Source organism: Cibotium barometz, chromosome 19 (assembly GCF_041138505.1).
Source record: "Cibotium barometz isolate CiBa-2024 chromosome 19, ASM4113850v1, whole genome shotgun sequence".
NCBI classification, from domain to species: domain Eukaryota; kingdom Viridiplantae; phylum Streptophyta; class Polypodiopsida; order Cyatheales; family Cibotiaceae; genus Cibotium; species Cibotium barometz.
Genome location: NC_141064.1, coordinates 20,148,300 through 20,220,388, shown reverse-complemented (window position 1 = coordinate 20,220,388; position 72,089 = coordinate 20,148,300). Strand labels below are relative to the sequence as shown.

Here is a 72,089-nt window from a genome sequence, read left to right as displayed (position 1 = left end):
GTTGCCAATAAATTTGAGTACAATGTAAGTGAGCTAACCCAGCTAGTCTGAGTTTAGTCACTATCAACGGGCACCCAATCATTATCGTCATCTCTGACTAGTGGTTGACATGCATGTCGAGACTACTATGCATGTCAAGGAGGTTGTGCCGGCTGTGGGGATTGTTGAATATCTATGGGGGAGGTCTGCCTCAAAGACAGGATCATAAGCTGGTGCTGGTGTAGTTGGGAGCTCACGAGTTCCATAAGCTGCTACAACCCTCTCCCTCTCTCTACATTATGCTACTACGAGATGTCTCTATTTATTAACCCAAAATCTATAATCGGCAATGGTCCATGCTTGCCACTCTACTCGTGTAAGCTCCTCTGCTCTCTGTAAGGACACCTGTAAGGACATGCTACTCATGTGTGAAGCAGCACTACTCCCAGCACCATCACCCGAGGTGCCCCTAGGACCAGCACCACCCACACATTCATGTGTTGTGAGCCGGCTCTCCTAAAGGACTCTTTGGTATCCATCACTTGTGTTCACTCCACTGAATCTCTGGCTCCTGATCTCTATCATCGGTGGCATCGAGTCCTAAGTCAGTAGTAGCTGAGGTAAAATCAAGTGGCTTGCGAGTCCTAGCATCGACTCAAGCGAAGCCCGGGTGAAGATCGTCAATATGCCAAGAACTCTGTATGTTGCTAGGTCGACTCGTGATCCACAAGAGGGACCCATCCCCACATGCTCGCAAAGTTTGGTCACCTCGGAGAGCATGTTTGGGTACGATGGCATGGGGAAGAGCGGGATTTTCCATGGCCTCTCCAGCATTAAGAGACTTGAAAAATTTGCACTCGGCACTAATTACTAATCTAGACATGCTGCGATCCTAACCAAACTTTGCGAGCATGTGGGGATGAGTGCCCCCCTACATACTCACAAAGTTTGGTCACCATTGGAGCATGTTTGGGTATGATCGCATGGGGAAGAGCAGGATTTTTCATGGCCTCTCGAGCATTAAGAGACATGAAAAATTCACACTGGTAATCCAAAACATGCTTCTATGCTGGGAGTGGGTCCCCCCCACATGCTTGCAAAGTTTGGGCGGAGCATGTTTGGATACAATGGCGTCTGAAGAGCAGGATTTTCCATGGTCTCTTGACAACTAAGAGACTTGAAAAATCTACACTAGGCAATAATTGCTAATCCAAACATGCTCTGATGTTGACCAAACTCTGCAAGCATGTGGGAGTGGGTCCCCCCACCAGCATGCTTGCAAAGTTTGATCACCATCAGAGCATGTTTTGGTACGATGGCATGGGAAAGAGCGGGATTTTCCATGGCCTCTCAAGCACTAAGAGACTTGAAAAATCCACACTGGACACTAATTGCTAACCTAAACATGCTCCGTTGGAGACCAAACTTTGCGAGCATGTGGAGGTGGGTCCCCCACATGCTTGCAAAATTTGGTCACCACATCGGAGCATGTTTGGGTATGATGGCATGCGAAAAGGGGGATTTGCCATGGCCACTCGAGTACTAAGAGAATTGAAAATGTCGCATTAGGGGCTATTTGCTAACCCAAACATGCTCGGATGAACATGTTTGCTAACCCAAACATGCTCGGATGAACATGCTTGGATGCTGACCAAACTTTGCGAGCATGTCGTAGTTGCTCCCCCCCACATACTCACATTGTTTGGTCACCATCAGTCCGAGCATGTTTGGGTACGATTACATGGTGAAGAGTGGGATTTTCCATGGCCTCTCAAGCACTAAGAGACTTAAAAAATCCGTACTAGGAGCTAATTGCTAATCCAAACATGCTCCGATGCTGACCGCACTTTGCGAGCATGTGGGGGTGGGTCCCTTCTACATGCTCGCAAAGTGTGCTCACCCATCAGAGCATGTTTGGGTACGATGGCATGGGGAAGAGCGGGATTTCCCATGGCCTATCAAGCACTAAAAAACTTGAAAAATCTACACTAGGCATTCACTACTAATCTAGACATACTCCGATACTGTGATAAAACTTCGCAAGCATGTGGGGGTGGGTTCCCCCCACATACTCGCAAAGTTTCATCACCGTGGGAACATGTTTGGGTATAATGGCATGGGGAAGAGCAGGATTTTCCATCACCTTTCCAACACTAAAAGACTTGAAAAATTCATTGGGTGCTAATTGCTAATCCAGACATGCACCGATAATACCGACCAAAATTTGCAAGCATGACCCCCACATGCTCGCAAAGTTTGGTAACCATCGGAGCATGTTTGGGTACGATGGCAAGGGGAAGAGCGGGATTTTCCATGGCCTCTCAAGCACTAAGAGACTTGAAAAATCTGCACTAGGCGGTAATTGCTAATCCAAACATGCTTTGATGGTGACCAAACTTTACGAGCATGTGGTTGTGGTCCCCCCAACATGCTTGCAAAGTTTGGTCACCATTGGAGCATGTTTGGGTGTACGATGGCACGGGGAAGAGCGGGATTTTCCACGGCCTCTCGAGCACTAAGAGACTTGAAAACTCCACATTGGGCGATAATTGCTAGCCCAAAAATGCTTTGATGGTGACCAAACTTTGCAAGCATGTGGGGGTGGTCCCCCCAACATGCTCACAAATTTTGGTCACCATCGGAGCATGCTTGGGTGCTATGGCATGGGGAAGAGCAGGATTTTCCATGGCCTCTTAAGTACTAAGAGACTTGAGAAATCCACACACGGGACACTAATTGCTAATCCAAACATGCTTTGATGTTGACCAAACTTTGCGAGTATGTGGGGGTGGGCCTCGCCCACATTTTCGCAAAGTTTGGTCACTATCGAAGCATGTTTATGTATGATGGCATGGAAAATAGCAGGATTTTCCATGGCTTCTCAAGCACTAAGAGACTTGAAAAATCCACATTGGGCGTCAATTACTAATTCAAACATGCTCCGATGTTGACCAAACTTTGTGAGCATGTGGGGGTGGGTCCCCCCAACATTCTCACAAAGTTTGGTCACCATCAGAGCATGTTTAGGTACGATGGCATGGGAAAGAGCGACATTTTCCATAGCCTCTCCAGCACTAAGAGACTTGAAAAACCCGCACTAGGTGCTAATTGCTAATCCAAACACACTTCGATGCTGACCAAACTTTGCGAGCAAGTGGGGATGGGTCTCCACCACATGTTTGCAAAGTTTGGTCGCCATCTGAGCATGTTTGGGTACGATGGCATTGGGAAGAGCGGGATTTTCCATGGCCTCTCAAGTACTAACAGACTTGAAAAATCCCTACTGGGCACTAATTTCTAATCCAAACATATTCCGATGGGATGACCAAACTTTGCGAGCATGTGGTCTATCGGACCATAATTGGGTACGATTGCATGGGGAAGAGCAGGAATTTCCATGGCCTCTCGAGCACTAAGAGACTTGAAAAATCCGCACACTAGGCACTAATTGCTAATCCAAACATGCTTCGATGCTGGCCAAACTTTGCAAGCATGTGAGGGTGATCCCCCCCACATGCTCACAAAGTTTGGTCACCACATCAAAGCATGTTTGGGTATGCTGGCATAGGGAAGAGTGGGATTTTCCATAGCCTCCCGAGCACTAAGAGACTTGAAAAATCCGCACTGGGCGCTAATTTTTAACCTAAACGTGCTCCAATGCTGACCAAACTTTATGAGCACATGAGGATGGTCCCCCGCACATGCTCGCAAAGTTTGGTCACCATTAGAGCATGTTTGGGTACAGTGGCATGGTGAAGAGTGGGATTTTCCATGGCCTCTCTAGAACTAAGAGACTTGAAAAATCTGCACTAGGCGCTAATTTCTAAGTCAAACATGCTCTGATGTTGATCAATCTAAGCATGTGGGGGTGGTTCCTCCAACATGCTCGCAAAGTTTGATCACCATCGGAGCATGTTTTGGTATGTACAATGGCATGAGAAAGAGCGAGATTTTCCATGGCCTCTCGAGCACTAAGAGACTTGAAAAATTTACACTGGGCACTAATTTCTAACCCAAACATGCTCCGATGGTGACCAAAATTTGCAAGCATGTGGAGGTGGGTCTCCCCTACATGCTTGCAAAGTTTGATCACCATCCGAGCATGTTTGGGTACAATGGCATGTAGAAGAGAGGGATTTTCCATGGCCTCTCGAGCATTGAGAGACTTGAAAAAGTCGCACTGGGCACTAATTGCTAACCCAAACATGCTCTGACAGTAACCAAACTTTGCGAGCATGTTGGGGTTGGTCCCCCCACATGCTCGCATCATTTGGTCACCATTGGAGCATGTTTAGGTACGATGGCATGGTGAAGAGCGGGATTTTCCATGGCCTCTCGAGCACTAAGAGACTTGAAAAATCCGTACTAGGCGCTAATTGCGAATCCAAACATGCTCCGAATGCTAACCAAACTTTGCGAGCATGTGGGAGTGGTCCTTCTACATGCTTGCAAAGTTTGGCCACCGCCGTCAAAGCATGTTTGGGTATGATGGCATGGGGAAGAGCGGGATTTTCCATGGCCTATTGAGCACTAAGAAACTTGAAAAATTCGCAGTGGGTATTAATTGCTAATCCAAACATACTCCGATGCTGACCAAACTTTGCGGGCGTGTTGGGGTGGGTCCCCCCCACATGCTCGAAAAGTTTGGTCAGTATATCGGAGTATGTTTGGATTAGCAATTAACACCCAGTGCAGATTTTTCAAGCACCCCCACATGCTCGCAAAGTTTGGTCACACCGTGGGAGCATGTTTGGGTACAATGGCATGGGGAAGAGCGGGATTTTCCATCACCTTTCCAGCACTATGAGACTTGAAAAATCCGCACTCGGCGCTAATTGCTAATCCAAACATGCACCGATACTGACCAAACTTTGCGAGCATGTGGGGGTGGGTCCCCCCACATGCTAGCAAAGTTTAGTCACCATCAGAGCATGTTTGGGTACGATGGCAAGGGGAAGAGCGGGATTTTCCATGGCCTCTCAAGCACTAAGAGACTTGAAAAATCCGCACTAGGCACTAATTGCTAATCCAAACATGCTCCGTGGTAACCAAACTTTGTGAGCATGTGGGTGTGGGCTCCCCAACATGCTTGCAGAGTTTGGTCACCATGGGAGCATGTTTGGGTACGATGGCATGGGAAAGAGTGGGATTTTCCATGGCCTCTCGAGCACTATGAGACTTGAAAAATCCACATTGGGTGCTAATTTCTAACCTAAACATGCTTTGATGGTGACCAAACTTTGCGAGCATGTGGGGGTGGGTCTCCCCAATATGCTCACAAAGTTTGGTCACCATCGGAGCATGTTTAGGTATTATGGCATGGGGAAGAGCAGGATTTTCCATGGCCTCTCAAGTACTAAGAAACTTGAGAAATCCACACTGGGCACTAATTGCTAACCCAAACATGCTCTGATGCTGACTAAACTTTGCGAGCATGTGGGGGTGGGTCTCCCCCACATGCTCGCACAGTTTATTCACCATCGGAGCATGTTAAGGTACAATGGCATGGGGAAGAGCGGGATTTTTCATAGCCTCTCAATCACTAAGAGACTTGAAAAATCCGCATTGGGCGCTGATTACTAATTTAAACATGCTTCGATGCTAACCAAACTTTGTGAGCATGTGGGGGTGGGTCCCCCCAACATGCTCGCAAAGTTTGGTCACCAGATTGGAGCATGTTTGGGTACGATGACATGGGGAAGAGTGGGATTTTCCATGGCCTCTCTAGCACTAAGAGACTTGAAAAACCCGCACTGGGCACTAATTGCTAATCCAAACATCCTCCGATGTTGACCAAACTTTGCAAGCATGTGGGGATGGGTCTCCAACCACCACAAGGTTGCAAAGTTTGGTCACCATCGGAGCATGTTTGGGTATAATGGCATCGAGAAGAGCGGGATTTTCCATGGCCTCTCAAGCACTAAGAGACTTGAAAAGTTTGCACTGGACACTAATTTCTAATCCAAACATGCTCCGATGGGGTGACCAAACTTTGCGAGCATGTGGGGGTCGGTCTCTCCCTCACATGGTCGCAAAGTTTGGTCACCATGGGATCATGTTTGGGTACGATGGCATGAGGAAGAGCGGCATTTCCCATGGCCTCTCGAGCACTAAGAGACTTGAAAAATTTGTACTGGGTACTAGTTGCTAACCCAAACATGTTGCAATGCTGACCAAACTTTGCGAGCATGTGGGGGGGATGCTCGCAAAGTTTGGTCAGCATCAGAGCATGTTTGGGTACCATGGCATAGGGATTTTCCAAACGAATAATATAATAGCCAAAGTGTTAAAAAAATCCATAAGCCATGAACATCAATCAAAATGCAATAATCCACAATAATGAAAAAACTCATAATGATATAAACATCAACTAAGTATATCAGAATGTGAGCTAACCTAACTACTCTGGGTTTAGCCACTAACTTAATAGATCAAGGTATAATGAAAATGAGCTAACCTAACTACTTTGGGTTTAGCCACTAACTCAATAGATCAAGGCATAATGAAAATGAGCTACCCCAACTAGTTTGAGGTTAGTCACTGCCAATAAATTTAAGTACAATGTAAGTGAGCTAACCGAGCTAGTCTGAGTTTAGTCACTATCAACAAGCACCCAATCATTATCGTCATCTCTGATTGGTGGTCGACATGCACGTCGAGACTACTATGCACATCAAGGGGGCTGTGTAACAGGTGCGGGGTTCATTAAATACCTGCGGGGAGGTCTACCTCAAAGGTAGGATCATAAGTTGGTGCTGGTGTAGTCGAGAGCTCACGAGTCCCATAAGCTACTACAACCCTCTCCCTCTCTCTACATCATGCTACTACAAGACGTCTCTATTTATTAACCCAAAATCTATAATCGTCGGCAATGGTCCATGCTTTCCACTCTGCACGTGTAAGCTCCTCGGTTGTAAGGACATGCTACTCATGTGAAGCATACTGCTACCAGCACCATCTCTCGAGGTGCCCCCCCCCCCCCCGGGGACCAGCACCACCCACACACTCATGTGCTATGAGCCGGCTCTCCTGAAGGACTCCTTGGTATCCATCGAACTTGTGTTCACTCCATTCAATCTCTAGAGGCACCTCAGGCTCCTGATCTCTGTCATAGGCAGCATCGAGTCCTAAGTCAGTTAGTATAGCTGATGTAAAATCAAGTGGCCTGCCAATCCTAGCATCGGCTCAAGCGAAGCCTGGGTGAAGATCGTCAATGCACCAAGAACTTTGTATATCGCTAGGTCGACTCATGATCGGTAAGAGGGACATGTCAAGAAATGCACTAGCTCCTGGGTGATACAGGACAAATGGAAAAAATGTCCACATCCCAGTGCATATCCACTAGTATCGTCAATGTCCTCAAGGCATAGAGCGTAGCAGCAGGTGTCGGAGGAATGGTGGTGTATCTTGAGGGAGAGGTCATCGAAAAACCTCCATTAATAGATATAAAGGCAAGTAAGGGACTATCACGTCAGAAGACCTGCGAAACTCCTGAACACGAGGATCAACTGCTCTACTGCGCCCTGTGCTGCGCAATCCTCTCCATAATTATGTGCTGCTCTGCCTCAGCTCTAGCACCCTCCTCTACCTTAGTGCAGGCCTACTCAAAAAGTAAAGCATACAAATAAGAGATAGTCTCTCTCATTACGTATTACTTAAAGAAATTTAAAACTTTAGACCTTAATTATAGCTCTTACATACAAGAGAGACCTACCAGGTGGATGTCAGTCTCTCTCGCATGGCGCGCCTCCGTAGTGGATGCCTCTGCCATCTGCAATGCTTTTCTAAGACAATCAACCTCCGCTCTTGCCTCTAACAACTCCTGAGTGAGTCTCTCACTGGTAGGTGTGGGACCCTACGTGACAATCAACCATGCCGCTCATTTTAAAAATATAGAAAAATACATATAAACATGTAAACAAATGACTATGAAAAACCTAAAGAAGCAATGAATATGTATAAATACCTTGACATCTATTGGTATTGATCGTGAAAACAGGCGCACCACATGCTAGATGCTCTCCAAGGTACTCCCCGTACGTTGATCCCCACCTAGGCGCCTAGTTCCTCGACAGTAGACAAAGGCACAAAGGTAGGATCTGTAGCAGCAACAACTACATGAAGGGGCTGGTGGAGGCCGCCTACCTTGGTCCTGAGCCCTAGGGGCATATATAACTTAATGGGTCAGAGTGTCAAATTATGAATTTGAAACCAGCACCGCCACCCACTAGGCCGATGGCTAGTGTACTCCACCTACTCCCCTAAGACAAACTCTGTATATAATTGCTTTGCAAAGTATATAGGAATCTGGCGGTTGTTCGACATTCTTCCATATGCGCAACAACATATCGACTATAGATACGTGCCACCATACAAGGATGCGAACACCGCAAAATAGCAAGGGGCTTCCCTGCCCCAAGCTACATCCCATGGCTATCAAGGAAAAGGTCTAAGTAGGCTCCATTCCTAAATAGGACCAAGCTCATAGACCTAATGATATGTCAAGCCATGTGATACTGGAGCGATGCGATGGTGTGCTATCCACTCATCTACATAAACAATATTGTGAAGACTACTAAAGGGATCTCCAAGTCCAACATGATATGTAATGTAGATGGTGTGTCTCTAGCAGTCCTACGAATAGCCGCTAACTCACAGTCTATCTTTGCGATGAGGTCCACAATAGACGAGTGGACCTCCTCGTGTGACTCCATGCTAGACCCTAAGCCTAACACAAATGGGCAAGTCAATGTGAAAGGTCCAATGCTTAATGCTAAGAAAATTCTAATATAGCAGTAATGAAGCTATAAAACAACACTAATGATGGATTCAAAGCCCACTAATTGTGCTTCAATCCAAGAGAGCAAGGAGATTGAAAATGACGTGAGAGAATGAGGGGGGGACTTTGCAATTTTATAATCTCGATCGAGGTTCAATGGAGTGCATTTTAGGGTTTGTAAGATCAACGCCCCAGATGTATGTGTGGTTTAGGGTTAGTGAAACAAATGGCCTCGATATTCGTTTGATTTTAGGGTTAGTGAAACAAATGGCCTCGATATTCGTTTGATTTTAGGGTTGTTGGTGATCGATGACTTCGATTTGAAATAGGCATCTCAATTGAGATAAATGGACAGTTTTGATTTTGAGTGAGTAACTCAGTTGGACAGCGCAATTCGACTACATATCTTGATCGAGATATGTCAACGATGGCTAGGATCGCATCTTGGAATGGATTTTAATGGACTGGTCGGATTATATGGATGTATCTTGATCAAGCTATTTCTATAGCTTTGATTGCATCTTGGATCTCGAACGAGATATATGAATGGATGAGATCATATCTCCATATCTCGATCGAGATACATCAATGGTCGAGATTATATTTCCTTATCTCATTCAAGATACGTGGATGGTGGAGATGACATCACTGAATATGCTGAACGTACATCCAATTGGAGAAGTTGAGGGGGATCCAGTGTGGCATTGACGTGGATCCGAGTGGCCTACATATCTCGATCAAGATAGCGAGGTGGCGATGACATGTATTTGTGACATAAATGGTGACTTACCTCGCGAGCCTATTGGTGTGGCAGTTATTGATATCTCGATTGAGATATGGGGCTTTTGGCTCGGGAGGGACGTGTTATGTTTTTATTGATGGCGATATCACGATCGAGATACTCCGCCCGAGAGTTTTGCTCGTTGCGTCAATGTCCCAATTTTAGAGAGAGTGAACAAAAGTGAGTACTCTCATCTTGCAACCACCCGTGGACGTGGTCAAAATGCACCCACATATCCTATAGATTTCCCCCTTGTCTCATCCTATTGACCAAGTCAAGGCCACTTTCAGGCCCTTTAGTTAACATTTTAAATACATATGGTTGATGCTGATCACTCATTCGTCCTGGGAAAAGCATACTGTTGATAAATGGATATCTACATTTGTTTTTTAAATCCAAAACTGCCTCAAGACCCTTTGATGTAATGCTTTTGGCTCTTTTGGCATACTCCAAGCATATTTTTATCCTCTATTTGTTTGAAAATGGATTGACATACGCAAGAAGCTCTACAAACTCATCTTCACCAATCTCTAAGCTACCAGGTTTCATATCCCCCATCAGCATGTCTAAAATGACATCTTGAGCCACAGTTGTCTCCAATTGTTTCGTTGTTTGTAAAGGGATTCATTGCAGCACGAGATAACACCTTCTCCTTAATCTCTTGTTCAACACTCTTGCAAAGACTCACCTCATAGGATGATTATGCTCATGAAGGTGTATACCACATCGTGTAGTATAGTCATGGTCTCTTGGGAGACAATAATAAATTACAACAGAGCATGTAGAGATGCACTTTGGCATTTGTGCACAATGCTTACATGAAATGTTTTCAAACTCTTGACCAATCAACCCCACAAGAAAACTCTGTTTTAGTCTTCCTTTCCATTGTGTTTCATTCCAATAATGCAACCTAGAGTAGTAAGAGCAATCAATATTCACACAATGTAAATGGTTAGAGCATCTACTCAAACACACGGCACCATCAAAACAATCATTACTGCATGTGACATATTCCACCCAAGAGTGACCATCATTGTTTTGTTCCATACCAGACATTGCAAACTTCATACCACAAGGAGGTAGCTCATAAAGCAATGTAACCATCATACGATGTTGGAAGCTCCACCACCCTCTCAATATTTCTTACACTATGCAAGGCAACGTACAAACTGTAGTTCAAGGGCAGAAGTTCAATCATGCTCAAGAAACTTTTAATCTTGCTACTAACAGCTTCATTATCATCCTCCACAGTAATTGGAGGATGATAATGAACTGGTGTGGTGTGACTGATGTTACATTCACACCGCTCTGTCAATAAAAACCTTGTAGAATTGGTGAAGTTCTACATCCCAGGACAAAACCTTCTTCTCCATTAGAAAGGATAATTGCTTCTAGCTTTTAAGATCATGACTCAGAGAGAGCTGTTTCAATGCTATTGGTTTTCCCTACAAATCAAAATATTCCTTCAGAAGGTTAAGCTTGAGCTCCTTCCATTTACCTTCAAAAATCAGTGAAAGTTTATGTCTAGGCATGCTGGCGACTGTCCACTGGGACTGTCCACTATTGCGATGTCCATTGTAGACGTTGTTCACTCGGGCGATGCTCTGACAAACTGTTGTCGCACTGGATTTCGTGTCGGCGTTCCTCACCTTCACATAAAGGACAATAGTCCCGAGTTGTCTTGGTGCTCAATTCACAAACTTTTTTTTTTCAGACACAGGAAGGTATGACGCACAACAAACCTCTCTGGCCCTGCCCTGGCTTTGGCTCTGATACTAATGCTGGAAGCTCACGGTAGGCCCTCCATAAAAATAAACATGATAAGAATACTCAAGGCTCAAAATAGATGAAAGCTTATGCACGCGAGACAAGAATGGGTTAAATCTCCCCCACCATGACAGTGGCTCACGTCCTTTTCATGGTGTATTTAAATATATTTCCTTGTACAAAAGGCAAGAGCCAAAAATACATGTTACCAAAAATATGGATCTCCACTTTGGGCTTGCATAAGCCTAAATACAAAAGTGTGAACACTCTAAGGTTCACTCATGAAATAGAACTAATGTATATCAAAATGTTGCACACTAATGTGCACATAAAATATCACTGTCATTGCCGATCATAAATAATTGCCACGCACCATGCATCAATAAATTTCCGTCGATGCAAGCCTAGTGGATCCATGCACATCCCGCACACTAACCTTGCCATTGATCTGCACTGACATTCACAATATAAGCTCAAAATATGTGACAAGTTAGAGGTGATCAATCTCGCTTACACATAAAATAAACATCCATCAAATAAATTCATAAATGCCAAATAATTATAATAATTCCAACATCTACAAGTAACATCTTGTGTGTGTATAATCTTTTTGGTGAGTGCAATGGAATCTATTCTTGTTCTAAGTTTATTTTGCCACGTGGAAGAAAGCTAATGTGATTTGTGTGGATGTAAATACATGCAGATACTTTGTTTGCTTGAAAGATAAGGGTCATTTGCACACTATGCCAGTTAGAGCAAAGAAGTGGGGTTGATGATTGCAAATGTTGCCACTAGTATGTACCCTCCACCCATGCATGGACTCCTGAACTGGAAGATCAAAAATTGTCCATGGTGGATAGACCTAGAGAGGGGTTGTTGCTTGCAAATGAAGATCAATACCAGGATGCAACAAAAAAAGATACTTAGGGCTCTTGTAAAGAGTTCCACTTTGTAGATGAATGTGGGAGAGGGTTTGATAATAATCCCACATGGGGACTTATGGGAGTCCTAGAATTTTTGTATAAAAGGTGGCTCATTTGAGAGCTTAGGGACACTTTGGGCTTAGTTCATGCAAGAGCTCCTTTGAGAGACCTACTCTCCCTCTTCTCCATAGAGGTGAAGACTCTTCTCTCACCCCATCTACATTATTGTATGAGGTAAATCTCTTCATTGAATCATTAGCAATGTCATGAGTCTTTCTCATCCTCTTCTCTAATCATTTTACTCTTATGCATGCTTTTAGTATTTCACTTTTGAGTACATGGATTGATTTGAAGCTTTCATGGAAGCTTGATGCTTGAATGTGTGCATGCTTGTAGGAAGATAGGAGTGGAGTGAGGTCTTTCTCTTTGCTTGAGTGCATAGTGATTGTATTCCTCTTGCTTGTATTTGTGAATGAAGGGGTGTGTAGGAATGAGGACAAGTTGAGCTTGTGTGTATGCTTAGTCTAGTGTCAAGTGGTGGTAGCCATGAGCATTCTCTCCATTTGTGGATAAGCTCTTGTGCACCGGTACGGGTCGAATCCCTAGCTCCGACAGGGATGCAAATCCCATTGGATTGAGCTACACGTGGATCGTGCTACTCTTACTACAAGTGAGAGAGTTTTCCGTCTCTCCATTGGCGCCGCTGCCGGGGAGAAGACTCAAATCCGGTTGAGAGTGTGTGGAAACCACCACTATTTCCTCTTTTGGTTGCAAAACCATTGAGTGATTAGGTTAAGTGCGGGTGTGCGATCCCGGTGTGAGTGGATAAGATTAGGATAAGAAAAACCCATTGAGCGGTTGAGGTCTCTCCCGCATTGTTTTTTAGGTTTTATTGCTTTTATTCCTTTTCAAAGTACCGTCATTATGCTTACATTCATTGTTTTGTTTTTTTTGTCATTTCATTCTTTCATGCTTTTCGTTAACATGTAATTAGTATAAATAAATAAAAAGAAAAGAGGTGCGTTGCTAAGCTCTCCCATAGCTTATGCAAGCCCCATTGACTCCCAAGCAAGAAAGAAGAGAGATAGGAAGTGTTGGAGGCGACCTTCCTTTTGTTTTGTGTTGTTATTGTGTGGGGAGCCAACGCATCAAGCGTGCTCGAGGAAAAAATGAGGAATATTTATCTATTGCAGCATGACTAACCGATTTGCTTGAAAGAAACCGATTTGCTTGAAAGAAACGGGCAACCAAGGGTGGCCCTAAGAAAAAAACTTATAAATCTATATATATATATATATATATATATATATATTTGTGGGCTGCATCAAACATTAGAGGACAAGGGCTGCATCAAACCTGCAGAGCAGACGGCTTTTTCAAAATAAAAACAAATATATATTTATATAATCATTTCTTTTACAACAAGTGGTGCAGGCGGCCGCCAGTGTGGGCATAAGCGAGCAAAGAAAACTATATATATATATATATATATATATATATATAGTTATACTAAGGCTTTGGAGGGCGTGGAGCAGAGGTGGCGGTAAAGGCCAATGGCGGCCGAAGGTGGTAGCGTAGTCTGCAAGGAGGAGGGGCCATCGGCAAGAGCACAGGCGAAAGCGTAGTCTGCAATAAATCTATATACATTCACGTGGAGAGAAGAGCGAGCAAAGCGGCTGGCGGCAGCTAAAGAGAAGCTCGGCGTCGGCAGCTGAAGGGCGGCCGAAGGCTTGCAGTAGGCGGCGGCTAAGCCGGCGTGGAGGTGACTAGTGGTGGCCTTGCAAGAAGCCGGCGAGGAGAAAGCATAGCAGTGGCAGCAGCTGACGTGGCTGCAGCTGACGTGGCCTGCAGAGGCGGCTGTAGAAGGCGAGGCGCAGAGGAGGAGGAAAGCGCGCAAGAAGAGAGGCGGTGGTAAAGCAAGCGAGGGCGTCGACAGCGGGCAGAAGCGTCAAAGAGCAGAGCGCAAGGTGGCTGCAGCTAAAGAGAAGGCGTCGGCAGAGGCGTGCAGCAGACGGTGTAGCCGAGGGGCAGCAGCAGCAGTCGGCAAGCATAGCAAAGGAGCTGAGAGCGATGGTGGTGGTGGCGAGCCACAGCAGAAATTGAAGAAGGAGAAGAAGGCGTGTGGAGCAATGAAGACGCGCCGGCGGGAAATCCGGGAGCGAGAGCGCCGAGCGGTGCGGATAAGATAACTCCTGATGGATATTTGGCGCGATACATGTCCACCATGCATTGACCCTGATAGTACTCGACCTGATCATCGCGGGGGTTATAGTGCTCCTCCATTTCAAACACATTCTAGGTATTTCTACGCTCCCTTAGGTGAAAATTGCTGTGGGCATCACTTTGTTACGTTATTCTATCAACAGCATCACCCATTTTCACATTGTCAAGAGTGTGCACGGCTAGTATTAAGTGAAGCTTCACATATTTGTTGGATATGCCGCTCTTACTTTAGACGATATGGCACGGGCTTAATGAAGCAAATTGTGGGAGTTACACCCCAACGCCATAATCTTCTTAATGTGAGAATACCAGAGAGGGGACCAAATCAACGAAGATTACCGGAGGAGGTACAAGCACAACAATGGAGGGATACAAGCTTAAATGACTTGCAACTACCAATCTTGCAAGCCCTCCTTCCCCAACCCTCCACATGTCAATATTGGATCAATATGAGTACCTACATTGCACAGTTCCAAAATCAAAACTGTCTGACTAACCTTCCCATAGAACCAATGCCATATTTCAGTGAGGAAGCACTCCTTCCTCTACCACCTTCTCCAGAGGCCGGTTTTTGTGAGGGGTTGTCTCTGCATCCTGAGGAAATTGATACCATCTTTCCAGCAGACGAGGACACGGACCCACCATCAGCGCAAGAGTAACTCAGTGACTCCACAATAAGAACGACAAGCCAGGGCACTTTTCTCCCATTGGGTTTTTTCCCCTCGGCTGTATTCGGTGTTTGGCACCACTAACAAATTTTATTCTTTTGTTTTTTCTTTGTTTGTTAATAAAACTTTGTGCAGAGATCTCAGCTTAAGAAGAGCATCAGATACGCCCCTACAGTCCACCTATCGTACACACAAATTAGGAAGGGGGGAGATATGCTATGCCTACAGGGATCAAGGAGAAGCAATCTGCACAAAATCAGCAATTATTCAAGGCAAACGAACAACATCAACAGGGCACTACATCAGGTGTATGCAAATCTTAATCTTTATTTCTTTAAGTGCTCTTATCTTTCGAATATATGGTTTGCATGTACACAATATTGGCTGGTTTGAGTTTTTGATTTGTAGTTAAAATATGGTGAGTGAATTCTAGAGTCTTAGAAGACTTAGTAAAAGATATGTCTATCCAAAGACAGTGTAGGATATATACCAAGGGAGTATGCCAAGTACTTATGTCTTCAAGGTATATTAGTTATCCCTAGTGGTAGTTATCTCTTAGATATGAGCTAGGTGCTACGAGTAATAAAAATTTATGAAAATATACCCTACAAAAATATATATACAAGGTGAATTGCGACATGAAGTGTCTACCGCCATGCGAAGTGCTTGGTAGGACCTGGGGATGTCTCAGCACCTTGGGGCCGATGCCTTGGTTTCCATGGGGTGAACACTGATGTCTAGAAGCTTCAATAGAGGACCTTTGAGGAATCTATCGCCTTGATAGATGTTGGTAGGACTCGGGGGTACACTATGGGCCCTCGAAACCGATGCCCTCATCTTCAAGGGGTACTCCTTAGGTCATAAAAGAAAGAAAAAGGGTCTGTCGCCCTTGAGATACTTAGCGGTCTTTAGATTCTCTTGGCGGAGGTCTCTTGGCCATTGCTCGGGTCTCATGGGGATAGAACCTTAATCTTTATCACCTTCTACACACATATCAAAAAAAAAAAAAACAACAAGAGAGAGCTCCAATCACCTTTGCTCATACTTAGGAGTAGGGTTGCCACTTAGGAGTAACTTACATACTGATAGGACATTGAGACTGCGGTTATAACCGGAGGTGTACAAAGACACTTGCCTTTGCATAGCATTATCTACTACCTAAGTCTCACTTTGACTAGTTTTTACTCACCTCTTTTAGTACTCATTAAAACTTTAATCAGCCTTGCACTTGTATGCTCACGTGTGTAATTATTATTGCTGATTTTGCTTTTCTTTTCTTTTTATCAATAAAGGACTTTACTCGTATCAATTGTTTTTTTTGTTGCAGCTTTTGCTACTACCGCGCTCGAGGACGTGCGCAAAATAGGAAGGGGGGAGTGTTGCTTGCAAATGAAGATCAATACCAGGATGCAACAAAAAAAGATACTTAGGGCTCTTGTAAAGAGTTCCACTTTGTAGATGAATGTGGGAGAGGGTTTGATAATAATCCCACATGGGGACTTATGGGAGTCCTAGAATTTTTGTATAAAAGGTGGCTCATTTGAGAGCTTAGGGACACTTTGGGCTTAGTTCATGCAAGAGCTCCTTTGAGAGACCTACTCTCCCTCTTCTCCATAGAGGTGAAGACTCTTCTCTCACCCCATCTACATTATTGTATGAGGTAAATCTCTTCATTGAATCATTAGCAATGTCATGAGTCTTTCTCATCCTCTTCTCTAATCATTTTACTCTTATGCATGCTTTTAGTATTTCACTTTTGAGTACATGGATTGATTTGAAGCTTTCATGGAAGCTTGATGCTTGAATGTGTGCATGCTTGTAGGAAGATAGGAGTGGAGTGAGGTCTTTCTCTTTGCTTGAGTGCATAGTGATTGTATTCCTCTTGCTTGTATTTGTGAATGAAGGGGTGTGTAGGAATGAGGACAAGTTGAGCTTGTGTGTATGCTTAGTCTAGTGTCAAGTGGTGGTAGCCATGAGCATTCTCTCCATTTGTGGATAAGCTCTTGTGCACCGGTACGGGTCGAATCCCTAGCTCCGACAGGGATGCAAATCCCATTGGATTGAGCTACACGTGGATCGTGCTACTCTTACTACAAGTGAGAGAGTTTTCCGTCTCTCCAGGGGTCACATGTTGGAGTGGGAGAAAGAGCTCCATGCAGAGGTTTCAAAATAGCATCCCAGGGTCATTGTGGAGAAGGCAAATGAATTAATGGATGGAGGTAAGAAAAGAATACTTGCCTTTTATGCATACTTTATGAGTATTGCTCGACAAATACCTCTAACTTAGTTATCCAAAGGTCGTGGTGGAAAGGGAATGTGAAAGCATGGTGATACAGTCAATGAGGATCATGATGCTGGGGGGTTTGAAAATATAGCATCCAAACTTGGTGAGTGTCATTTATGGCATGTGAACTCTTGTTTATTCTTTCTTGCAGCCATCACTTATTTAAAATAATTCTTTTGGGTTTAGGTGTCGGTGAGTCCAGGGGTGTTAATTTAGATAGGGTCATTTCAAAGCGAGTGAGCGACCACTTACGTATATTAGTCAGACCATATGATTGGATAGGATTTCTTGGGGGATGATCCCAAGTGTTTAGCTCTTGTTGGTGACTACATCCCTAAGGATTTTTCAACAAGAATGAAAAATCAAACATACATGAGTATTCATGAGAATATGCAGAGGTGTCTACCGCCCAACAGGGCCGAGAGTTTGCTAGGAAGGTGAGGTTCGTGTCTTGGGCATTAGATTTTGTGTTTCTGGACTTCCCCTTTGAAGGTGCTCTACTTGGTGCCATGTCTAAGTCTCCTTGGGACACTATCACAGAGGACCATGTGCAATATGGAGTTTTATTGACTGCATCGATACTCTCTGATTCAGGGTGGTTTGCTGATTATGAAAAGATGCAGGGGAGAAGAGAGCTTGAGCTCTTGCAAGCACACACACTCACAAAACCCTAAAAGAGAACACACACAAGGTGAGAGACTGAAAATCTTCTTCTTCTTCACTCAACACTCAACACACCATATACAAAGATAAGAGTACACACAATATAAAAGGTACTCAACCAAATACATACTAGGGTTCTCTATAGAGCTGGCGCTATAACTATGCCAGTCTCTAGAATGGCTGTCACACAGCCTGTCATCCCACTGGCCGCATATCACCCATGATCTCACCAACCATGCCAGTGGTGTAATTGTGGGGCCTATCCCCCAGGCGGGTCATCAGTGTCCACCGCCTCACTAGATGAGTTAACACTCCCCCTCGAGCTCAACTCCATCTCATAAACACCAAGCGAAGCCCTGAATCTGCGTAGCTTCTCTGTACCCAATGCTTTGGTGAAGATGTCAGCGACTTGATCCTGTGTGCTGACATAAACAAGGTCAATGTCTCCTGCCAAAACCTTCTCTCTAACAAAATGGTAGTGGACCTCTATATGCTTCGTGCGAGCATGAAAAACTGGGTTCCTCGCCAAGTGTATACTGCTAATGTTGTCACAAAAAATGACAACTTGTCTATCCACCAACCACTAATAGACCCAAATTTGCAAGTAGCTTTCTCAACCAAGCTACCTCACATGCTGCCATAGTACAGAGATGCTGCCATAGCAGCACCTCTGTACTCGGCCTCTGTACTGGATAGAGCAACATAGAGCAACCGTAGGCTGCTTCTTGCTGCTCCAAGTCACCGCCGTAGCACTCCCCAAAGAAAACATGAAGCCACTATTAGATCTTCTATCTGAGATACTACCAGCCCAATCAGCAGCATCTGTGTACCCATGTACACATATCTCTCTCCCAGTTTCATAAAATAGTCCACAATGCAAAGTAGACCTCACATACCTCAGTATGCGTCTCAATGCATCCAAATGCGGCTTCCGGGAACCTACATAAACTGACTCAATGCATCCAAATGCGGCTTCCGAGGAACCTGCATAAACTGCATAAACTGACTCACCAACCCAACAGCATAGCTCAAATCTGGCCTGGTGATCGTCATGTAGATCAAGCTTCCTACTATGCGCCTATACATAGTAGGATCCTCCAAAATCTCTCCTGAATCTGCACTCAACTTGCCATTCTGATCCAATGGCACTGAGATAGGATTACAGCCTGTCATACCATACTTGGATAACATGTCCAAGACATACTGTCTCTGCAGTAATCCAATACCATGTGGTGACCTAATCACCTCAATGCATCCAAATGCGGCTTCCGAGAGGAACCTGCATAAAGTGACTCACCAACCCAACAGCATAGCTCAAATCTGGCCTGGTGATCGTCATGTAGATCAAGCTTCCTACTATGCACCTATACATAGTAGGATCCTCCAAAATCTCTCCTGAATCTGCACTCAACTTGCCATTCTGATCCAATGGCACTGAGATAGGCTTACAGCCTGTCATACCATACTTGGACAACATGTCCAAGACATACTGTCTCTGCAGTAATCCAATACCATGTGGTGACCTAATCACCTCAATGCCCAAGAAATATGTGAGCTACCCCAAATCCTTCATCTTAAACTTCTGTCTAAGCAAGATCTTTACATCAAAGATCTCTGCATCATGGTCCCCCGTAATGATCAAGTCATCTACATAGATGACAACAAGCACAACCCCTATCACTGTGTCTCACATACAGCGAGAAATCTGCATTGGCTACATGAAAGCCAATAGTGATAAGATATTCAGAAATCTTGTGAGACCATGCTCTTGGTGCTTGTTTTAAGCCATACAAGGCTTTCTTCAACCTGCAAACATGCTCGGGGTAACTCACATCCTCATAACCAGGTGGCTGCAACATATACACCTCTTCCTGTAAATCCCCATGCAAGAATGCATTCTTTACATCCATCTGATGTAAAGACCATTGCTTTGACGTAGCCACTACTATCACAACTCTCACTGTTGCCATCTTGGAAACTGGGTTGAAAGTTTCCTCATAATCAATGCCATATGTCTGCGCATATCCTTTGGCTACCAATCTAGTCTTGTACCTGCTTATGCTTCCATCACTGTTATGTTTTACTTTTTGTACACCCACTTGCATCCAATGGCTTTCTTGCCTTCAGGCAATTGCACTAAATCCCAAGTCTCATTTCCATATAGTGCATCCATCTCCTCATCCATAGCTTTCTCCCAACACACATTTCCAATATCCTCATCAATGCATGTGGGCTCTACAACCTGCACAACTTTTGCCATGTATGCATAGTGATGTGCCACATAACCATCATAGGTAAACCTCTACACAGGATTCTTCACTCTCCCAGATCTTCGCAACTTTGCATTCATGGCTTCCATAGCTTTCTTTACACCAGGTGTTCTCATAGCTGGTATCCCAAGCTCCTCCATCAAGGCTCATCTCTGAGCCACTAGACTCTCCATCGACATGAGAATGCCCTGCAGAAATGTCAAGCATACTAAGGGTCTCTACCACTTTCTCTTTGCCTTTATGTGATGTACTAATCACATTTGCAGGACTGGTATTACGACGCAGCCTGCCACTCCATGGTCTATCAAGTGAACCACTAGATGAGGACTCTCCTGGTCCACTCAAAGACTGTGATTGCTGACTTGCATTCTGTGCAACCACATTTCCACTCACATCAGCCCCAACAGCTTCTTTTTCAGCAGCATACGAGCTACTCATCTCATCAAAAACAACATCCATGCTTACCCTCAACTCACGTGTAGCAGGGTTATAACACCTGTATCCCTTTTGCTCAAGGGAATATCCAATAAACACACATTTTTCAGCTTTTGGATCCAGCTTAGTTCTCAGCTCATCTGGCACATGCACATATGCAATGCATCCAAAGACTTTCAGATGAGACAAATCAGGTTTTCTACCAGTAAACCTCTCCTCTGGAGTTACATCATGTATGGCTGCAGTTGGAGTTCTGTTCATGATGTAAATTGCTGTAGAAACAGCCTCAGCCCAATAGCTATGCGGCATATTCTTCTCTTCTATCAATGCTCGCGCACTCTCAGCAATGTGCTTGTTTTTCCGCTCAGAAACTCCATTTTGCTGCGGAGTGTATCTGCATGTAAACTGTCTCCGAATACCATTCTTCTTCAAAAATTTAGAGAACTCATTGGAGAAGACTTCATTCTCTGCACATTCACATGTCCAATTCTTTTATGCCAAATGTCTGTGTCTGTGCAACAATTCTTGAACCATTTGCAAACATCGCAGCACTCACTTCAGGCATGTTTACATTCAACGTAAACATTCTGCTCACTCTGTTGCCTTTTGCAACCAACCTGCACTTGTCTTTAAAGTCTTCAACACAACAACCATCAGGGTTAAACCGAACCTGCAAACCTTGCTCAATCATCTGGCCAACTGAAACCAGATTCTTTATTATGTTCGGAACATGAAGTACATCTGCAAGGTACTTCACTTTTCCATCCTGCATAGACAATGGCACATCTCCAACATGGGCAATTGGATGAGCAGTGTCATCCCCTGTTTCCACAAAACTTGGTCTTTCAAGGTTTTTCATCTCCTTGAACCACTCCCCCATGACTTGTCATGTGGTTTGAAGCACCTGAATCAACGTACCATACATCATCTTTATGTGCTGCTTCAACATTTTCAGACATGGCATTAATGACATGCTGCATAACAAACAACCTTTCATTATCCTCATTATTTCTGCTCGAGGATACATAGTTGTTTTACTGCAATTTCCCATTTTGCATGTCAGCCTGCTTCTTATAACAATCTGCCTGCACATGTCCAGGCTTACCACAATAAAAGCATCCACGTGTATCATTATCCTGCCTTTGCCAATTTCCACGACCTCTTTGACTCCCCCTGCCTCTGCGTCCTTTGGATTCAGTGGCTTACCACCATTTGCCTGAGGTTTCACGGAGTAGAGGTCCTACCGAGGAGGATATTCATGGAGCCTTGGAGGGGAGTGTCCATTTATGGCTTGCTTTTTGAGTTATTATGCTGTCATGGTGGTATTTGCCTTGAGCATGGTATTGCCCCTATTCTCAAGGCATGTTTGAAGATAGGCCGTGTGTGTGCCTTGATGAATAGTGATGATAGACTTATTGCATCATATGTGCTATCCCTGTTGCTTGTTGTTGCTAGGAAGCGGGGAAGGCATGCAGAGGCTAGAGTGCACAGGCTACTGATGATGAGATTGACATGCGTGGGGGAGATAATCCATACGACTAATGAGCATCTACACCTTTTTTCTTAGTTTTTGTGGGGTGACTTTTTGTTTGGATTTTCCACCTTCTTCTTAGTTTTTGGCTGTGGATTTCACATCAAGTTTGCATTGTGGTTCCAATGATTATGGATATTACAATTCTAGTTATAGATTCCAAGGATTGTTGTCTCACTTAATGATCAACATAGTTGTGTTGTTATAGCCTTATCAATGATGCCAAGATGCTAGTCAAATTTGTGTATGTAGGGATAGTGGATTGGTTGTACCTCTATTTAGGTGTGGGATTGGAATGTTCTAACTTGTCTGTGATGCAGTGAACGTGTTTTTGTTTTGATTTCGATGCAAAGCCAATTTCCCCAATATGCGGAGGCGATGGCAAGGACAATGGTTGGAGACCCAAGATTTGAGATGGAACATAAGGAGCGACGCCATGTCCGCCATTTGTTTATTGATGATAAGTGTGAATGTGCGTGTGATTACCTACCATGCTCACAGAAATGTTACTGTGACCCACACTGGGCATTTATGCTTAGTGACACTTTCATAAAACGTGTTCACCGACCACGACAATACATGAACCAACTGAGTTCCAAACAAGAGAGGAGACTTTTCCACCAAAGTTACTCTGTGTTTAGGTTCTTTAAAAAGAACCTCATAAAATCCTCTGCCAACCCAGTATACACCATCAACTACATTTCCCTGTAATTTTGATTTTATCCGTTGTGCCATCTCATTCGCAAGAGGCATCTTGCCTAGAAAGAAGATGACTATAACATTTTCGGAGAACTTCTTCATTGGTGGTGAGACCACCAAAGGGAGAGGAATATCAAACTTGAAGTCAGGATCCGACAAACTGTCCACAAAATCATCAATCAACATATCATGAACAAAGCGTTCATCAGGAGAAAGCTCTTAGATAGATTTGCCAAGCTTAGTACAAAGAATTTTGTTCTTGTGCTCATCATTCTTGTGAGCATGATGATAGACCTTGATATTCACATTTTGATCTGAAGCCAACTAGTTTGAAGAAGACACAGTGAAGAGCTACAAAACTGATGATTGTACACAAAGCGGGTGCATGCACACACACACACACACACTCGCACTCGGAAGAAAGGAGGAAAAACATGAGGGCCAAATGAAGGGAAAGGTAAAGTGTAGACGATGGGAGGCTAAAGCGAGCAAAGGAAGTGAAAGGTAGGAGGTGACTCTAGTAAAGGTAAAGTGTAGACGACGGCGGCAGGAGAAGAATGCTCTTTAAAATTTTTAAGTTTTAGTTATATTTGACAAAATTTGTAAGGAAAACGCCATTTCAAAATGGTCAATTTCCTTTTCAAATTACAATGAGAAGGTTTTCGATCTGGCCCAATAAAATGTATATCCCGAACATTGGCTCTTGAAGTCTGTTCTCCATCGCGGCATCGACATGGGACCCACGCATGCTCATGGATGAATGTCCTTTTAGCATTTAAAGCTATATGGTACTTGGCCCTTGAAGTTTGTTCTCCATCGCGGCATCGACATGGGACCCATGCATGCGCATTTAAAGCTATAGCATGCATTTAAAGCTATACGGTACTTGGCCGTGGGAAAAGGCCCTTTATGCCTTTTGCCGGAACAGTCTAGTGACGAAATTTTCTACTAACTGAACAGTCTAGTGATGACGAAATTTTCTCACTAACATTAAATTAGTACGATTTTTATACAAGTTATTGTCGTGCGGAAAAGCCAACGCAGCGCCATCCAAACCTGCTTAAGAATCGAGGACTTCGTCTCCTTTCATCTTCATCATGCACACGTGCGTACTCTCCTTAATCGAGGAACAATAGTCTCCTTAATCGAGGGGACATCACCTTTGCTTACTTTTTCCTCTCCTTTTGCTTGCGCTACTCTCTCTTTCTCTCTCTCCCCTTTCCACACACACACACGTTTTGCCTTGCAAGCTAGAAGCTATGGGAGTGACGCTTGGCTGGGGAAAAACAGAAAGAAAGAAGGTTTTTGCAGATATGCCGGTGTTTCTCTGCACCTCACTTCTCATCTCATTGTGTTTCTCCTTCTCTGCAGCAGTCACAGACCAGCAAGACGGTAAGTTCAGCTCCTCTAATATGGTTTAATCCGCAGGACAATCACTAGGGTTTAATCTGCAACAGCCACAATACATGAGATTTAACCTGCTCCAAATTAACAGTGCTTTAACCTGCACAAAATCATACAACGTTTCCAACTTTAACCTGCACAAAACTCTCCAGAATCTAAACTGCATTAGGCTTAGAATTTTAAAGGCTTCATTTGCATTAGGTTTAGAATTTTAGGGGATTGCTGAAAAGAAGCTTGTTCTTCCAATTTGTTGCAAATGTAACAAAGCTTGCCATTACAGTTAAAGAAAATAAAATAGAGCATGCCAGTTACCATGTCCACTTTAAAAGATATTTCTATTGTTGACAGTGAATGCACTCATCGCTTTGCACACCGCGTGGTCTTCAAATCCTTCATCATGGGACATGACAACCGACCCTTGCCAGAGCCCATGGCTCGGGATAGTGTGCGACGTCACGGGCACACGAGTGGTCCAACTGTGAGAGATCCTTCGGTGTTTTTTTAACCTCCTATTAATTTTCATTGGAGCTGCCAACCTTCTCAGGTGTAATAACTACAAGCATGTGAAAAGCCACTTTCTCCTATGAGCTTGCGCAACCTTTTGATGGCTTTTGTACACTGCTATGGCAGGCTCCTCATCAATCAAAACCTAATGGGAATCCTTCCTCCTGCCATTGGAGATTTGTCAAATCTGACAGACTTGTAAGCCCCATTTTCCATGCCCACTTTTCTGCTATATTAGGAACTAAATAATGCTTTATGTATTTATGTATATTTCTACAAAAAACAAAGCTTTTCATGCTTTTGGAAAAATCAATTTGGTAGGTGTGCCTCAGTGTGTTGGGAAAGGGGTTCCTCACCTCTTTCTAGAGCTGGATGAAATTTCATAACTACCGGCTAATGTGAACTCCAAAAGGAGTTTAGCTGGTGGTAAAATTGATAAATAGTGTTATTTTGACAAATTATGTGCCTTTCCGTCTCAAGTTTCTAGGTGAGTGAGACCTCAAGAGGAAATGTATATGGTTAACTTTCACAGGGCTCTGTCAAATAATCCCAAGCTAGGTGGAACTCTACCAAAAGAGATAGGCAAATTGACAAACCTCAAGACTATGTAAGCATGGACATGTTACACGAGTCTCTTCCTTTTCTCCACAAATAAAGTCCATCATGTTAGCATTTCAACAGTTTTTTGTTTTGAGTTGGTTCAGTTGTGAAAATGTTGTGTAACTATGGTTCACAATGCATGCATGTGCAGTTTACTGCAGTTCTGTGGTTTTTCCGGCTCAATCCCATCAGAAATAGGGAACATGACGAGGATGAATTATCTGTGAGTACGCTGTGATTTTTTCTCTGATTTTGAACTTTGAAGAGTACTCGTTTTTGAGGTGGCTTAAAAAATACCATATTAGAGCTGTGTCCCACTGAGGGGTAGTGAGGGCAGCAGGATTAAGTTACCCTTACTGCCAATTTGTTTCACCTCAAAGGCAGTATGGATTTCAGAACATAAGAGAAGATTAAGGGGATTAACCAATGAGAGGGTGTTAAATTGCCATAGCGAATCGGATTCTAGGATCCATCCATGTGTGTTGTCAGGATTGTGCCCTGGTTTTTCATTGGTAGAACAATGCTCTGCCGCGCAAAGGTTTCCAAAGCCACATTGTAATGGTTAATTACGTTACTTGATTAGTGTTTAAATATATGATGATGGATAAAATGGACCTGATTATCATCCCAGCTTTCTCATTCTTCTCTCTGTTGCATTGATCTTCATCTCCAGTAGCTTGAGTGAGAACGCTCTCACGGGGCCCATACCTGCAAGCGTTGGTCTCCTCCAGGTTATGACTTATTTCGATATTTCTAGTAATCTTTTAAGTGGGAATTTGCCAGTTTCAGTTTCAAGCGATTTGGGAATAGGCCTAGACAACTTGACAAATATACAACACTTGTAAGTGAGAATTTTCTGCATCTTATGAAGATCAAAGCAATACCTAATATGGCCATTAACTTCATCTAACTTTATCTGGGGTACTGTTAAATGAAGCCATTTTCAAAACAACTCCTTCTCAGGGAGCATTCCGTCGGCTATCTTCAACTCTCAGATTCACCTGAAACATGTGTAAGTGGACCATGTCAGGTCTCTCACTGAAGTTTAAGGCAGAGGATGCATGATCCTTGCTTTTCTTATATTGCTAGACACTTGACCGGATTGCGTTATAAGTTATGTTAAGTGCAACGACTCTTGTCAACACTCGGAGATTGTTGGTTTGGACAAGAGCCTTTGTTCTTTCAGGTTGCTTAACAATAATTCTTTTACTGGCAAAATACCGTCCACAATTGGTGATCTGCGTTATCTCCAGCTTCTGTAAGTATAGCTACATAAAGCCAAGTTTTTCCCAAGGAAAATCTGGAGTGGTGATGTGGTTCTCATTTAATGTGGATTTGTTTTTTAAACGATTGTTGCCACAGGCGTTTGGATTTCAATGATCTTAATGGCTCAATCCCATCCACTATTAGTAATATTCAAAGTCTTATCACTCTGTAAGATCTTAAGCATTTGGTATCTATCCGGCATTACTACAGCTGTTCATCCATTCTTAATGTAGTCTCCTATTAATTTATCTAGCCAAAATCAAAGCTATTTTTTTGTTGTGCCATGGGGCTTTTATGGTGCAGGCAGTTAAACAACAATGCTTTAACGGGCCAGCTGCCTGATCTTGCTAACAATACAAAGCTTCAAATGTTGTAAGAACTTTAAGCATCATGACAGACAGATGTTACTTCGCATATTGCCATTGTTTTGTATGTTGCATTTATGGTTTCTTGTGGCTTTTATTGCAGGGATTTTAGCAACAACCGCTTCGACACTTCCAAGGTTCCAGGCTGGATCACAAGTTTAACAAACCTCTCCTCACTGTATGTGTGTGGGTTTGGGTTGTGTTTTGCGTGTGCGTGTGTGTGTGTGTGTGTGTGAGAGAGAGAGAGAGAGAGAGAGAGAGAGAGAGAGAGTCCCCTCCACTTGGAGGTTTCCCACTTGTAATATACTGTGTTACAAAGAAAAAGTGTGTGTGTGTGTGTTAGAGAGAGAGAGAGAGAGAGAGACGCTGCTCACTTGCGATTCTGCTCGCCTTCGTCTCTGTTCACCTGCAACCTGCTCGCCTGAGTCTCTGCGATCTGCTTGTCCGTTCAATGTGTGACTTTCTTGTCTCCTCATTTAAGACTTGCGACCTGCTCTCTGCATCTTCCGTCTTGTTTCTCGTGACCTGTTCGTTTGCTTCCTGTGCTTTGTGTCTGCTTCTTGTATCCCGTTGATTTCTGCCTTGTGTTTCTCCTCCTTGTACATCACCTTCTCAGTGTGTGCGCGCGCGAGAGAGAGAGAGAGAGAGAGAGAGAGAGAGAGAGAGAGAGAGAGACCAAAACGTGGATCGATCTATGAAGGTGCTGATTTAGGGTTTGCAGCTACTGATTTAGGGTTTGTAGGTGCTGAATTAGGGTTTTTTGGTGCTGAATTAGGGTTTGAGAGAACGGGTTTTCTTTGCTTTTGTACATGGATTTGGATGACCCGGCTGCTGCTGTTGGTGGCGTGGCTGCCAATAGCCTTAACATGGATCTTATTGAGGAGATGATCGAGAATGATGTGGGTTATGCTTCAGATGCCTCGGAGCAACAAAAACACGTCAAAGGCTTGATGTTGATGCAAGCTACACTCCGGTGAATGTTGGAGAGAATGTAGAGGAAAGTTCTCAGGTACCTTCTCCGGAGTTTGCACGCTTGCTTTGCAGATCACTGGTGAGCTTCTGCAAGAATATGTGAAGGCAAATAGCGTGCAAATGGCTGCAGTAGATAATGGTGGTGTGGCTGATGTATGCATGGAGACTCCTTTGTTGCTACAACAGCTAGCAGATTTTCATGATCGTGCTGTTATCTTCTTCTTTACTGGGCGTATTCCGTTGTTGCCTCGTCTTAGAGCATGGTTGGGCGGCTTGGTGTCGCTTGAGGCACCTGAGGAGATTTATGATGGTCCGAGAGGCTTTTATGAAATACTTTTTCGCACTTCGGAAGCCCGTAGGGCAGTCTTGGAGCAGGTGCCACTCTTTTTGGATGGGCAGTTGGTTCATGTGGTTCCGTGGAAGCCTATGGCAGAGTACAAAGATATGTTGCGCCAGGCTTGCCCAGTTTGGGTTGAAGTGAAACAATTCCCACCAATGTTTTGGCGTGTTTTACCAGGTCTCATGCAAGGTATCGGTGATGTCTTGGTGGTGCCTCGAATGACATCTAGAAACCGAAATCGTCTATGCATGTTGTGGGATACTGGGAGACCTAGGCCGACACATTTGTGTGTCAATATGGCTGGGCTGCAACCTTTAATGTATGAATTGAGGTGGGATACATTTGCTGGCCACTGTTTCAAATTTGGTGAGATGGGCCACTTTGTCTCCGAATGTCCTAAGAAAGATTAAGTTGTTGCAACCAAGGATATCGTTGATGGGCAGTTGCCCGTGGAAGATGAGCATGATGCTCCTTTACATGATGCCCAGCACATGGATGTACATGTGGATGTTCAGAATGAGGTTGAGCAGCCATGGGTGGAAGTACGTGGTAAAAAGACACGATTTGTTGCCGTGCGGGGGGGTTTCTTAGATGCTGTTTGGCGGGGGCCTTTGCGTACTCATCAGGGGTCCTTACATACATATGCTCGTCGCCCTTTGGGTTCAGGTGCCCAGCAAAACAGACCAGGATTGAGAGGCCGGGAGGCCAACTTTCTTAGGGTACAGGGGCTCTTGGGGTAGATAGAGTAGAACGCTATCCTATTAGAAGTCGCCTAACAAAAGAAGCACAACAACAATTGCCTCTTGTGTTTGGTTCGAAGGGTGAGCCATGGGATGGTCATTACCCTTCGGCACGTGCTCGAGAACTCCAAGGGCAGTGTGAGATCACAAATACCATGTCTAAAAATGCAATGCTTCAAAAGGTTCGTGATTTGGTAGATTATCCTGGGCCTAGTACACGGCCTTGTTGATTCCTTTTCTGGGAAGGCTTATGAAAATTGTACAATGGAATGTAAAGGGTATTTCTTCGCGCCAAAAGCAGTTCAGGCTTTGGCATACAACTTTTTGTCATGGTTGGGATGTTTTGTGTGCAGTTGAACATAAGCAGCATAACTTGGCTGGCAAAGCCTATGTATATAAGGGGTTTCATGTTTTCTACAGCGGACATCCTGCTTCGCAGTCAGGTGTTATGTTTGCTATTCGTTCGTAGTTTCAGCCTTCTCTTGTGATTCAAGATGTTCATGGAAGATTTCTAGTGATACAGATTGTGTGGGATGATACGCCTTTATGGTTGTTAGGGGTGTATGCTCCAAATAATGCTCGTACACGCCGTTTGCTGTGGAATGACTTGTGTGCTCTTTCAATCTCTCATCCTGGCTTTGTGATGGGAGACTTTAATATGTGTGTCTCCAGGGAGCAAGCCATGTCGCCTCATTCTGTAATGGATGGCTCGGAGAGAATGGCGTGGGAAGCTTTTGCAGAGCAAGTTCGCTAAAACAAGACATGTGGTCTTGGTTGCATCCAGATGAAAGGGGTTACACTTATGTCTCACAACAGTTTCGGGGCACTTATGCTAGATTGGATAGGATGTATATTTTACATCAAGATCTCTTTTTGCCAGAAGTTCTTACTATGATGGTTGATTAGCAACAGGTTTTCTCGGATCATTGGCCGCTTGTGTTTGAAATGGTCTATCATCCTGTGGATGTATATAAAGGCTTGTTGGGACGCTTGCCTTTGCGCTTAAATCACACTTTTTTGGAGCATGAAGTTTTTGATATTTATATGCGTCAATTAATACGACATTTCTCCACAAGAGTGTCCATGGCTGATTATCATGCTTGGCCAGTGTTCCTTACCAACACTCGGAAATTAGCGCGGCATTATGGTCTTGCTAATGCCTCTATACAAAAACAGCATGTGGCTCTTCTTGAGTCGCTTTTAAAAGGCTTGCAGGCGTTCATGTTTACTGACTCTATGGATGCTGAAGTTGTGGATGCCATAGAATGGCTGAAAAAGGAGCTATCTAGGGTGCAGGAAGCACAATATGTTTGCTTTAAACTACTTGCACGTCTTGATGCTTTGCGGGATGCTAAACTGTCAATCTCATCGCTTCTATAATAAGTTGCATCAAAAACATATGCGTGAGAATATTGTTAGGCTGATGGATACCCAAGGCAACCTTGTTACTCAACCTTCTGAGGTTATTCAGCATTGCATTAGGTTTTATGAAGATTTGCTTGCCCCTCGAGAGGATGTCTCGCCGGCTGTCCTGGCTGCAAGGGAGTCATTGTTTGCTGAAGTACGATATCAAGTTGACCCTGATGTGGCGGTTCAGCTTGATGCTCCTGTTACTCAAGGGGAAGTGGAAGTTGTTCTCTCCAAACTTTCCATGGGAAAGAGCCCTGGTTGCGATGGTTTGACAAATGAGTTTTTCCAAAAATATGTTGATCAGCTTGCAGAGCCTTTGACGCTTATTTGTCAAAGGGTTTGGGATGAGGGATATATGCCTGCGGATTGAAAGTTGGGCGTACTTCGTTTGTTGCCCAAATTCCCTTCGCCTACTTCTTTGGCTCAATGGCGCCCGATCTCACTTATGGGTATTATGTATAAAATCTTTACAAAGATTTTTGCCAATCACTTGCAGAAGGTGCTTCCTACTCTTATTCATCCATATCAATATGAATTTGTGCATAGCAATAATATTTTGCATAATATTCTTAATGTTCAAATTGGAGTGGATTATGCCAAGGCAAAGAAGCAAGAGATTGTGATGGTGCAGCTGGATCTTGAAAAAGCTTTTGATCATGTCAGCTGGTCTTTCCTTTCTCAGTTAATGACAGCCATGGGCTTTGGTCCCAAAATGGCTAATTTGGTGCATTTACTTGGCTCTGGCTCTATCACGTGGATTATGCTCAATGGAGGACTTTCGGACGGTATTTCTCTCACCCGTTCTCTCTGGCAGGGTTGTCCTCTTAGTCCTCTTTTCTTTGCCATTGCCACTCATCCTATGTTATCTCGCCTAGATGCTATGGTATCGCATGGTGAAGTGGTTGGTTTGCATCTCCCTCATGGCAAGCAATTGGTTGCTCAAGCCCTTGCGGATGACACTTTTATGTTTCTCAGCGCCGAAAAAGCCAATATAGATCGAGCAATGGAAGCTTGGAATAATTTTGCATTGGCTTCTGGGCTGAAAATAAATTCAACAAAATCAGCCCTCATTGTATGCACGGAATTTGATCTTGAGGCATTAGGGTGGCAAGGCCGTGTGGTGCATATAGGAGACATTGTTCGTTATCTTGGGTATCCGGTGGGTGTGAATGTGGACCCCCAAGCGCTTCTTGCTTGGATTTCTGCTCGGATCTCGGATAAATTTGTGTATTGGAAAGCTCAAGGGTGGCCTATGCACGTGAGGGTTAAGGTAGCTCAGGTTATTATGCTTAGCATGATTTCCTATTTTTTGCCTTTGCTACCTTGGACGCACAAATCTCTTCTCCGTTTGGTTGCTCCCATTCCGTTTATGCTGTGGAAGAGGCAAGGAAATATTATGGGTCAAACATGGATAGCTTGGAATCACATTACGACGCCCAAAATAATGGGTGGGGTGCTTTACTGGATGTCCGCTTGCATATGGTGGCGCGTAGGTGGGCGCTTTTTCAAGATATGTGTTTGCAGGAGCAGCCTTGGGTATTCATGGCTCGTGACTTGATTGAGTTGGAGGGATTGTCACATGGACGGACACGTGTGCAGGCTTCATGGTGGGACATTGTGAATGCGGCTCATCCTGTCCATATTCGCTCATCTCACATTTTATTGCATATTCTCCTTTCTTGGCATGAAGTTCTACTATTGGCTCTGTGGGATCGTGGTCATGAAAGACTACTTTTAAACTCTTTGCAGTTCGAAACATTTGTGGAGTCGCGTGTCATTGTTTGGCCAAACAGAGATGCTTCACGCATACGACTCAACCGCATGGTCAGGTTAGGCTTGGTTAGAATCCGAGATGCTGTGATACCTGGTCGTGAGACAGGCCATATTCGTTTCGTCGTATTCGGCAGCACTTTAGGGTTCCTCAGACATTTCAGCCACTATGGGTTGACATCATGCATGCAGTTGAGCCTTTTACTCCATTGCCTCGGCCATCTGCAGATCAGCTTTGGCTTGATTGGGCACTATGTAAATCTGGTGACTTGATATCACTTTCAGCTAACTAGGTCTATCATAAGCTCGTATTAGAGAAAGATTGGGTTTCAGCCAAGGCCAATAAGGTGTGGGGATTGCACAAGTCTAAATCATGGTGGCATAAAACTCTTATGCGTGGTTGGCAGTCTAAACTCCCTTACCAAGGTAAGATTTTCATTTGGAGGATGTTGGTGGGAGGGTTACCTACACGGGATCAGCTTAGCCGTCGTAAAATTACATTGGCCTCTTGCTTCTTCTGCACGACATGCACTAAAACAGTTATGCATTTGTTCATGAGTTGTCCAGTGGCCCGTCAGATTTGGTCTTTTGTCTCTCGCGTTTGGGAGGCAGTAGAGAGGTCTATTGTTTCGGCTCATCAGTGGATATTTGGGATTTGTCCTCAAGTCATTACTTCTGACAGTTACCTTGTGATATTCCATTTCCTTAGATGGACAGGACTTTGGCATATTTGGACTACACGGAATGGGTTCATCTTTGATTCCTTGTCTGGAATACATGGGCACATTCTACGTATCCGCGGTTTGCTGCTTTGGCAGTTTTCTTCTCTTCTCTCAGCTCAACTACTGGATGCAGATGTTATTTCGTTATGGTCTACGGCGGCTCGGCTGGCTCATCTTTGATGCTTTTATCTGGGATGCTTATTTGGCTAGGAGGCTTTCTTATTAGTGTACAGGTTTGCATGGTCATGATCCTTTAGAGGATCTTTTGTGGGTTTTTTTTTTTTTGGGGGGGGGGGGGCATAGAGAGAGAGAGAGAGAGAGAGAGAGAGTTTTCTAGTACATGAGATCTGGTTATTCCATATTTATACTTTTGTTTTGCCTTGCAGATCTATGATCTCTTCAAACTTGATTGGCAACATACCTGCAGAAATATTTAACCTCTCCTATATTTCTAATGTGTAAGTCTTCTCATGGCTTGGTGTGGATTTGAAGTTCTTGCAACATGAAAGAAGAGCAACAATGCATTGCTTTCTTTTACTACAGGACACTTGGATCAAATACTCTGAATGGTACCTTAAACCTGTCGACATCAAGTTCGTCACTTCTTCTTGTTGATGTGACAAATAATAGCATATCTAGCCTTGATAAAGGCACATATACACAAGAGTTACTGTAAGTAATTCCCAACCTTCTACTAATCAAGAAATTAGAGAAAAATCAAGCATCAATATTTGGCTAAACTTCTTGTATACTGGCAACTACTTTTTGATGTACAGGTTAGATGGTAATCCTTACTGTAACAATAATCCAAACAAGTGTAACTTTGTGGAATCTAGTGCTCCATCTGCCCTTCCTCCAGGCCCTTCCAGTACAGCTTCAGATTGCACAACTGAATGCTCTGCTTCTGATAATTATGCGATTAACCGTAAATATTATGGGGATTGCCAATGTACCCACCCTGTTGTGGGAAACATGGTGTTCACTGCAACAAAAGTTCCTGTCTTGACCAATGATGACATCTTCTCTGTAATGGAGCAGCAGGTTTTAAGTGGACTACGTAACTTCATGAAAAATCTTACCATCGTTGAAAGCCAAGTTGTGCTTGATGTGATGTCTGCTGTACAAGTGAAGGTTTTGGTTTTCCCACCTAATGGCACAGAGTCATGGCAACCTAACGAAGCAGCCCTCATATCATATGCTTTAAACAATCAGGAAATCTTGTTCCTTCCCGTTGGACCTTTTACATGTGGATTTTTTGGCCCTCCTTATGACAAAGGTATGTCTAGAACCTTGTGATAGTTAAGAATATATCGTAGAAAGATTTGCTTTTAGTTTTTGTTTTGTGTGGCCCGTGGTGGTTTTATAGACCATTAGTAGTACTGCATACAGTGGTAAAAACATGATTAGAGCCCTAACACATGCATACGATAGCAAGAACGTAATTAGAGCCCTAGCACATGCATTTGTAGTGCAGTGTGAGGACATGCATTTGTAGTGTAGTGTGAGGACATAATTAGAGCCCTACAACATGCATTTGTGGCTCTGAAATTTTAAGTTGAGTGCTAGTGAATCACACCTTATTAATCATGCCTCAACTTGTAATTCATACAATGGCAATAACATAATTAGATCCCTAACACATGTTTTTGAAGTCATGAAAGTTTATATTAAGGGTTAGCTAATCACACCCTTATTAATGTTTATGGTTTTAACATGCATTTCCAGTTGTAAAAATTTGTATCATGCTTTAGTTAATCACAGGCTTTTTTGTGTTTATGATGCAGTGGTTGTGGTAAACAACCTTAGCACAAATCTGAAAATTGGTATTATAATTGGAGTGGCCGTATTTGTGATTGCGATTGTGGTCACTGGAGTTTTTGCTACGAAGCAGAGAAAGAGAGCTAAAAAGGCAGAAAAGATTAATAAACCTTTTGGTAAGTGGCCTTGGCTTCTCATCTAGCAATGTAAGGGTCTTAGTTTTGATAATTATCAATAATCCATGCAAACAATGGGCAACCTTGGCAAGGTAAGGTCTTAATCAAGTAAGTGGCCGTCGAGCTGGAGAACCCCCCCTCTGCCTGCGTTCGTGTGCCCCTCTCCCCCCGCTGCCACTTGTCCCTCGCCAGCCCCTCCATCAGCTTCTTGCAGCCCCCACTACCCCACCTCGTTTGTTCCATTCTGCCGCTGCCTCCTTCCCTTGGCTGCCCCCTGCTTTCCCTGCCGCCTTCTCCCTTTTGCACCTTCACCCCGTGCTACCCCTGGCTTGGCCTCTCCTTTTGTCGGACCCTCTGCCTTGCACTTCGTAGCTCCTGCATCATCCCCCCCCCCCCCCCCCCCCCCCCGCTCCCCGGTTCGCGCATCTCCCGTTCCTTTTGTGGCATGGTGTCACCACCTTTGGTCTTTTTCCATAGGAGAACTCCGTGGCAGGATGCTCTAACAACCCCGATTGAGGCCGCCCCTCCTTGCTTGTCTTTTTTGGAAGCGGACCTCCAGCTAGTGACAATCGCCTTCCTAGAGGCCTCCACATTGGTCTGTATGCTAGTTGGTAGTCACTTGGCGCGTGGACAGTTGAGGGGCAGGCTAGCCTCATCGGCGAGCTTGCCTTCTTCAGCGTGCAAACTTTGTTTTCTAATCCGGGTATCTTAAAGCTTGGTGGCTGAGCTACATATATCTCCTCCTTGAGATGTCCGTTCAGAAATACTAATTTGACATCCATGTGAAAAACTGGCCACTGTTTAGGAGCAGCCAAGGCAAGTACCGCCTTGATAGTTGTCATGCGAGATGTGGGAGAAAAGGTTTCAGTAAAGTCGAAACCTTCTAACCGTGAAAATTCTTGTGCAACCAACCTAGCTTTGTATTTCTTAAGTGAGCTATCAGCCTTATACCTAGCTTTCTAAATCCATTTGGTACCAATTACCTTTCTGTTTGGTGTCCGTCAACTAGCTCCCAGGTGTTGTTCTTTATGATGTTGTCATACTTAGATTGCATCGCGACTTTTCACTTTGGATGTATCATGTGCTAAGACTTCGTCCAAGGTGGTTGGCTCCTTTACTGCTCCCATTATCTCAGTCATCAAGGCCATGTTGACAATGAGATCATTTTCTCCTCTACTCCTCTATTCTCCTTGGTCTATGTGGTCCATCTGTTGAAGATTTTGGCATCTCAGGTGCTGGGTTGCACTCATCAAAGATCTATTGTGTCCAATTTGGAAGTGGCTTTCCATGTGGTGTAGTAGCAGGTTGGTGTGGTGTGTGAGAGTCTTCATCCTCTGAAAACTCCTTCTCCTTAAGAGAAAATTTGGCTAGTGGATTGGGCTCAGAGTGGATTATTTCTGTACTGATGATAGAGTGGATGGACCTGCTATCTCCACCACGGAACAAACACTAAAACTCGACCATTGATCATCTTCTTGACCTCTAGATCATAGAGTCTATAAGCCTTTGACTCTTGATTGTATCCAAGAAAGATACACTTCTTGCTTTTCTGGATGCATCTGGTATATACACATAACATTCACAGCCAAATGTTTTGAAATGAGACATTGAAGGTTTCTTACCAGAGTAGGCCTCTTGCGGTGTGATACCCTTGAGCGCCTTTGTGTAGCTCCGATTGAGGATGTAAATTGCAATGTTCACTGCTTTAGTGTAGAAAGTGTCTGGTAACCCTTTCTCTTTTAGCATGCATCGAGCCATCTCCACGACGATCCTATTACGGCATTCTACAATACTATTTTGCTGAGATGTGTGGGAAGTTGTGAGTTGGCACTTGACGCCATTCTCCTTGGAGTAGCTATCAAATTCTGTTGAAAGAAATTCTTCTTCTCAATTTGTATGGAACTTTTTCACCTTCTTCTTATTTTCCATAAGCTTATGTCAATGTTTAAACTTGTCAAAAGCTTCAACCTTATCCCGAAGGAAATAAGTTCCTCTTGATTTGAGGTACATAGAGCACATGTAACAGCTTCTTCTCTTCACCTTTAGCTGCCACAAAAGAGATATTTTCAGATCCTTCAGTTGGACATTTAGTTCTAGAGAAGTCTTTGCCCTATTGTTGCTTTCATATGGAAATGCCTTGCGTTGTTATTTGTCCATCAGGCAAACCTCAAGTGGGTTCTAGAATTTTGAAAATGGAGGCAAATTAGCTACCATTCTTTTTTTTGCATCTTCTTCAACATTGCGAATCTGCGAAAATTTTTGCTTTAGTTTTCTTCAAACATACTTCAAGTCCACGATTTGTCATCGCAGCACAACTGACAATAAGTTCCTCTTGATTTGAGGTACATAGAGCACCTGTGACAGCTTCTTCTCTTCACCTTTAGCTGCCACGAAAGAGATGGTTTCAGATCCTTCAATTGGACATTTAGCATTATTCCCAACAACAGTGATGGTTCTTGTAGAGGCTTCCAAGAACATACCAATCCTTTTTACTAGTTATGTGTCGGGATGCTCCACTATCGAAAATCCATGAATCATCAACAAAACTGGAGCCTGAGTAGATGAGCATACCGCTTCAATGGTGACTCAAAGTTCAAGCTCGCTTTGAGCATTCTTAACCGACTCCTTTCCTTCTCGTCGGCTTGCTTCTTTCTACAGTCTTTGGCAACGTGATTCTTCTTGTCACAGTAATAGCAGCTCCCTTGAAACTTCTTCTTTGGCTTTTTTTGCTTGTTATCAGAAGATGCCGTGCCTTTGCCTTTAGCATTGGTTGAAAATACAACATCACCACCATTGCGGATCTTCGGTCACATCTTCTCCTCAAGCATCATAGCACTAAATTCTTCAAATGGTAGAGGTGGTACTCTAACTCGAGTGTTAAGTGATATAATCAAGCCATCAACTTTTGTGGAAGAATTCGGATGCACCTCCAGGCTAGTTCTTGATTGGTCTTGGTAATCCCCATAGGAGCCATTTGATCCCATACATTTTTGATCCGTGTGATAAATGCTTCAACAGCTTCTTCTTCAGCAAACTTCGCAACAACAAGCTGATTCTCCAGGTTCTGAATCTTGGTTTGATTCCGGGTCTCATTTTGATTCCTCAGTATGGTCCAGGTCTCTGATGCCTTAGTTGTATGTTGAATTAGAGTAAGAATAGAATCACTTACGCTGGTGATGATGGCACAAAGTGCGTTAGCATTGCATCTCTTCCATGCCCGAAGAAGTGTAGCTCTCATTTTGATTCCTCAGTATGGTCCAGGCCTCTGATGCCTTAGTTGTATGTTGAATTAGAGTAAGAACAGAATCACTTACGCTGGTGACGATGGCACAAAGTGTGTTAGCATTGCATCTCTTCCATGCCCGAAGAAGTGTAGCATTTGGTGGAAGTGTGTTTGCACTATTGTTGGGGTTAGGGATTCCCATTGGTTTTACATATGTTCCTAGAACAGTTTCTAGAAGCTCACAAGAGTCTCTAATGACGTTGATTTTGAATTTCCAAAGAGCGTAGTTTGTCCTATCAAGCTTGCAGGAGTCTGTGTCTACTGCCATTCATGGGTAGGAAATAGAGCTTCCACATCATGTGCAGGGTATACGTATCACTGACGTGCTCACTCACTTTGGCCATTGGCACAGATGGAGATGGGTAGCTGTGGCTACAAGGAATCGGGAGGGGAGTTGGTGTCCTCAAGTCTGAAGGTGCTACTTTTTGTAATTCATCATGTTTCGATGGCAGTATCTTTTCCTCCCTCCCACAGATACCTTCATTGTGATTGATGGAACCCAGAGTATGCATATTCTAGGGCCCGGACAGAGTGGCTCTACATGGAGGGCAGGAATCGTGCCCACCTGGTGAGGCTTCACCCCAAGATAGATGGTGATTACTGTCCATCCAAACCCACACACAAGACTCTTCAAGTGGAGGGCAGTTTCAACAATTCTTCTTCCCACTGCTTTTAGTTATGCGGATTGTGTCATGGAACATTTAGGGTCTTGGAGGACCATAGTGTTTGCAGAGGTGCAGGATTCTTAGAGAGGAGCTTCACAGAGCCATAGTTGGTGGATCCATTCACATTCTATTTCTCTAGGAGCATCATCTATCCGAGGGTCGTACCCATCATTTTGAGGGAAGATTCTTCCGGGCAAGAGTCACACCTTTTGGTCCCACACTTTTTGTAACTCGCAGCGGTGAGTGCCCGGGGGACTAGGGCCTTTGACACACTTGTTGATACCATCAAAGCATATCAAAACACTTAAACATGGCCACAACCTTAACACATATCCATCATCACTTTGCATAAAACATAAAAGCTGGACAAAACATCCACAAATGCTGAAAATGGATCTTGCACATGTGACACCACATAGAGGCCAGAATGGGCCGACCCCCCCCCCCCCCCCTTAGAGTATTTTATTACCCAAGGAGAATAATATCATGTACAAGCTTTGAGGGCCTTACTCTCCCCACGGGAGATGCCGGATTATCCCTATACAAATGCCATAACACAGCCCAACACGAGGCTACCAAGCCGGAACATAGGCTGTAGAAATGCCGAGCCAACAATATAATCTATATACCTCTGTGTGGGTATTGATTCTTCCCCAAAAACCACGGGTCTTCATGCAATAGAGCTGGTACAGCAAGTACAACTCTCCATTCAGCTGGTACAGCAGGTAAAATGGTTGGTACAACCGGTACAGTGGTCGGGTACAGTAGGTACAGTGGTTGGTACAGCAGGTACAATAAATACAAATGTTGGTACAGCATGTACAGTGACTAGTACAGCAGGTACAGTGGCTGGTACAGCAAGTACAGAAGTTGGTACAGTCGATACAATGGGTGGTACAGCAAGTACAACAAGTACAAGGATTGGTACAGCCAGTACAATGGTTGGTACAGTAGGTACAAAGGTTTGTACAACAAGTACAATGGCTAGAAATCATAATAAATGATTAAATACCCTTGCCTTCAGTATTTCTTTGCGATGGAAGCCTCCAAAACAGTCCCCAACAGCCGGTATTCTTCATGGGCAGCCTTCAAGAGAGAGAGAAAGAGAGTAGCCATCATTAGGGCAGCCTGTAACGGTGGTAGAGGCTAGTGTGCAGCAAGAGAGCCTTCATTAATGAAGAGAGAGGGCTCCAATTTATAGATTTGGGCCTCCCATGAGCTAAAATGGCAAGAGAAGGCTACAATGACAAGTGGAGAGCCACACAATAGGTGAAGCGACAAGTGTGAGGCCACTTGTCTCACTTTGATCCACTTTCTAACAAGTGTCAGGCCACTTCTCACTTTGGTCCACTTTCTTGCGACATGTCCCCATCTAAGAGATGGGTCCTTCTATAATCTTTACCTCTAAAAATATCCCAACTAGTAGACATTCTGTCATAGGCACTTTGCCAACTCTTGGTATCTGCTCAATTCCAGATGTAATGACGCGAACAGAATTTCCATTGGAGTCGGGCCAAAAATAGCAACTCTCCTAAATTTTAGGAGTGTGGTCCTTTGTATTCTAGGATAATCCCCCATTCCCAAAGTTTGTACTTTCCAAATATTTAGACATCCTGGAGTCCACAAGACCCCTTTCATACTAGGAAATGTCTTGGGGCTGGTGACACTTTTGGCCCCTTTGAGATCCAAGGTGAGGTATGCATTTCTGTCAACAAGTAGTTCTTACCCACAATGATCGATTCAGGCACCATTGTCACTTGGGAGAGCTCAATGGGTGATCATTAGGATTGGAGAGGACAAAGTGGGCTTCTTAGACCTCTATGCACCAAACACCGCAATCAGTCTCTCTCCTAGGCCAATTTTTGGTGCATGGGTGGTGATTTCAACATGTTAGAGATGACAAAGGATGGACTTAGAGGTGGCCACGAAGTACTTGGCCTGGGAGGAGCTGATTTTGGCTTTGAGAGGACAGGACCCTTGGCATTTATTGGAGTTTGGACGTAGCCTTGGAAGTCTGTGCTTCTCAAGATCCGACAAGAGGGGTACATGCCCCAACCTTCCTAGATTAGACGGGCTTTATGTGGATGAGTGGGCTTGTGGACGAGGTGGCATGGTTGATATTCTGGCAGGCACTCTTTTCTGCGATCATGCACTCATCATTCTCTCCCTTGAGCATGGAAGCAGGGCAAACATCTGAGCAACCCGATCCCAGATTGCCTGTCACCAATTGGCCGACCATTTGGTCCATCTCCAGTTTTTGCGTCTCGTTCACTTGAGGCCAGGCCGGTGTCTCGTGTGAAGAGGCCAGTATTTTGCTGACATGGACGGGAGCCAGACTGGTGCCACCCGTGTGTTAGCAGGTTGGTGTCGTATGGACGGGAGCCAAACCAGTGCCACCCGTGTATGACCTGGACTGTGTTCAACCCATGGGATTGTCACGCCATGGAAGAGCCAGTATTTGTGCCGTGTTTTGCCTATGGGACTGTCACACCATAGGGAAACTCGTGCCTGGAACTGTGTCTTACCTATGGGACTGTCACTCCATAGGAAGACCAGGTTTTTATGTTTTATGTCGTGCCAGTTTTGTGCCGACAGATATTTTGTACTTGTTCCATGAACGGGAGATATGTCCATGTTATTATTTGCACATGCACACATGATTTGCATGCTTGAAACTGTTTTCGCATGACATGTATTTGTGTGTTTGCTTGCTTGACGTGTTACTTACTGAGCGGGGACGCCTGCCAGTGAGTCGTGAAGTCTGCTCTGTATTCTGACGAGTTTTAGTGCATGTGAACAGGTGGTAAGTATGTTACACTTGTTGTTTTAATGTTTTTTTATTCTAACCCTTTATTTTATAAGGTTAGGTGTCCACACTTATTTAAAAGTGGGCACCCACTTAGGGGCCAAGGTGGGGAGCCCCACTTTTAAGTGAGTGTGGGGGTGGGCATGGTCACCTACCCCCACTAGTTTCCCCACATGCATGCGTGGAAATCTAAAGTTAACTTCACCTTAATTTTTTTTATAACAAGGGACTCTCTCCTTCAAGCGTCAACATCCATCGCTTCTATTTTTTTTGCGTTTGTTCATCACCCTACGCTTGCATCGTTTGCTGTTGACGGCTGCAAAGGGAGCTGTGCTACTGCACACAACAGGCGCATGCTCTCAAGAGGGGCCATCTCCTCCAACGTTGCTGACGGCTGCACACGTTTCAGGCTACGCTTCTTGCACAGAGGCAGCTGCCACCTATATTTCTGCTCTGCTACAGCCGGCTGCTAGGCCATCACCTCTTTAGGTCATAACTAAGCGGCTGTACACTGCAGCCAGGCCACTACAGCAGCACAGAGGCGGCTGCTCCTGACTACAGCGTGCTGCCTCTGCTCCTACAGGCGACAGCCTACCCTCTGGCTGCGCTGCCTATCCTTTTTGCAGGCAGCTGGGTGTGTTCTTTTCTTTCATCTTCCTTCCTACAGGTGGCTACTCCCCCAGGCGACAGTACCTGCAGGCTGCCCATTCTCTACCGGCTGCACCTCTCCAAGCCACGCATGCCTCTACAGACGGCTGTGGCTATGCACTTGTGTTCCGGCCAGTAGAACACTGCCCTCAGGCAACTTTGTTTGGGCTCCTCCACTCTGCGGCCATGCATCTCCTCCCTTGCAAGTGGATGCTTCTTCTCTCACAGCAGGCGGCTGTGGTCTTTTGTGGTGATACTTATCTTGGTGGTTCACCACGAGGCAACTGTTTCTTCATCAAGGGTGGCTTTAGCATACCACAAGTATTGGTTTTCTATCAACCATCTACAAGTAAGTGATTTTCAGATTTGAATAAAGTATTTTATGTTTAAATCTGATAAAAGATTCATCCCACTCGGCCACACCCGTTCGGTGCCGGGTTGTCCAAGCTATATTGGCGAACCTCGGTCCAAAGGTGCTGAGATCGGGAGAGCCAGGCGTTAGTACGAGAGCGCCTGTTTGTGCGTGGTCTCGGAACACCAGTGAGGCGCTCTCCGCGGAGTCCAGTGAAAGCACAGGACCGTAGAGATTGGACCACACTAGTGGTCGTTCTGCTTCAAGCTTCTACATCGAAATTCGAGCCTAATTGTTTGGTACTGTTTTCATATGTACATGGACATTATCTGGTTCTTGGAACCCATGGAGCATTGTATTTATTAAGTACTCCCAATAAATATATCACATATTGAGGGGGGGGTCGGCCCGTTCCGGCCCCAGTGCTGGTGTCCATCTTTCCATTTCATTTCATTTAATTTCAAGTTGTTTTAAGTTGTCCATTTCATATTTGTGGTTTTAAAGTTGTGCTATTAAGCGTGTGGGTGTCCAACGGAGTCTTTCCCACTTGACGGGATCGGTTTCATTGCCTCATTCATGATGCCAAGATTTGCGATAGGATTGAGGAGATTCAGAAGAGTTTGGATTTCCGCACTAGTTCAGTCATATGGCATTGGACACAGGCCTTGGCGAGATTAGGAGTTTGTTGTAAGAGATTGCACAGAGTGACTGGTTGGCTTCAGAGAGTAGGAGAGGAGCATCCGTTGGAGCCTTGCCTCCTTGCAGAGCGGCTTCAGGAGAATCCAGATAGCCCATGGATTGAGGCCCAAATGGTTGTAGCTTGTGGAGAGCTTAGCTCCATTGAGGAACGGAGGGTGGAGTATAGATACCATGGTAGAGAGTCCTTTTGGACCCAGGTGGGAGACATGGTCGCGTGGAGATTTCTTTGAGATTAAAGGCCTGCACAAGTAGAGGGATGGTATCCGTAGATTGCAAGGCCGGGATGGATCCGTAGTTGCTGATCCCCCTCAAGTGCGAGTCATTGGCATGGATTTCTTCCATTTCCTTCTCACAGGTGCCCCCCTATCCTGTGAGGTGATGGATGCACGTGAGCGGGTTTGGCGGCATACGAGAGAGGTGGTCTTCCCCGCTCTCCATACTTTCGTGCTGACACCTTTAACTTAAGAGGAGCTTGTGGAGGCTTTGGAGGTGTACTCCCTAGGGGAAAATGCCCTAGAGAGGATGGGCTTCGTGTTTCCTTATTTCTTTGTCATTGGAATCTCATGGAAGGCGGCTTCAAAGTTGCCTTCAATGAGATTATGACCATAGACTCCATGTTGGAGAGGCTGTGAGAGAGATTGATTCATTTGATTCCCAAGGAGGGTGGTGACACATTGGAGATTTGGCAGTGGAGACCCATCACCCTCCTAGGGACCACATACAAAATCTTAGCCAAATCCATTATCCTTGAACTATAGCCTTTCCTCCCCGATTTGATTCATGGCATACAAACATGTTTTGTTTAGGATTAGAGCATTCTGAACAACATCTTCACTTTTTGGGAGGCGATCGCTTTGGCCAGGTTGAGGCAATAGGATTTGATAGTTCTTCTTGATTTTGAGAAAGTCTATGACAAGGGTGGTATGGGGCTTTTTGTAAGGGACGATGTGCCGCATGGGATTTCCAAAGGAGTGGGTTCGAGGTGTTTCTGGACTCTATTCGGCTTTGCACAACCTGGTTCTCATCCAAGGAGCCAAAGGTGACAGATTTTTGCTTTCTCACTCGGTCTGGTAGGGCTGCCCACGGGCACCTTTTCTCTTCCTGCTTGTTTTCGAGGTCATGAGCAGTTTTCTCTTTGCACAAGAGATAGGGCTATAGGACATAGTCATAGGGAATTGGCATTTTTAGACTTGGGAATGTTGGGGATGGCAGCATCTTCCTGTTCCCATTCCCGTCCCATGTCACTCTATAGTCATAGGGAATGGCCATTCTCAATCTTTTTTGTCCCCATTCCCCATCCCCATTTCGCGTCCCACGTGACTATGCTATAGGAGCTACATCTTCCCATCTACTCGCAAGACGAGCTGCTTGACTTAGAGTTTGTCGATGAAACAACAGCTTGGGACGACCTGAGGCCAGCCCTTCAGCAGTCCACTCCAGTTTCTTTAGAGGAGCGCCTCTGTCAGCTCTTGATATGGACCCCCCTGGTCCGTTTACCTAGTGATCAAATGCTGGAAGCACGTTTGCACGTATCGTGGGAAGCTTTGAGTATGGGCCTAACTCGGTCTCTCAGCTTTTCAGACAGCTTCCCGTGGAGGCCCGTATGAGTCTCACTGGGATACAGGGCTAGGACAGACTTAGCCTTGACATTGACTCTTCCATCCCCTTGGAGTGGCTTGCCCTGATCCCGCACCCTCTCCCCCGCAGTGATTGGGAGTGTTCACCAGACATGACATACCTTTGATTGCCCATGGCACTACTGAGAGCTTCGCCTTCCTCACCTTCTTTATGGGACCACATGGCAGACTTGACAGAGGAGAGTCCCCTTTGGAGGATTTTAGTGGATGCACCTTGTAGAGGGTGAGGGTGATACGTTTCCATGGTCATAGTTGGTACATAGACCCTCCACCAGCCAAGGTGGACAGAGGATTCTGGTGGTTATGGCTATGGGAGTGTCACCCTCTCATGCGACTTTAGTGGGATATAGGAGAGTGGCATGATCCCTTTGCTAGAGAGGAGGCTCCCGACACCCCTTTCTTGGCTTACATTGCATGGCTGGGCCGCAGGATCCAGATGCCCGCGATCGAGGGCACTCCAGCTCCAGTGAGGCATTGGTAGTCTTACGGCCTCCCTCCTCAGTTTCTGTAACATGCAGAAGCTTGATGGAAGAATTGATAACTTCAATGCTCAGAATTCAGCAATCATTCATGATGAATATAACGCACAATACTGAAGAAGATGTGCAGAAAAGAGAGAGAGAGAGAGAGAGAGAGAGAGATAGAGAGAGAGAGAGAGAGAGAGAGAGGACATGGTATTGGGTCCCAAATACCCTCTGTAGGGCCCCCCACCACGAATGGTGTATTTGCTTTATTAGAATGATGTAAATCTGAAAATAAAGACTGAATCTTGACCTGCACTTTTCACCTTGGCTGGAGCACTTCCCCTTGGCTGTCCTGGCCCTTGGAACGCCCCACTGATTGTGAATAATGAGATGCTAAAACAGTGCTGCATGCTCTGGTCGGCCAGCTCAACAAGGGTCGGCCTGCTGAAAATCCTCACGACCAGGTCTATCATGCAATTAAATGCCTTTTTTGCTACGCTTCCACATTGGAAGCCTGTGCTGGGCTGCTGGGCAGCCCTGCGCAGGCTGTGTGGGCTGCCCCCACACTTGGCCGACTGGCTGGTTAGGGCCCATGGGCCTGTCGGCTGCCCAGGCCCCCTTGGGCTGGCCGACAGCCTGCCCAGCCCACTCTAGGGCTGGTGGGCAAGGCTTGGGGCCCTCCTGGCCCTTCGGGGTGGGGTAAGCTAGGTGGCTCTAAGCTTACCCCATGGCCATGCAAGAGCACTATGCCCTCTTTTGGGGTAGCCCTATGGGCTGGACCACTTTTCTACATGCAAATCCTACATGCTTCTACAGATGCCTGGTGTCTGGTCGCAAACCCAACACACAGATCGTCTTACATCATTCTAGAGGGAGACTCACAGTATGGGGTGGCGTTGTTTCATGTGCGGGACAATGCACACCTGACCTCGGACGCGTAGAGTGGAACCCTGGTTGACTCGTCCTGGTTGACTCGTCCCGGACTGGCCTCACATGGGACCAATTTCCACTCCATGTCCTGCACCTCCTTGTACAGGTATGTCTACGTGGCATCCAAGTGCGGGATGCACGTGACATTTTCTTCTCCTTAACTTGACGAAGCTGCATAGCCTTCAAATAGTCCGTCAATAAAGCCGGATAGTCGTCGAAGAATTCTTTGTCAAGCCACACCACTTCGTGAGTCCCTCGGTCTTGAAACTTTGTGAGAAACTATCTTTGTCTTTGGCTTGAGCCATGCTTGAAGCGGTGCAAAAGGATCTGTTTTGGGACCGTCACTTCAGCTTCATCCACTATATCTGGTTTCGCTTCGTCTTTCACTTCTGAAGGGATTGGACCTGCACATGGTTTTAGTCAACTGACATGGAACACGTTGTGCATAGTCGAGCTCGGAGGTAGCTTCAACTTCATTGAAACCTCGTTGATCTTTCTCTGGATAGGAAAGGGTTCGAAGCTCCTGAACGATAACTTTGGGTATCGCTTGCCCACTTGTTTCAGTCTTTGTTTCATAATCCGAAGGATAAACCCAATCTCCTTCCGAGAACTTCACATCCCTTAGGTATTTGTTGGCTTGTCGAGTGTAGGTCTCCTGCGCTTTAGCCAATGTGTCTTTCACTGACTCCAAAATCTCCGGGTGGACTCCGTTATTCTGTTTGCTTCAAGTACTGAAGACCAGGTTTTGGTCAATAGTGACTGGAATGGTCTTCCAAAGGCTACTTCATATGGAGTCCTGCTAATAGTTGAAGAAAAAGAATTATTCAAAACAGCTTGAACTAAAGGTAAATATGATTTCCAATTATCTTGCCGATCGTGGACATAACACTTTAGCACATCAAAGGTCAACTGGTTGTAGATTTTTGTCTAGCCATCAATTTGTGGTGGGTGATATGCACTGGAAAAATTCAGTTTAGTACGAAAATTATCAAACAATGCCCTCCAGAATTGATTGGTAAACATGGCATCTCGGTCCGACGCTATGGTCCTAGGGATCCCGCCAATTGGGTACCAATGCCGAATGAACAAATGGGCAACGTCTTCGACAGTCATATTTGCCCTGCATGGGATAATCATAACAAATTTGCTAAATCTATCAATAATAGTTAAGCACCGAGTATTACGCTTACTCGGAATGGGAGGCAGATTTGTGACAAAGTTGATCGATATATCTTGGAAAGTTCCTTTGGGAATCGGTAAAGGCTGTAGCAACCCTATCTTCTTCGCACGAGGAGATTTCACTTTCTGACAAATGTCACACTGTTGCACATGAGCGAACACATCTCGCCTCATTCTTGGCCAACTTTCTAACTTCTCCAGAGTCAAATGCATGCCCCGGTGACCAGCACTGATGGCGTCATGGGCGCCATGGAGAAGAGCTGTGCCCTGAACGACTTCATAACACAAAGTAGGCCTTTGTAGAAAAGCCAACTATCGCGTATCAAAAAATGCATTGTCCTGTGGCATCCAATGCTTGCTCACATTGTGTACGGAATTTCTCGGAATCCAGGTACGTATGCTTCATGTCATCGAGTTCCGTACCAACAAGGTCGAGTCTAGTGGTATGAATCAATGTTACTGTTCCCTTCCTGCTCAAAGCATCGGCCACTGGGTTGGCCTTTCGTGGAAGGTACTCGATCATACCACCAAATTGCTGGAAGATTTGGCTCCAGCGGTGCTGATGGTCACTCCATTGAGCACTTGGTATTGTCTGAATCCAACGTAATGCTTGATGGTTAGTGCAAACCTCAAATTCACGGCCATGAAGGAAATGTTTCCAGTGTTTCAAGGCTTGAATAACTGCTAGGAGTTCTCGATCGTAGACCGGGCAGTAACTTACGAGACATGTAAGCTACTGGATGGCCATTCTGTTGTAACACACCTCCAATTGCGATATTACTCGCATCGATATTACTTGGAATGGCTTGTCCCACGAGGTAAACGCTAGATAAGGCGCTTCTGACAAAGCAACCTTGAGGTTCTTGAATGCCTCCAACGCTCGTGGAATCATTCGGATCCACTGCTTTCTAGTCTTGACACCCTTTAGCAGATCGGTGAGATCCACGAGAGATCAGAGAATTTGTCTATGCGAGTAGAGTATACCTGGCATATATTCACAAAGAATCTAATATCATCTGCGGTCTGTGGTACTTCCTAATTAACAATCTCAGCCACCTTGGCTAGATCAAGTCGGATGCCCTTAGCACTGATAACGTATCCAAGGTAGTGAACCTCGAACAAATAAAATTCCAACTTCTTCTCCTTGATGTAGAGCTCGTTGCTTTCTAGCAACTTAAAGACTTTCCCCACGTCAATGTCATGCTACTCAACAGTAGCAGTAGCTGAAAATACTAGTATGCTATCCAAAAATATAAACACACACTGTCCAATCATGTCCCTGAAAACATGCATCATCATGCGGTCGAATGTGGATAGGGGGTTCGTCGCACGACCACAAATTCATAGTGAGTGTGTTCTGTATGAAAGGTTGTCTTGGGGGTGTTCCCCTCAACAATCCTCACCTGGTGGTACCTAGTCTTCAAATCTAGTTTGGGGAACATCTTGGCTCCATGTAGCCTCTCGAGAATATAATCTATTCGAGCCATCGGGAACTTACTCTTGATAGTCAGCTTATTGAGTGTAGGATAATTGACACACAATCGAGAAGAACCCATCCTTCTTCCTTACAAACAAGATTGGTGCTGCACATGGCGACACACTGGGATGTATGAAGCCAGATTGCAACAGTTCTTGGAGTTGGCAGTCCAACTCCAATTCCATTGCCTTGGATAGGCGGTATGGAAACTTGCTTGGGGGATCCGAGCCTGGGAGGATGTCTATCTTATGGTCGTTCGGTCTAGACGGGGGGAGCTAGGGAGGGATATTGTCCTGAAGAAATTTTTTTGGGAACTTTTCATGGAGAGCTTGGTACTTCTTTGAAGCACTAGCCACTGTCTGGGCAGTTTTGATGTATATCATCGCACACTGTGCGCCTTTCTTGATTTCTTGGTTAGCCTGTAAATAGCTTATGAGAGGAAAATTCGGGATTCCTGGCTCACACTTAATGGTCATTGGGGCTTTGGACACATTCCGGATAATCCGAAAAGTGTGCTTCCCTGGCTAACTCGTCTTGGACTAGGCTGACATGGGATCAATTTCCACTCCATGTCTTGGACCTTCTTGTACATATATGTCTACGTGGCATGGATGCACGTGACAATTTCTCTAGGATTTCTAGAAGAGGCTATGGGACAGTTTTCGGCTGTGAAAGGGTACTCTCTGGCACATCGGAGCCTGACAGTTCGCACTTGGCTGGCCATTCGAGGCAGGCCAGCAATTTGTTTGAGGTGTGACCATCTTCAGGAGTCCCAACAACATTGCCTTTGGGATTTCCCAAAGGCTTAGCAGGTTTGGTAGAGGATTCTCCGCATTTTCACCTGGGGCACAGTTGCTTGGGTCATTGAGTCCGAGGCCGCCATATGAGGAGGATAGTGGGGGCCTTGCCTTGCACGTCTCTCATCTCCGTATCTCTGGAGTCCTAGTTTCAGCTCCCTCTTCTAATCATTGGACTCCCAGTTCCAACCAGATATCGGGGATTTGCAGCAGTATTGTTGCATGGCATGCACCCTCACCAACCAACAGATACCATCCTGAGCATGTGACTCAATATCATTCATACCCTCCGTGGACATCAGGGGAGGCTCCGGCGCCGTGAGGCCTTCCTGCGGATTTGGCGTCATAGTGCTTTTCTCACTGACAGTGGTGGTGAGCCCACTTGGCATTATAGACCACTTCTGTGTTCCCCCCCGCCCACCCCCCCCCCCCCAAAATAAATAAATAAATAAAGAAGGAAATAAAGAAATAAATAAAAATTGTATGAGGTAGCCTTCTCCCTTAGAGCGGCCAGCCAAGGGGAGAAGAGCACCCCTTCCCTTTTTTCTGAGTTTTCTTGATTATCACTCCCCTCTATGGAGCTGAGTTTGTACTTAGCCAGCATGGATATTTTGTTTGGTTACTAATAGAAGGATCTCTTTACCAGAGGGGAAAAAAAAGGTAAGGTCTTAATCAATGTGAAGAAGAATGCTTGCATTGGACAACCTTGGCATCTCATCTAGTGACATAAGGTCTTGGTTTTGATGTAGAAGATTGCATGCATTGGACAACCTTGGCATCTCATATAACAATGTAAGGTCTTTGTTTTGATATATTATTAATTATGATATTAGTGAGAGTAATGCATACAGTAGACAAGGTCTTAGTTTTGATATATCACTAATTAATGAAACAAATGAGAAGAATGCATGCTGTAGTCAACATTTGCATCTCATCTAGCAATGTAAGCTTAGTTTGACATAAATCAATAAGAATGCATGTCATAGACAACCGTGGCATCTCATCTAGCAACCGAGGTCTTAGTTTTGATATATTTCAATAGACAATGACAATATTGCTGCATGTATTGGACAACCTCAGTGTCTCATCTAGCAACATAACGTTTTAGTTTTGTTATATGTCAATAATCTGCAATGGACAACCTTGGCATCTCATCTAGTAATGTAAGGTTTTAGTTTTGATAAAAATCAACAGTCCATGATAAGAATTCATGCAATAGATGACCTTTGCATCTCATCTAGCAATGTGATGAATAATAACTTAGGAAAACCATGAAGCCTTTTTGTTCTATTTTTTCTTTGTCGCCAGCTTCTTGGATAGCAGGTGGTGAAGGGGAAACTGTAGATATTCCTCAATTGAAAGGTGCCCGGTGGTTCTCGTTTGACGAAATAAGAAAGTGTACCAACAACTTTAGCCAAAGCAATGAGATTGGTGAAGGGGGATATGGCAAGGTATTAGATTGCAGCTCAACTACGTACCTTCACGTGTGCCATTTATCTCTGGATGTGCCACTTCATTATTTGATTTTTGCAGGTATACAAAGGCTTTCTGCTATCAGGAGAGAGAGTGGCCATTAAGAGGGCAAGGATTGACTCTTTCCAAGGTGCCAATGAGTTCAAAAATGAGATAGAGCTCTTGTCTAGAGTGCACCATAGAAACTTAGTGGGTTTGATAGGATTTTGCTTGGAAGAAGGTGAGCAGATGCTTGTATACGAGTACATGCCAAATGGGACATTAAGAGATTACCTCTCAGGTACTATATGCAAGTGAATCTTAATCTAGATTGAATGCTAATTAACTTTGTTTGACTAGGCAAAGTAGGCATTGTTGGTATTTTAAAGGTGATATGAGTAGACAGATAGGTCTTTTTGGTCAATTGGGGTGGAGTTATAAACACCTCACCAATCCCTTGGTTAAGCTTAGAGGCCGCCCCCATACCCTCCTACTTTTGGAGGTTTAGGGGGGGCAACTGGGTCTTTGCCTCTCTAGCTGGTGTAAAGGGTGGGGTCTTTGCCTCTCTAGAGGTGCTCAAGAGAGCACCCTTTACACCAGCTAGAGAGGCAAAGACCCGGTTTTCTATCGGTTGCGCCCCCTAAACCTCCAAAAGTAGGAGGGAATGGGGGCGGATTTTCTACTTGCTGCCCCCCTTACACCTCCAAAAGTACGTGGGTATGGAGGCGGCCTCTTAGTCTCTTTATAGACAAGATGACCCGCCAGGCTGGTGGGCCCATCTTGATTGCCCATCAGCCTGAATGTGGGATCTTCCCCATCCAAGTCCCCCATTCTTGAATTGGTATGGGACCTTGCTACTACACTAGCGGATGCATCTTGCGAGGAGGTTGTAAAGAGGCACCTCCTTTCGATGACGTGTGATGTAAATTAACATGGAAAATGTCATGCCATTGTTGTGTCTTCATAGGTAGTACAACTGGTGAAAAGATGGACTGGGAAACGAGGATAGCACTTGCCCTTGATTCCGCGAGGGGCATTGCGTACCTGCACACCGAAGCTAATCCACCCATTACTCATAGAGATATTAAGTCAAGCAACATCCTCCTTGATGACAAGCTGGTGGCCAAGGTTGCAGATTTTGGGCTCTCCCATCTTGCACCTCCCGAGCATGCGGTGGCTTCTTTGTCCACACAGGTCAAAGGAACAATGGTAAGAGGAATGGACCCATTGGTGTATCAAAAGTTTTGCCTCCTCAACATCAGGCCTCAAATTCTTATGTGGCATTTCTTCATTCACTGCAGGGATACTTGGACCCAGACTATTTCATGACCAACATATTCACAGATAAGAGTGATGTGTACAGTTTTGGCGTGGTGTTGCTTGAAGTGGTGACTGCTAGGCTGCCAATTCAAAGAGGCAAGTACGTGGTGCATGAGATTAGAAAAACCCTTGCACAAGGTGGGATGGATTTAGTGGTCAAATCCATGGTGGACCCTGATCTGAGAGAGTATCCACGAAAGGCATTGGAAAGACTAGTGGAGTTAGCATTGTGCTGTGTGCAGGATACTGTTGTCGCCCGACCCACCATGGTAGAGGTGGTGAAGGAGATTGAGTATCTTTCAGAAGTGCCCTCTTCTAACATAGATGTAAACTTGGAGGGAAAACATGAACAATTATATGGAGAAAAGCTGACATTCATGATGCAACAGAATCTTGGCACTTCATTTGAATACAGCACAAGCGAAATTGAGAGAAACATAAATGTAGAGCCCAAGTGATGAAAGCTGAGTGGTCAGCGACTCGAAGCATGGTAAGGTGGCTAGAAAAGTAGTGTCTCACAGATATCATGGTAAGTAGTGCTTTACTACAATCTATGCTATATAGCAACCTATGCTCCATTATAACAATTTGTACATGTTTGTGATATATAGCAGAGATTGTGCTATAAGGCACAACATTTTCTATAAAACAATCTGACCTCAAAAGCAAACTGTGCTGTATAAAATGTACACGCTATATAAGCTTGTGCTATATATTCATAGAGAGACCAAGTTACATGGATGTAATACTATGAGCATTGCTATTGGCCAACTTTAGAAATCGAGACCGGTAGACCAACGTGGATACCAAGGGAGGACAAGATTTGTAGACTATGCAGTATGTAAAGCGCATACTACTACGCAACACCTATTGGGCTTTATGTAGATGTGTGACCTAAGGCTCCCAAGCATATCAACGTCCCGCCACTTCATGACAGAGAGATCGGCTTGCATTTTTTTTAAGCAAATTTGCATCTATTTAATTCAAGCGGAGAAAAAAATCATTGTGGGTGTATATAATTAATTAATTAATGTATCGTGACTTGTGACTTCGATAAAAAAGAAAGGTTTCAAATTAATGTTGAAGCAAATAACAAATTTACAGAACATTCATCGAAAAAAGAAGGTTGTAAAACCAACGAGACAAAAGTCCAAAATGAAGAATTGCATATTATATTATATTGACGAGCCAAAATACAAGAGAATTCAGAGAAATACATAGTTCGAAAACTGTTGATCCTATTCAAGAGGATAGCATCAAAGTTATCTTCGTTGTGAAAAGCATAGTAAGTTACAAACGAACTCCAAATCAAAACCAGACTGTTACAAACCGAAGATAAAAATGACACAGAGAGATGAGATTGACTATAATTTGGCTTTGCTTCAAAACCTCCATCATTATCATCTACAATAACAGGGTTGTTTTGACTCGGGTTGCATGTCAGCATCTGTTCGTTCATTCCTTTGATTTTCATCTTCATCATTATCTGGATGTTGGTACAATGGATCATAATATCTCGCTCTACCACCTAGGTTCTTTGTAAAAAAAATCTCATCTATTTTCATACATTGTGTTAGGTGAGGCAATTTCATTACTTTCCAGATCTTTGTTGACCTCCTCCTGCTCATCCCATTTCCTGTCTTTGGAATTATCCAGGACATAGCAGGGTAGTACTTGCTTGTGTGTACCATTTTCAAAAGTGTGCTTTCAAGTGATGCACCTAGCTTGTTAGATACATAGTTGTCTATAAAAACATAGGCTCTCTCAAAAAGATTAACAGGAGACAAACAAACTTTGTTTTTAAGATCAGCCTGTCCATACAGCGCGTAGAGCTGTCTGCCTCTAGTTATTTCTTTTGTTGATAGTGCGAGAAGAATTTGAAGATCCTTCATGCAATAACCGACAATGCCTTCGAGTGTGTGCATTTGAATCTGTTGTCTCTGCACATGATTATGGCTCCTTCTGGTTTAGAGAACTCCCATCCTAGGTATCGTCTGATGGTTTTACCAATACTAATGAGTGAAGGAGCCATGATAGTTATTACCATCTGGAAATGGAGGTGATTTAGAGTACCTTCTTTTTCAAGGGCAAACAAACCCTTGAGGCATTCCATCCTAACAGTGGTTCCCATGAGCGAACATCAATATCTCTATTTCCTATAGCAACTGTGACAGAGACTTCAAACAATTTAGTTTTTTTCTCAAATGGATATTTAGGGATTTTTTGAATAGAAGGTTCAGACTCTGTATTCTTATCATTGGACAGAGGGGCAACAGAAGGTGTCATTAGCTTTTTGCCTTTTTTTGGAGCTTCAGATGAACCTGCAACACAAATAGGATTGAATGTAGCAATAAACAATCAAGTGACATGAAAAAAAGATAGCATTACAATATTTGATGGGTTACTTAAATATGCACACCAAAGGATCGGACTTTTTGCTTCACCGCACGCAGATTGCGAACAACAAAGGATCCTTTTGGTGGCGTCACGATTCTGGACGTTGCAGGAATGCACTCGGCTCTCGAAACAGTCGATGCAGAGGGTTGAGCCTCATCACAGAGTAACGGCTGTACAAGATGGACCAAGGTCCATGTGTTCACATAACAAAGAACAAGGGCCTCGATATATCTTCATTATATTAGTAATGTTATCGAAGGGCTTTCTTTTGGAAGACACCTCAGTTATAGAATAGAAGCAGGGCAAAAATCAACAAAACGAAGAAATTATTATGTTCAAAGGTCTTAAATAAGCAATGCTATGTCTAGAATAAGAAACCCACAAGACAGTATGGGCTGAATGATTCATAAAGCATACCTGATAAAGAAATCTATACTTCCAGAAGAAAGACGGACAAAAAAAGAAACATCATGCAGCAGAGAGAATTACATGCAGTTGTCGAAGTTTTTAAGTACCTCTAGACATGTGTCCGTTGCATGTACAAAGAAATAGAATCCAAAAGGCGGAACATTTAGAAGGCACTATACTTAGTGTTGAAATATACAAGTGAATAGGGTGTGTGCGGGAACAAGCCCTTGGTTAGAGGCTGTAAAAGAGAATGTGTAAATGTGAAAGAACCTGTGAAAAGGTGAGAAGAATCTACTAGGAAAGAATAAAGGGTAGCATGAGAAGATTTAGGAAGTGTGGAGATATTCTGGGAAAAGTGAAGAGGTGGAGAGAATCAAGCAAAAGAGGTGGAGATATTCTGGGAGAGGTGGAGTGAATCAAGGAGAAATCAGTGGGATTAGATGCTTTGATGTAAACACTATAAATTGAGGCTTTGGCCTAATGAGAATTTGCTGGTTATTGATTATCCATGCCTACATTAAGCTATTTGTTAATTACTTAATTATTTGCTAATCACTTTGTTAATGATGTTGATTCCAATATTTGATCCACCATAGCTCATCACATTGCTCTAATTTCAACATGGTATCAGAGCCATGCCTAGAATCCATCACATTGCTCTAATTTCAACAGGATATCAGAGCCATGCCTAGAATCCATCATTTTGTGAGCCCATTATCTTGCTAATCATTTTGCTAATTAGGATTAGTAGCTAATTATAAATTTTCCTCTTTTTTCAACTCATCTCTGTACCCCCAACCAGTGGAGGATCTCCCTCTCCTTGCACACTTAAAATTAGGCCAAACCCTTTTAACCCTAGCTAGCCATAACCCTTGTGCTCGAGCCAGTCGAAACAACGCAGCAAACCATCATTGAACGAAGGAGAAATCGCAGTTTTAGCAGGCGTCGTTTTTCAGCAGAAGAGCTCAGATCTTGTCTTTATCCAATCAAATTGCTCTAATTTCTCATAGCTCCAAGGGTTTTCAAGCATGCTCTACAAGCTGGTGAAGTCAGAATTCAATTTGATCAAGTCTACAGTGAGATCCCCAAGCTCTTCATCAAATCTGCAGGTGACTTTGGTAAAATAGAGATTAAGCATTCAATATTTGGTCAAATCTTGTGTTTCTTGGCTTAATCCTCTACTAGACTCATTGCTATTGATGGCTTTGAAAGCATTTGAGCTCATTTGAAGTCTAAGGCACCAGATCTGGACTCCCCGCATACTCTGTTTTCTGCACACAAAACAGTGGATTAATTTGCTAATTAGTGATTAATCAGTGCTAATCGCTCTATTTTGGTGCAATTGAGGGTTCAAATTAACCATTAGGTATCTGATACAGATTCCTATAACTTCAGATTGCAATTCGGAGCTGGTTTGATACTCCAACCATTCCGTACAAATTGGTTACTCTTGATTTAATGTGATTTCTGGTAAAATTGTGCTGATAAAATTGTGATAATCATCATTTTGCATTTAACCCTTGGTTAATGCCTATAAATCACACTCAAATTCAAGATTATTCACAGCCAGAGTTGCATTTGAGAATGTGCATAAGAATGAATGCTGTACGCATTATGTATTGGGCACATTGCATCAGTGTAAAAATGGGATTAGACACTGTCCTTGTCCAGAATAAGGCAAGAGGTAACACCACAACCCAATGTAACCTGCCCCAACAAAGTAAAACCACCTCTGAGCCACCGATGATGTAGGCCACGTGGTAGGTAGATGTATGTGTGAGCACTTTAGTCAAGGTCGCGGGCAACTATAGTAAGCCTTGGACACATAGAGAGAGAGAGAGAGAGAGAGAGAGAGAGAGAGAGAGAGAGAGAGAGAGAGAGTGTGTCAAGGACTATGAGTTTAGGGACTTGAGGCACTGGTCTCGCGGGCTATCAAGTAAGAGAGAAACTTGGTACAGGGTCCAGGTGTGCTAAGTTAACTTGAGGGAAGGTGTGCTAGACATTGGTCGCGGACTATCAAGTAAGAGGGAAACTTGGTATAGGGTCTAGGTGTTCTAGGAGTATTCACTTGAGGGGAGGTGTTGAAATATACAAGTGAATAGGGTATGTGCAGGAACAAGCCCTTGGTTAGAGGCTGTAAAAGAGAATGTGTAAATGTGAAAAGGTGAGAAGAATCTACTGGGAGAGAATAAAGGGTAGCATGAGAAGATTTAGGAAGTGTGGAGATATTCTGGGAGATATTTTGGGAAAAGTGAAGAGGTGGAGAGAATCAAGCAAAAGAGGTGGAGATATTCTGGGAGAGGTGGAGTGAATCAAGGAGAAATCAGTGGGATTAGATGCTTCGATGTAAACACTATAAATTGAGGCATTGGCCTAATGAGAATTTGCTGGTTATTGATTATCCATGCCTACATTAAGCTATTTGTTAATTGCTCATCACTAATTACGTCTTAATTATTTGCTAATCACTTTGTTAATGATGTTGATTCTAGTATTTGATCCACCATAGCTCATCACATTGCTCTAATTTCAACAATTAGCAGCAATAAGAAATAGCATGCGTCGTATGCACGTGGCAAACCTTTGTGTTCGTTGCATGTTAAGAATGTGCATAGAATCCAGAAGGCGAAACAGTTAGAAGGCACTACAGTAAGAAATAGCATGTGTTGTTTTGATGCTTGCATGCATATGATGTAGGGTCAGCACCATAATTTACTACATATCCAGAAAGGAAAATACAATAAATTAAATAATTTACCACAATTCACATTAAAAAGGCGAAACATTTAGAAGGCACTACAGTTATCAGCAGTGAGAAATAGCATGTGTATTATGCACGTGGCAAACGTTTGTGTCCGTTGCATGTTAGAATGTGCATAGAATCCAGAAGGCAGAACAATTAGAAGGCAAATAAAATAAATTGAATAAATTATCACAATTATCCACAAAAGCAAATAAAATAAATTGAATAAATTACCACAATCCAAAGCGAGTTACGACCATTCCACGACAGAGAAACTTACCCAGAGCAGGCCATAATAATAAATTAGCTTTTTTAAATTTCAAAACACAGCGAGTTACCACCATTCCACGACAGAGCAAGTTACAAGCATTCCATGAGAGATGCACCCTTTTGGCGAACATCAAAAATCCAGTAGTCAACAGCAGCACCCGTCTTTGGCTGCATGAGATGGAACAACAAAAATCCACCATGTTGGCAAGATGAGATGGAACAAAGTCGAGCAGTCAGCACGAGGCATGATGTGACAGACGAACAGACGAGCAAGGGTGTACATATTATGAGCAGACGGGGAGCATGCAAGATGAGATGGAATGACGAGCCGAATAGACGAGGGAGGGTGTATATATTACGAGCAGACAGCGGAGGGGCACAGTCCATGCAAAACTTAACTGTGCATGTGCTCCTGTCTTTGGCTGCATGAAAGATGAGATGGAACAAAGTCCAGTAGTCATCAGCACGAGGCATGATGGCAGATGAACAGACGAGCAAGGGTGTACATATTATGAGCAGACGGGAAGCATGCAAGATGAGATGGAATGATGAGCCAAACAGACGAGCGAGAGTGTATATATTACGAGTAGACGATGGAGGAGTATAGTCCATGCAAAACTTAACTGTGCATATGCTGACACGTGCGAGCACGTGAAACAAAACATGTGTTAGGTGGCCTTACAAAACAAAATCAAGTGACACGTTGAAAAATTAATCCCATGCGTCCAAAAAAAGTCTGTTAGGTGGCCTTACAAAACAAAATCAAGTGACACGTTGAGAAATTAATTCCATGCGTCCAAAAAAAGGTATTGGGTACATATTGGGCTTTATGTAGATGTATATAAAGCGCAACTATTATATATAAAGCATATAGGTGCTATATAGCACATTATAAGAATCTAAAGCTATATAGAACCTATTTTGCTTTTTACTATGCTATATTCTACATGTGCTATAAACTTTTCTATAAACATATACTACTATATAGCTTAGATTGATCTGCACAAAATCACAGAATTATATTTTTTAATGACTCTACTATACTCCAATCTACTATATAGTATGATATGAGCTTCATAGAATTGCACGTACTATATAGATCACTCAGCACATTATATTCTAAATAGCAATCAGAAGAGACGCTGTGCTATATAAAGCACTTATGGCTAATAGTTGCTATATAGCACAATATAGAACACAATAGGAGCTATATATAGCACAATAGGTATAAATGGGCACTATTTTACAATATGTGCGTATGTGCTATATAGCACCTATATAGGTGCTATATAGCACAATATAAAAAGCACAATAGGTATAAATAGGTACTATATAACAATATGTGCGCATGTGCTATATAGCACCTATTGTGAATTTTATTGTGCTTTCAGGGGACTATTACATAGCACTTGGTGCTATGTAACAGAAACGTTATATTGCAGGATGCTAAATATGGGACCAAAATTTTATTTCACATTATTTAATTAGTTGGTAGAAGGGCTCTAACGTTTGAGGTGAAAGTTGATTAATTTGTTTTAACAAGGGCTCCGACCTTTGGGGTAAAAGATGGAATTTTTTGGAATTTTTGTGAAGGTTATTTTTTCTACCCGTGGCATATCGTGGAGAGCCTGCCTTTTTTTTCCTGCTCTGTCTCCCTCTCGTGTGTTGTATCCCCGAGAGAGCAGCATGTCTCTGTCTCTTTGGCACGTGTTGGCTCTGTCTTCTCGATGGCGCTCTCTTTCTCTCTAGTGCCTCCCCGAGAGAGCACACTCTCCCACTCGCTGAGAGGCCTTCCATGCTGTCTGCCCTGATTGTCTCTCAATTCACGCTCAACCTCCACTGTCTCGCTTGTCTCGTCTCGCTCTTGCTCGACTCCATCGTCTACCTCATCTCGTGCCCAGCAGAGGTTAGTGGGCATACGTATTAAGGTTCAAACCTTAATACATTAATTAATTAATGAGGCTCGTAATAAGAGCCCCATTAATTAATTAATACATTAGATCGAATCTATTAGTCAGTAAGTTAAAAAAGAAAATCAATTAATTAATGGAAGTAAATTATGTACCAAAGATGAGAAGGTTTTTTAATCGCGGTTGTGGGGTTATACAAATGTTTCTTTCCAATGGTTCGTTGTAGGGAAGTCTCCTTCTCTCTCTCTATCTTGGTGATCATATACCTCTCCCTCTTTGTCATTGTTGTGCTATGCCGATCAAAAGTCATAGAGATCAGGACAAGCAAATTGCTGGTGGATTGCCTGTCACACTGCTAAAGAGCATTGCGGATGGAGGAGGCCGACAGGGTGAGCCTTGTGGGAGGCGGATGATGAGAGTGATGAGAGTGGAGGCGGGCCAAAGGAAGGTGAGCCTCAAGACTAAGTGCCACAGGTGACATCAATGGATGGCATTGATCAAAATCGTGACGCCTTTTTTGGACCGTGGGATAAAGTAAACTACGTTCAGTAAACTAGGGTTAGTAAACTAGGGGTAAAAAACATAGAATATAATGGCTTGAAACCACATGGTTTTGTTGCTTGAAGGTATAGTAAAGTGGTAAGATGTTTCCAATGGTGACCCAAGGTCTTAAGTGCAAATCTTGTTTTGCACATAACATCTTGCTCCAAAATTTTCTAAGTTTCAAACCCAAATTCATCCTCATTCCATGATGTAAACTAGGAAGTAAACTATGATTTGCTAAGTAAACTAGGAAGTAAACTATGCCCGCTTAGTAAACTAGGAAGTAAACTATGATCGCTTAGTAAACTATGCCCGTTTAGTAAACTAGGAAGTAAGCTATGATCGCTTAGTAACCTAGTTTTACTAGCCCTAGTTTACTGGACCTAGTTTACTTTATCTGACGGCCCAAAACCTGACAAGGGTCTTTAAGACCTCGTGGCACTTAGTCCTGAGGGGAGGTGAGGGGTGAGTACTGTGGCTGGAGGGAGATAGGCATGTGTGATGGCCCATGTGGTATGCCAGCATTGTCAACGTCGCTGCCACACATATAATGCAACATAGAGAGGGTTTGAGTAGAAGGCACTTCCCCCACCATAATTGACGATGGATATGATCGTAAAATAGCTTGTAGGCTAGGGGCTTGTGATTGAATCCGTGGGAACTTTTGTCATCACAAATAAAAAATATATATGGTTTTATTTTTGTCTTCCTCTTTCAAAAGCATACTCTAGGAGATAAAGATTGAAGATGTAGGGAGATCCAAAACATGGGTCTCCATCTTTGCATAGTGTGTGATTTTCTAGGCATTATTCCACATAAATTTCAACAAGGCAGATATCGTCTATGTATGCACAAAGTATGGAGATCTTATATCAACAAGTCCTATGTGAAGAATTGACACATGTCCTTCTCCAATCGACATGTGTTAGTTAATGAGGATCTCGTTGATGAACCTATCTATGAGGACGTGAAAAACATGCTTAGTGTTGGTCAAAGTTCATAATTTTGCTGTCAATATTGAGGAAGAAAATGCAAGGTGTAGAGCTCTATGAGGACGTGAAAAACATGCTTAGTGTTGGTCAAAGTTCATAATTTTGCTGTCAATATTGAGGAAGAAAATGCAAGGTGTAGAGCTCTACATTCTAAAATGCATTAAGGCCATATTGAAATCCACCCATGTGTATAGAGACAAGTGGGGGATTGTGTGCCCTCATGAGGGCTTGTACTTTGTTACTAGATGGTACTACAAAAGACAACATGACCATCATTATTGTTTCCTTGAGAACAAGCATGTTCCCTTAATCTTCTCCCTCATGAGGGCTCTTACTTTGTTACTAGATGGTACTACAAAAGACAACATGACCATCATTATTGTTTGCTTGAGAATAAGCATGTTTCCTTAATCTTCTCCTAAGAACAAACATGATTACTTAATCTTCTCCCAAGCACAAGCATGTTTCCTTAATCTTCTCCTAAGAACAAGCATGTTCCCTTAATCTTCTCCCAAGAACAAGTGTACCCCAGCAACCAATACTCATCAAGCCTTGGCTGCTGTTAATGGTGGATTGAATGTGTGTTGGGATCAAGCTAGAGTGAGTCCATGATCTGTCTATGTTTTGCATGACATCATATAGTAGCTTGTAACTATGTCTGTGTAAGAGAACTTATCTTAGCATGATTTGTGTAGCCATATTTGGTAGTGATGTGGTGTGAACACACTAGAACTAGTTGGGACACTTTTTTTCCTCTTTAGGAGATTTTTCCCCCCGTGCTAGTATAGACCCATCTTGGGGTATAATTATCATCTTTGTACATAACACATTCATTATCTATCTATCCATCATCTCATTGTGTGCTCCCTTGAGCTTCTCCATTGTGTGTGTGTATGTGCACATTCCTGCAACCCTGTTTCCAACACTTAGTATTAAAGCATATGCTCCTCACTCCTGTTGTTGTTGCCTACTCTTCACACCGAGTCGCCTGTCTTCTTGAATCAGATCAAGGAGCCCTTTTGGGAGAAGAAAGAGGACCTTGAAGTGTGCAGTAGTTTGTACTATAGTTATGCAGTTAGATTTTTGTTCTGGGCATGTTTTGAGGGCCGTTCATGCGATTTTTGGTTTTTTTACATACATCTTCAGGGACTAGATTTGCAGTGTTCTTCATCAAATTCTTGAGTAGTGTGACATGAAAAATTGATATCTTTCATTTTCAATTTTGTGCATATTTTGATGGTTTCTCAATGGTAATAAGGTGGAAGCTTGTCCAAGAAGATTGCGGCACCCACAATGGAATAACGGCGTGGTGATACGTGGCGGCTACCCTGATAACAGCATTCTATCTTCAAATATAGTGGTTTTACTTGATTTAGGGTGCACACATTGTAAATGCCACAAGTATGCTTGATAAATACTTTGGTATGGTAGATAGGCTAGTGATGTGAAAAATAAAAGTGGGCCTTCATGCTCACATGGATTTTAATTGTATTATTAATATAGTATTCACCATAAGGCTACAAGTTGGGGAGTGTGGAAGGCATGTGGAGGAGTGTGTGTAGGTGCATAATTGGGAAAGATTCTTCTAGAATTCCTACATGGAAGAGGAGAATTTCGCCATGTGTAAGTGGGATCTCCACCTACATGCCACTTAGACTTGGCTATTATCTCATCACACCTTCAAAGTAAAAAAGTCTTCAATTTTAAAATCAATAGAAGACTCAGCCTAAGAGGACAATTGATGGTGACATCTACCCTTATGTCACTGAAGGGTTGAAGATTTTTATGTTGTAATTTGTAACAATGGAAGGGAGGGTGATTCTCCACCTATAAAAGGAGCCCTCCTCTCCCTTTCAAATCAAGGAATGAGCCTCCTCAATTGAGCATTTTGTGCCATTCTCTTATCTTCAAACCCTTATTCAAACACTCTCTTTACATGTGAATGCCTCATTTAGCATTAGCTCCTCATGCTCAGCCCAATTTTGGACCTCTTTTTGATGATTTATGATAAGTGGGATAAGGAGTTATTATCTTGGCGGGCCTGTGACTTCTCAAGGTAGCCCTTGCCTTATTGCCGCCCTCCTTTGGAGGTACCAATGGTTTTAGCGGTAATGAGCATGTGGAAAGACTTTGGGGACCATAGGTAAATCTTTATGATTGTCCACTAAGCAATGTTAACCCTTACCCTCTAGCTTGAATCATGAAGGAGATGAGAGGCAAGAGGCTATGTGAAAATTGAGGTTTCATGCAAAGAGAGGGAAGTGCAGTTTTTGTGGTCAAATACCCAAATTTCAACAGGTAATTACTCATCACTCGGGTATTGGTTTCTAAAATTGATCATATGGCTAGGAAACTCTTTATATTCTCTTTCCACTCATATAACTGATTTCTTAATCCTTTACTTTATTATTTCTCTTTATATTCTCTTTCCACTCATATAACTGATTTCTTAATCCTTTACTTCATTATTTCTCCCAAAGTTGCTAACTTTTAGGCAAATTTTAGTAGTTTTATAGTCTTGTAGTATGTTTTTATGTATATTTAAGTGCTCTTATGAAGCTGATATAAATTAAGTACAAGATTTGAGTCAAATAGACTCTTATTAAGCTGCTGCTTTCTGTTGAAGTAGCCACTTGTTGGCGAGGATTGAAAGAATTATGTTGACTTTTGAGGCTAATATAGATATCGTTTATAGATATCTTCAAGATCATTGATTGGTGAAGATGGTAGCGTTGTTTGGAGAGGTCTGTAATTCGAAGGAAAATTCCAGGCGATGGGTTGTACCAGTGACCAGGCTTTCGCACCCACCATGGACCCTCCAAATCGAGATGTACCTAGAAGTTATCGATGGTGAGACTTTTGTGCGAATGTCCTCCAGTGCATGAGTATGGATATGTACTCATGGAGCAGCTGGATGGTTTTGCAAGGAGAACTTCTTTAGGATTAGCTGTTGATTGCGACGTTTTGGCATTAAACTTCATTGGTGAGGATGGGGTTGATGGAGTAGATGCGTTATCGGAACCGGTTGTTGACGCAGATAGTAGGTCATTGTGTAGAGGGGATTTTGTGGAAGAGGCTTGTAACCTATTGCGTTCAGCATCATAGAAATCCATTATAGTTGGATCCTCTTCCCTTGCAGTATGGTACTGTCAACTTTTTGTCGTTGACCATCATGAACTCAACCACAAAAAACTTGCAAGTAAGGGGGTTAGTTTCAATATACATTGTATGTTCAAAGTACCCCAAACATGGCATGTTCAAGTCTTGTGTAAAGGGAATTATTTCAGGATGAGCCATGAGTGTTGGTTGACCTAATAAATCCCATAACTCGAGGGTCATGAGATTGTGTCCTCATGTTGGATAAAGTTATGCTTGAGCAATGGTGATTTTATTGGAAAGTTCCAATCCAACCAGAATTTAGGGATCTTTTCAATAAGATATGTTGGAAGTTCCAGCTCCTCCAAGGTCTCTTCCTCTGGTAATAGCAATTGTACAATGCCTACAAGAGTATTCAAGGTGAATGTATGCATGGATTCATCAATTGAATACAACAAGTCATGTATCCAAGTTCCACCAAGGATGACATCATACTCAAGGAAATCTAGGGTAACATGGAATGTAAATTCCATATTTCCAACGATTTTTTGAGTAGCATAGCTACAGTAACCTAGAAATTCAATGTTTTGTCCATTGGCTCCTCTTGCAAGACCATTGTCTGTAGGGATTCATTTAGGTTGTCCCAATGACACCCAGGTTTCTATTGTCGTGATGTTATGAACTCGAGGGCTAAATTACCCGTTTTGTACACTTAAGATGTTAAGAGTTGTATTTTGTGAGACAAATTGCATTGAAGCAACTCGTCTTGGGCAATCTTGGAACATGCGATCAATGCCATATCGTTCACACATGGATTGAAAAGTGTTAGCAACTATGGGCATGGAAGTATTCCAAACTGTACAGTCTGCCACTTTGTGAGGTCCATGACAACAGAAACACTATAGTGTTCGATTAACTGCTTCTTGAGCAGTTTCTACCCTTTGGACTATTTCTGTTTGGTGCACGAGAGATGGGGGTTTTGAGTCAATTGTTGATGAATTGGGACACTTTTTAGTATCATGATCAAAGGATTTACAATATATACAGCACAAAAAAACGGGTGCCTTGTATGCACAATGGGGATTAGGATGGTTGTAGTGATTGCATTTAACACAAGGCATTTCGCTCCTCACTTGTAGAGGCATTGAAGGAGCTCATATTCTCTTAGAGATGTCGATGGAAAGCTTTTAAGCAAGGCTTTCTGTCGATGATCTAGAATTCGGCCTTTCAGCCTACGGACTAGGCAATCCCTACGGGACCATACACCTCATTGTGTCAGCTGGCGAGGACTCGAGCCAGCCTATCGCCCTCTCAAGCTCCATTGCTTGATCCTCCCGCTCCTTAGAGGGATGTCTACGCGCTAGGGAGAGCTTATTTACCGCACTAGCCTGGGCCTGCAGAACTAGACAACATCACAATATTCCCCTCCATTGGCAAAATCTTATTCTCCCAATGGTATGAGAGGGATACCTTGGATCGACTACTTCGGGCCTCGCTAACGTCACCGCCCGGTTACAAAGCACGGAAAAGGAGTTAGCATCGAGGCGAGAGAAGATATACCTGTACTTCTTAACTCAATCAAGATAACACTTTACAAACTAAATTCTAGAACATGATAGATTTCATTACTTTCCTTGAGAAAATAACATTTTCACCCGAATTTTGTATAAAGAAGAATAGCATCTCTTTCTTAATGCCTTTAAAGTTAACATTAAAGATTCATAATAAGTAAAAATATTCTTTTAAACGATGACCAAGCTAACCTGGTCATTATTTCTTTGTGGGGCTCCCAAGGGGAAAGATGGGGTGGCATATGGAGCAACTTCTCGAGACTCGTTGATGTGTGCGTCTCTCGGGGTGATATTTTGGCACTTTTATGAAGGATCCATTATTCCCGCCTTCTTGTAAACCACAATACCATGAATCCAATGCTTCAGTCGGATCACGATTTAGAGCTTGTTTGCTCAAGTTATGAGCAAAAAACCCTAGGTGTGAATCACCTCTAAAAGATACTAAAATCCCTTACTAAAGTCACCGCTAATGGGGGTGGTTTTGAAAAGGTGTCCTTAAACTTGATTTGCAGGGAGAAGGCTACAACTATAGGGAGAGGACGGGGAGTCGTCTCCTTAAGTCTATTCACATTTTGGGGGGGGGGGGGGGAGAGTAGCCAAGGACACTCTACCCTCAAGGGTGAGAGGAGGCAAAAATTATTCTACAGAGGGCTTACTTGGAGATGGGCAAAAATGGCTTGTTGGAAGGCTGTTGGGTACGGTACGGTGCAGCACTGCACAGAGTGCCAGGTGTGGACACTGGCAGAATGACAAGTACGGTTAGCGCAAGGTGTTGGGGTGTCTCGACCACTACGAGGTACTGGGGGGTTTATATAGGTGCAAGGAAAGGGAGAGCAAAGTGTGGGTGCAAAGGATGGTGTACGGTGAAAGTACATTGGTGCATGAGCCTGGGGAAAGGAGTGGTGCTTGTGCATGGACAAAAGCTATAGTACGTATGTAGCTTCTGGGTCAGATGTAGCATGGGCATCCACGTGGTGGTCTATGTGGACCGTACACTAGGGCGGTTGGCCTTTCGTCCTTGCATGAGCGCCCGAGTGTGTGTGAGCGCCCGAGTGTGTGTACTACATCTTTTTGGGGCTAGGACTCCTAATTTGGGACGCTGGCCTCGATATGCATGTCGGAGCACCCATAGGAGTGTTGACCATTTGTCAATTGGACACCCGGTCGTGCATTTATTAAGATTTAAGTTTGTCGTATTTTAATTGAAAATAACTAAAAATTTATGTATAGGCTCAATCCGATGTCCGTTTGATGTCCGTTTTGGATGCTGTAAAATCCTATATTAGGGTAAAATCATGCGCAGATTCTGAATTTGGACTCGGAATTCTAAGATTCTAAGTGAAAATAGCTCGTTTATTAAAATTATTAATTTTTACATCACAAAAGACCATAAATTCATGGGCATGTAGTATTATTGAAGATGGGCATGTTGCAATGTATAAATATACATATATATACATATACATATCTATATACACACACATGTATGTATGTGTGTATGTATACATACATACGTACATATATATATATGTGTGTGTGTGTGTGTGTGTAGATAGATAGATATATATATATACATATATATAGATATATACATACATATATACATATATATACATACATATATATACATACATATATATACATACATATATATATGTATATATACATACATGTATATATGTATATATACATACATGTATACATATACATATATATACATATATATACATATATATATACATACACATATCAATATATACATATACACATATATATACATATACATATATACATGGTATGCTAGCACGTGTCGAAAAGTAAGCGTCTATATGGGGATGAGGTGCAAGAGAGCAGTGCAACACGGACCAATGTCTAGGCACACATAGAAGCACTCACACACTAGGTAGGCATGTTAGGCCTCCTGCATTGTGAGCGAGGTTCCATGTTGCCGAGTGCCTCCGACTCCTACCTTGCCGGCGAAATCGCCGATGCGAAAATGGGACCGACAAAGGAAATGATGGAAATGGCAAAGCCGCAGGTCAACGAGCCATGCCATGTTGCCGATGGGCTGAGATGCAACTGGGTTGGCGGGACATGGAAACGTCATAGGATGGAAAGCCCCAAGTCTAGGTTGTGGAGCCAGGCTGGGCATGAAGGGAAGTGCAGGTTTACAGCAGGGAGAAATCTTCTCAAAACAAAACGTAAAAATTCATGATGGGGCCGGATGGCCCAATTCATCCGAAAGCACAACTGGTATTCGATGTTATGCAGGTTTTGAGGACACCAGGAAAGTTTGGATAGAGTCTCCCCCTTCTCTTGGCATATCTATTGATGTTGATGAGATTGTGGACCCGGTTCGAATATATGCAGTTATTATTTTCTTTCCAGGCAGTATGCCTGTTTGTTGTGGATGTAGGCAATTGGCCTGACAACTTTAGGGGGCTGTTTTGTTCACAAATTGCATTATGCAGCGAAGGGATTTTTGAGGTTATTCTGGAAGAAGAAAAATATTAAAAAAATGCTATTGAAACAGTCTCCATTGTACTTGGTCAGCAGATGGTGCATGTACTACCCTGGTCTCCTACACAAGATTATTGTTGATTAAGCATCAATGTCCGGTCTGGGTTGAAGTAGTGGACTTCCCCCAATGTTTGGAAAACCTATTGCCCAAAATTGCAGCCTCATTGGGAAAAGTTGTGTGCCTGCCTCGGCAGAATAGTAATTCAAATCATTTTTGCATTTTGTGGGACACAGATATAGCCACGCCACAATTGCACTATGTAAATGTCAACAATAATGTTGCAATGTGAAGTGCCTATTTATAAACTCAAATGGGGCCTCTTTGCTGGTGCATGTTTTGAATGTCGTAAATTTGGGCACATGGCCTCGCAATATCCCCTGGCTATGCACAAGATGCCACCAGAGGCAAGTGGAATTTGAGAGAGACTTCCCCTCCACAAGGCACCTTGCAGCAGGACTTTCAAGACTTAGCTAATTAATTGGAGAATTGTCAACTAAATAGAGTGTAGTACCTCATGACCTCCCATTATCCCCGGTCTGAATAGAGTGTAGTACCTCATGACCTCCCATTATCCCCGGTCTATCCTTAACCTCGGCTCCACCCATGGTCCCGCTAGTTGTGGTAGCTTCTACATTGGCCTCTATAGAAGAGCTAGCTAAGCTCAAGAAGGAGCTTGAAGATTATAAGAGGTCTTGAGTGACAAGAGAATGCAGTATAGTGGGTTGCCCGTAGGAAGGAAATTAAAGAACTCAAGAGAACATAACGGTAGGAAGGACATTTAAAGAACTCGAGAGAATGAAATGGTAGGAAAAGGACATTGAAGAACCCCGACCAAAGATACAAAAGCCAGCCCATGGTGCACGTAACTCTCAAGGCAATGTTCCAAGTGAGTTTCCTTCTAAGAAGTATTGCTCGTTCTACTCAAAAGGTGGCATTGAGGATAAAGAATGCTATTACCTCAAGGTTCGTCAGCTAATGCACCAACAACATCACTAAGGAGCTACCCCTCTAAATCCTTTCATAGAAGACTACATGGTGGCTCCAACCGCTGCACTACTTGGGTCTCCCACTACAACTACCATGGCCACACATGCCTAGGCCACTTTAGTGGCAAACCTGGTAGTATCCTTGTTGGCATCGCACCCATATCTGGTGAGATGGTGTGCATCTACCAGCTACCTAGCCTCAAGGGTAACCATGTATGCAAAACATAAAGAAAACTCATGTAGTATTGATAGCTTGATATGTAAAAAACACCATAATTAATGATATTTTATACATTAAAAAAAGTCTAGAGATCTAGAGATCTCAAATTTTATCTTTAAAAAAAAATCACTCTTGAGCTAATTTACTAGTTCTTGATCCACAAACTTTATTTTTAACCAAAAATATAGATAATATTTTTATCATTGATGTACTTCTTGAAATTCATATGTGCCTTGCTACCATTGGAATCTTCATATTATGTTGGTTATAGGTGTGCCCAACTCCATATGATAGTTTATCACAAGGTGGATTACTTTTATTCTATCACCAATATTTATCCCAAGAACATTTATATTTGGTTGCATCATTACATCCTCCTCTCTCAATAGGGGCCTAACATTACACCTTAACTTGTTTACAAATATTGGATTGGGACTTAAGAGAAACATCACTAGAGCAGACAATGCAACACCCAACCCTATTGGATAAATATCATCACTTGGGTTTATGAACATCTTACACCACCATCTCATATCAACATCTCGCATGTTATACCTATTTTGGATTATTACATGTAGGGCCATAATAGTGGCCAAAAGTCATCATAGAAAGAAACATGTATTTCTAAATTAAAAAACTCTCTTAATAATGTATGAGAGTTATGAAGCTTTTATGTTCATAGGTTACTGCTTCATTAATAAACCAAGAGATCCAAAAAAAAATTATGTAGGGAACCACCATGTCTTTATCCGTTATATTTTCATGGCTTTTGGTTTCACTGATTAGGAAGCATTGGGTTACTTTCAATATCCACCTTCCAAAGTTGATTTCCTTCAACATGTAGCCATTTGAGTTAATTTGGATGCATCATATATTAAATGATATATTAAAAATAGGAATTTCATCTCAAAGGAAATATCAAAATTGTAAGGGCTTTTAATGTCCCAGTAGATTTTGCATCAATAGATTAGATCACGAATTTATACGAAACACGCTAGTGGGACATTCAAAGCCCATACACAAAGGATACCCATCACTATGCTTACAGTGTTAGACAAGATTTTGGAAATAGTGGTTGCACTTACGATTAGCTGCTTATTGGTAGAAGATTTTATCTCCAAGATATTATGGTTTCATTAAAGAGAGGTCTACTTTTGACAGTATATATTCTATCATTATCGGGAAGGAGTTGGAAGAGGTGTCCCCAATCTGAGATATTTTCCATTTTATAAATATGTAGATTCATTCATTGGGTTATATTTATTGTAATCCTTATAGAATCATTAATATTAGTGTTTAGTACTCTGTAGTATTAGTGAGCACCATAAAGCAACATTAGTATTAATTAGCATGTACATAGCTTGTAAAAATTTTATTTCAAATGGATATTTTTAAATTAAAATGTTAAAGGTACAATGTATATTGTACATGATTAGAGATACCTCATAAATTCATTATTAGAGATAAATATTATTAGGTAACTTTATTAATAGATCATGCATAAATTCAGAGATAAATATTATCTTGTTAGAATGTAGTAGATGAGAATAACATTTATGAACATTACCTTTGATTCTAATCTTTGCTATTATATTTATTACAAAAATCTTTTTTAGTGTAATGTCATCCATAACGATTGTTGCTTCACACTTTTAATGCTTGGAAATTATGTCTAACTCACACTTTTTTGCAAC

At 43.3% G+C, this 72,089-nt stretch overlaps 1 protein-coding gene across 2 annotated transcripts; it reads left to right on the top strand.

Moving 5' to 3' along the window:
• The first annotated feature begins 24,117 nt into the window (after window positions 1–24,117).
• On the top strand, window positions 24,118–53,486 carry LOC147628327 (leucine-rich repeat receptor protein kinase HPCA1-like). 2 transcript variants are annotated; one of them, XM_086813418.1, is made up of 19 exons: window positions 24,118–24,394; window positions 24,755–24,884; window positions 25,037–25,108; window positions 25,443–25,517; window positions 25,662–25,733; window positions 26,184–26,351; window positions 26,448–26,522; window positions 26,697–26,768; window positions 26,873–26,944; window positions 27,080–27,148; window positions 27,245–27,319; window positions 33,482–33,553; window positions 33,639–33,767; window positions 33,872–34,371; window positions 34,880–35,029; window positions 51,275–51,417; window positions 51,500–51,719; window positions 52,386–52,627; window positions 52,720–53,486. In XM_086813418.1, exons 1-19 carry the CDS (start codon window positions 24,262–24,264, stop codon window positions 53,194–53,196), a joined length of 2,946 nt encoding a protein of 981 aa, XP_086669544.1. In that variant the 5' UTR covers window positions 24,118–24,261; the 3' UTR covers window positions 53,197–53,486. The 2 variants fall into 2 exon arrangements, with proteins under 2 accessions (XP_086669544.1, XP_086669545.1); XM_086813419.1 differs by having other exon boundaries at window positions 24,223–24,394; window positions 24,755–24,899.
• The last annotated feature ends 18,603 nt before the right edge of the window (window positions 53,487–72,089 follow it).

Coding starts and splice junctions, on each gene's coding strand:
- LOC147628327 (XM_086813418.1), top strand. CDS start 24,262: ATGGGAGTGACGCTTGGCTGGGGAAAAACAGAAAGAAAGAAGGTTTTT. Junction 34,372..34,879: donor TGGCCCTCCTTATGACAAAG/GTATGTCTAGAA, acceptor TTTATGATGCAG/TGGTTGTGGTAAACAACCTT. Junction 35,030..51,274: donor AAAGATTAATAAACCTTTTG/GTAAGTGGCCTT, acceptor CTTTGTCGCCAG/CTTCTTGGATAGCAGGTGGT.